The 72089-nt window shown below is 43.0% G+C and overlaps 1 long non-coding RNA gene across 1 annotated transcript; it reads right to left on the bottom strand.

The window, feature by feature from the left end:
• Positions 1-20505: 20505 nt before the first annotated feature.
• LOC310644342 lies at positions 20506-29362 on the bottom strand. Its single transcript, XR_014493273.1, has 4 exons — positions 29194-29362; positions 25721-25861; positions 23033-23085; positions 20506-22127 (listed from the first exon to the last, which is right to left on the bottom strand). It is a non-coding gene; the product is annotated as an uncharacterized lncRNA (long non-coding RNA).
• Positions 29363-72089: the final 42727 nt, after the last annotated feature.

Genomic DNA, 72089 nt, shown 5'->3' with positions numbered 1-72089 from the left:
GCAAATGCCATTTCCCCGACCTGGAGGACCGGATCCGCGATCAAGTCATCGCCGGTCTCCAGAACACGCGTCTGCAGAGGAAGCTTGTGGCAAAGCCCACAATGGACCTCGCAGAGCTCACGCTGGAGATAATGGCGTTCGAAGACAGCCATCGCGACGAAACCGAGACATTTGGCGAAAACTCAGGCAACTCTGTCCATCAGGCCAGGGAGCTCGACCAGGGGCCGCCAGAGCCCGAATCCGGGGTCGATGCGATCCTCTCCCGCTTCAACCGGATGACCGCCGGCCGGGGAAGGAGCCGCAACCAAGACCGACAATCGGGCCCCAACACGAAGAAACCGCAGACCAACGCCAGGGCAAAGTGTGCCAGTTGCGGCGGAAGCCACGCCAGAGCCACCTGCAGGTTTAGGAACGCGAAGTGCCACGGCTGTGGCAAGACCGGCCACATCCGATCAGCATGTCGCAGCCTAAACCGGGAGACCCTCCACGACCTTGACGAGATCCCCGCAGGTAGGACAGTCCCTCCCCACCCCCAACCAGGGGTTATAGGGTCCGTATGCTCCCTAACAAAAACTCCCGCTAACAACATCCCCAGAGCCAAGGTTAGAACGTGGGTCAAAATACAGGGAATCCCCTGTGAAATGGAGGTCGACTCAGGATCCTCCGTTTCCATCCTGTCGGGGGACACCCTCCAGAAGATAGCCAACAAAACAAATCACCGCATTCCAATCCAACCCTCCAGGGTCTTGCTGGCAGATTTTCAAGGGGCGCAAATAGACTTAAAGGGACAAGCCGTCCTGAAAGTCGATTTTAAAAAATTCTCAGGCCACTTAACAGCCCAAATAACCAAGCAACCAAGAACTAGCTTAATAGGATTAGATTGGTTTGAGGCATTAGGCATTCGCCTCGAAGGGACAAACCGCATCCAAACCGATTCTTTAGGAAATATCTGCAAAAAATTTGCGGATGTGTTTGACGGCTCACTGGGCAAATACAATGGCCCCCCCATCGACCTCAAGTTCAAACCGGAGGTCGGACCAATTAGAATAAAAGCCAGGAAAGTTCCCTTCGCCCTAAAACCAAAAATAGACAGGGAACTAGACCGCTTGCTCAAACTAGGAGTCCTAGAACCCACTGACAGCGGAACTTGGGAAACCCCCATAGTGACACCTGTCAAACCCAATGGTGACGTCAGAATCTGCGCAGACTATAAAGCGACCCTCAACCGCGCACTCAACCCGCATGCGTACCCAGTCCCGTCAGTAAGAGATGTCCTTTCAGAAATAGGGTCCGGCTCCATTTTCGCCAAATTAGACTTGGCACATGCCTTCCTGCAACTCCCTGTAACCAGGGAAACCGCAGAAGCCCAAACCATAGTGACGCACAGAGGGGCGTTCAAAGTGAACCGCCTCCAATTTGGCATCTCCGTGGCACCTGGAATATTCCAGGAAGTCATGGAGCGCACTCTCAAAGGCATCCCCGGAGTCTGCCCGTATTTTGATGACGTCCTCATCGCGGGCGACTCCTCCCACTCCCTAGCAACCAGGCTGCACGAAGTCCTCTCAAGATTCCGTGCAGCTGGCTTAAAATTAAAACGGGAGAAGTGCTCAATCGGAGTACCCTCCGCAGAGTTCCTGGGGTACAAAATAGACGGCAAAGGCATTCACCCCACCAATGCAAAAATACAAGCAATACAAGCCGCACCCCCCCCTAAAAATAAAACGGAGCTCCAGGCATTCCTAGGGCTCCTAAATTTTTACCATTCATTTCTGCCCGGAAAAGCCACAATAGCAGAACCCCTTCATAGACTCCTGGACAAAGGGGCCCCCTGGAAGTGGACCCCACTTCACAATGACAGCTTCAAACAGCTAAAACAATTACTTTCCAGCGATACAACCATATCGCACTACAACGAAACCAAACCTCTATGCATCGCCTGCGATGCCTCGCCTTATGGCATCGGGGCAGTCCTCAGCCACTCCCTTAACGATGGCACGCAAGCCCCAATTGCATACTACTCGAGGACACTTTCAAAAACCGAGCGCAATTACGCGCAAATAGATAAGGAAGCCCTGGCTATTGTAGCAGGAATTAAAAAATTCCACGATTACCTCTACGGCAGACCTTTCACAATCTATACAGACCACAAACCTCTCTTGGGCATATTCACATGGGACCGCCAGACCCCGCAAATTTTATCCCCGCGAATGCTTCGCTGGACGACATTCCTCTCTGCCTACTCTTATCAGTTAATCTACAAGCCTGGGAAGGAAATGTCCCACGCAGACGGCCTTAGCAGGCTCCCACTGCCCCAAATAGACCCTGATCCAGCCCCAGCCGGCCAAGTCCTGGCCATACAAGAACTCGCAGAATGCCCAGTAACAGCTAAAGACATCGCACTTGCAACAACCAGGGACCCCACCCTCAGCAGGGTACTCTCATGGGTCACATCAGGTTGGCAATCAACCTGCCCCTCACCCCCCATCCAACCTTATTTTGCAAAAAGACAAGAGCTTTCAACACATTTAGGCTGCATCCTTTGGGGCTGCAGAGTAATAATCCCTTCATGCCACAGAGCAAGAGTTCTCCAAACACTACATGAGGGCCACCCTGGCATTTCAAAAATGAAGGCCCTGGCACGCAGCTATATCTGGTGGCCATCCTTAGACAGGGACATTGAGCAGCATGTAGCCGGCTGCTATCTCTGCCAGCAAACCAGACCCTCCCCTCCACACGCCCCAGTTCACAAATGGGAAACCACTTCCAATCCTTGGTCCCGCATCCACCTCGATTACGCAGGACCGTTCCAGGGACAAACCTTTTTAATTATTGTAGATAGTTACTCCAAATGGCTGGAGGTTCTCCCGGTTTCAAGCACCACATCAGAGGCCACCATTCAAGCATTAAGGGGAGTTTTTGCCACCCACGGTCTACCAGATGTCATAATCACTGACAACGGGCCTCAATTTACCTCCCGTGACTTCCAGATCTTCACGAGGAGGAACTGTATTAGACACGCAACATCGGCTCCGTTCCACCCGTCCAGTAATGGCCTCGCAGAGGTCATGGTGAAGACCACCAAAGACTCTCTGCGCAGAATGATCGTCGGAAACTGGCACCGTCGACTCGCCCGCTTCCTCCTCGCTCACCACACCACTCCCGTGTCCAACACCGGCAAATCTCCAGCAGAGCTAAGATGGGGTCGCCGACTGGTCACTCGACTCGATAGACTGCACCCAGACAGGCCAGCGGCCGAAAAAACCAACAACGTGCCACACAAAACATTTTCTAAGGGACAAAATGTCTGGGCCCGAAATTATGGGGGAAGGGATAAATGGACCCAGGGAGTGGTTCTCGATCAAACCGGCCCCCTGTCTTACACCATTAACGCGGGCGGGGGACTCACATTTAGGAGGCACGCAGATCAGCTTCGCCCCCGGTCACCCCCCAACCCCACGCCAGAAGTGGCGGACGGAAATTGGGAACCCCCCAGCACCAACTACCCGGAAGAAATCCCGAGCCACCCAGACCCTCCGCCCATTTCCCCCGTAGAAGCCCCCGAAACCATAGAAGCACCTGCACCCCGCAGATCCACTCGTCAGAAGAGGCCGCCAGCATACTTAGCGGAATTCGAATGGGCCGGAGGTTCGCCGAACAGTTCCAACACCAGTTGAAAGTTACTCCAAGTTGTGTGTTCAGTTCAAGGGGGGGGGAAAGGGGTGCATTATATTAAAAACACAATGACAGCTGTCATAGGCCGCTTTTACGCGGCCGCACTGACAGCTGTCAAAAGACTACATGTGCGCAGCCGCCCACGCGGCCTACAAGCACACGCGGCCGTTTGACAGCTGTGAAACGGCGCGCATGCGCATTACCGACAGAACTGTCAAAACCGCGGCAGGCCCCCGGCGGCCGCCGCAAGCTGTCAAAGTCAGCGCATGCGCAGTAGTGGCGGCGAGCTGTCAAAACGCCAGCCGCGCGCCAAAACCAGCTGACAGGATTCCCCTGCCTAACTAAAGCACTAGCGCTGTCTCTGGGGAGATTCTGCCCTAACAGCTGACCGATTGGCCCCCTGTTCTTGGCGGGAAAACGCGCCCCGCTGATTTGCTGTCCCGTTTGACAGCTGCCTATATAAGGCATGTTTTTTCCTGTTCTCTTGTCCGGGCTAACAAAATAAACAACCTGTTAATGACGACGCGTCTCCCTTGTCCTTCCTGCCGATAATCCAGTTTTCCCACAGTAACTGGGATTTACTTGTCTATACTTGCCTGGATAAAACACACTTTGGTAAAGCAAAGTGGGCAACTCTGTGGAACTGGTCACCCTAGCATTTCAGCCAAGAACATCAGGATAGAAAACCTATCCTACTCGATATATATTTATTACCAATTTTAGAAGAAAAAAAAAGAAAATTGGAAGGCTTTTTTTAAAAAAATAATTTTTTGCACCCACCTCCTCTTGAGTTTTCTAATTCTTTTTCTCTTTGGTTTTTAATATTTTGTTCTTTGTCAAAATTCAGTAGTTATACAATTGATAGACAATTATGACCAATTATTTCAGGGGGTTTTAGTGGGAGCTTTCTAGGTTAGCCCCTATAGCTGAGTTCACATATTAAACAAAACCATACTTAGTTGAGTAAACCATAATTGTCTGGGTTCACGTTTCTTGTCAAGTCATAAATCATGCTTAGAGACTTCAGAGATGGAGCTGACAAAATGCATTAAGCCAAAAAGAAACCAAGCACATGACATACTAACTCTCTGTATTAATATGCATAGGATTAGCTTGCATTGCCTGTTATTATATTACTCATACAGTATTAGTATATTGTAACATAAGGGTTAATTTGGAAGCTCAGTTGGTGCAAATATTTGCAAGCCATTTTCTGGAAGGTAAGAGTTAACAGCATGACATTAAAGCAATGTTCTACCACCAGCATTCTGGCTTCTCATAATATGCATGATGTAATGTGGGATGGAAAACTTCAGCAAGTTCAAGTAAAATACAGTGACTCTTTCAACATTTGGACCTGGTTCAACACCATACTAAACTGGAGTATGGCTTACTTGATTTAGGCTTATTGTGGAAGGCCAACCAACAGTGATTATCCAAGCAAAGGCTTAGAGTGATTGCACATCCTGCTTCAATGTCACGAAAGTTCAGATAGAACCATAGCATAGATTGGATTTATTATAAGGCTCCAATACAATCTATATTTAGGATGTATTTAGTCCTTCAAGCTGCAAAAAAACCTAGTTCCTGAGAAGACTTAAATATTTTGTTTCTGTGTGAGTATACACACATATGTATGTGTGTATGCGTGTTTGTGTATGCACCTTCAAAACAGTTTTTACTCCTAGTGACTAGAACTCATGGTCTTTCAGTTAAGGATTCCTACACACTTACTCCACTTCGCTTTATTTAAAGAAATAACATTCAGTTGTTCCACTATTAAACAGAATATTATAATTCTGCAGGAAAGACCCTCAAGTCAGACTTTACACCTGGTGACTATATAGTTTTCTTGCCAATAATACAGAAGCAATTTGCCATTATCAGCTGTCTTATGTTATCAGAAGTTGCCTGCCAAATTCTGAATGGCCTCTAGGTGAAAACAAAAAAGAAAAGAAAACTCTTGAGGTTTTGCTGCTATTTAGAGATCATCCAAATTTTCCAGCCTAGATTTGGTAGCCTAGGACTTCCCAGTCTTTTGTACAGGGATCTCCTGGAGGTCTTCTGTTTTCATATCAGTCAAAGTCATCCTGAGTTAAATCTGCTTTCATGCCTCTATGTCAGACATGTCAAACACAAGGCCCGGGGGCCGGATCCGGCCCGCGAAGTGGTTTCATGCGGCCTGCGAAGCCATCCTAGAAACAGTGAGGGAACGGCCCCCACTGCCTTGGCCCTGGCCCAGAGACCCTCAGATCTGTCCCACTCCTGCCCAGGCCCCCATAGGCACCCTTGATGCGAACGATGTAGAGCTGGCCACGCCCACCCAGTAGGCCATACACAGTCTAGCCACGCCCACCCACTAGGCCACGCCCACCCTGGCCATACCCACCTGAGGGCAACCGCAGTGCTGATGCGGCCCTCAATGAAATTGAGTTTGACACCCCTGCTCTATGTCCTTGTTATCTAACACAAACACACATCGGTTCTCTTGTGCTCTAAGTCAGGGGTCCCACTACCAGGCCATGCCTATTCCCAACTGGGTCACATGAGTGGTGGGACACTGCATGCACACAGCCCCACTTGCATGAGCAGCAGGCACCAGCACTCACAGCCCCACTTGCGCAATCAGCGGGCACTGTCACTCACAACCTCACTCGTGTCTGCCATTCACACAAATAAAGCTGCCTGCCCATCACACAAAACCATCCCCTCTCCCCCCCACTCGTGTCGGGCCATCAACCAGAAATGCTGCTCTAGGTCCTCTGCATTGGTGTTCCAAGCTTTCACTCCAATAGATTTAAAAAGGCCTGGAGTGACATCCAGAAAACAAAAATCAGACAATGTGGCAGAATTCCTGGACCTAAATTGTCATACTTTACTCATTATCTTCATCATCATCATCAGAGTTGAAAGGAACTTTGGAGGTCTTCCAGTCCAACCTCCTACTCAGTCAGGAGACCCTATATCAGCACCCACAACTTCTGAAGCCAAACCCTTCCACTGGTTTATTGCTTTCATTGTCAGAAAATTTCTCCTTCATTCTAAGTTGCTTCTCTCCTTGGTTAGTTTCCATCCATTGCTTCTTGTCTTGCCTTCCAGTGCTTTGGAAAATAGGTTGAGCCCACTTCCTTGTGGCAGCCACTTAAATATTGGAACTCTACTACTGTGTTTCCCCAAAAGTAAGACCTATCCCCCAAATAGCTTGATTTTGGGGGGTGGGCCTAATATAAGCCCTACTCCAAAAATAAGCCCAGGTTTTGGAGTGAGGCGCATACCTAAAAATCAAGCTAGGGCGGGAGTGGGGGTTAGAGCTGCCCCATGTGCCGCACACCCAGTTACCATTGCAGCCAAGCCTCCCTTGAATCAACACTTGCCTCACCTTGCCGGGCCACTTCTGTGGCGTCCCCCTGCCCGCTCCCCCCCCCCGCCCTGCATTTTGCCATCAGAAACCTTTCGGAAAGGCCTTTGCAGCTGAGAACCAAGCTATGGATTCAATCAGTAACTCAGTTCTCACTTTCAGAGGCCTTTCTAGAAGGCCTTTGATGGCAAAATGCAGGCCTGAGCTCCTTTCTCAGCTTCAGAGGCCTTTCCTTTGGCTGTAGAAGTGTGCCAGCTGTGTGGGCCTCTCAGTGCCACTGCCGCAGGGTGAGACCATGGAAAAGACATTCCCCGAAAATATGACCTGGTGCCTCTTTTGGAGGAAAAAAAAAGACCAGGTATTATTTTGGGGGATCATGTCACTCCCACTCATTCTTTTCACTAGACTAGTCATACCTAATTCTTGCAATTGTTCTTCATATTCATATTCTGAATGTAAAAGCTAGAAATGTCACATTCAAAGTTTTCCTCTGAAGGAAACCATCCCATCACATAGTACAGTAGTAGGCCAGGAAAATGTCTGGAATACAATGTTCCTCACTGATTTGTGGTTTTTGAAATGGAGGGAGTTGTTTGTTGTTAAATATGGGGGAGAATTCAGTCATGGGATTCTGCAGCTGCTACTGTCTGATGCAGGAAGATCCATGAAGTACTGCCATGTGTCATTGCTTGCAATCTATGAGGAATCTCTGTAAAGCCTCCGACACTATTACAGAGAAGTTTTGGTAAGAAAAGCACTGAAGGTCCTCAGATCCTGGTACACAGAGTCACTTCAACAACCCTAGGCAAGGAACATAGGTGCTAAATTACTAATGTTTATTTCAGAACCTTGGGGACCCTTGTGAGAGAAGGTATATATGTGTGACCATAAATATTATTTTATAAAGGGCACAATTTATAGTTACTTATGTTCAGAGGGGTTATTTCCCAGCATGCTTAAAAAGCTGTGAATGAATTATATTGAGCCCTGATCTGTCACAGAAGGGCTATAAAGTTTGAGGTCATTCATAGTAAAATAAAGAATGTTGCTTCTAAATGTCAAAATTGTTGAAAAATTATGGTGTGCAATTTCTGGCGTAGTTTGCAGCCAGCACATTCACAACCAACTCTATATCCACATCAGAGCAAGCATGCACGTCACTCAGCAAAAATACTAATTTATTTATTAAACATCAACAAATGTATTAAAAAGTTAACCTGCAAAAATGAGACCAAAGGCAGGCAAAAGTAAAAAAAAAGTGAACAATAGCCAAGATATAAGAGGAAACGAGTTTAGTAAGAATAATTTATGTTATCAATATTAATCAGAATTTTCAAGAGCCACTGAAATGAATAATGCACTGGGTAATTAGCATGGACACTCCCAAAAGGACTGACCTTGGTTATTCTTTTTATGTATGTAATTAATTAATCATTTTATGTACATAACAGTAGCAGAATACAGATGGTCAGTAGGATATCCAGTGATCCCTTTTCTATTCCGTACCATAAAAAAAACCAACCTGATGAAGATGATATGACAACAACAATTATGTCAGAAACTTTATAAAAAAGAAGAGAAATTGACTTCTTTCTTTCTCTTATCTTTACTGGTCTTTTTCTTTATATCTGTTATGTTCTTTTTTATCTAATAAATCATTCTAAGTTGAAATTATTATAAATTTATACAAAAACACTAAGGAAGCTTAGAAAGCTGTATGGGACAGACTTTGATGCTCTGCACTGGTTTGATGAGACACACATTTATGATAAAATATGCAAACAAAGGTTTGTTTCAATTGAATTCATTGGATTAAAAGAAAGTTTAATATCTTATGTTATCAGCCAACCAACCAAAACTCCCAAAAGAGCAAATGCAGTTCTAGGTAGCATTAACAGAGGGATAGTTTCAAGATCATGTGAAGTGCTTTATACTGCATTGGTGAGACTACACTTGGAATACTGTGTATGCTTCTGGTCACCATAATACAAAAAAGGTGTTGAAAAAACCGATTAGGGCATTATACCAAAAACAAACTGCCCGAATTATAGTTAACAATAGTTTGACAACAGTATGTAATATTGAGAAGGGCACAAGGCAAGGGTGTCCGCTATCGCCCTTGTTATTTATATTAACATTAGAGATATTATTGGTTAAGATTCGGAATTCGGAAAAAATTAAGGGGATACAAGTTGGAGATCAGGATTACAGATTGAGAGCATTTGCAGATGATCTGGTTGTTACAGTGACCCAGCCAGAGAACTCTGTTGTGGACCTGATGGAGATAATAACACAATATGGGAAGGTTTCTGGATTTAAAGTAAATATACAGAAAACTAAAATTTTGGCTAGAAATATGACAGTTTCGCAGAAGGCTCTCCTAGAAGGATTAACTGGATTTGAGATTGTTAAAAGGGTTAAATATTTGGGGGTGATTTTGTCGCCCTCTAATACAAAGTTATATAAAAATAATTATGAAAAGTTATGGGGGAAAATTCAAAAAGAACTGGAGAGTTGGGAAAAATTGCAATTGTCTTTGTTGGGACGGATTGCAGCAGTGAAAATGAATGTCCTGCCCAAATTTTTATTCTTATTTCAAATGATACCGATTCTTAAGAAAGACTCTAACTTGGAGGAATGGCAGCGTGGTATCAATAAATTTGTGTGGGCAGGGAAAAAGCCACGAGTTAAACTTAAGATTATGCAGGATACTCGTGAGAGAGGTGGCCTTAAAATGCCTAATTTTAAATTATATTATGAAGCTGCTGCACTAGTAGGAATAAGTGATTGGATTAATTTGACACAATCGAGGTTATTAAATCTTGAGGGCCATGATTTGTTGTTTGGCTGGCATGCATATTTGTTGTATGATAAGAAGGTAGATACTGTGTTTAGGATGCATATTTTAAGACAGGCATTGCTGAGAGTTTGGAAGAAGTATAGACATAAGTTAAGCAGCAAGATACCATTGTGGGCAATCCCAAAACACGCAATAGAAAATATACATGCTGGTTTCAAACATGATGAGACTACTTACAAGGAAATTTTAAGTTTGGAAAGGAATATTTGGTGCTTGAAATCATATAGTTTCTTGCGAGAAGAGAAGGTTGTTCAGACTTGGTTTCAATATATTCAGTTACAGGCCAGGTGGAAAGAAGACCAAAAAAATGGATTTGCAACGACTGATGAAAATTTGATAAAGCAAATTAGAAATCAGGGACCAGCACATATCAAACGGATATATCTTGCATTGATAGAGATCGATTCAGAAACAGAGCTTGTTAAGGATTGTATGATAAAATGGGCCCAAAACATTCAGGAAGTTATTACAATGGACACGTGGGAAAAGATCTGGGTGAGGAATGTAAAATTCACTCAAGCTCAAAGTCTAAGAGAGAACTTTTACAAAATGTTTTATAGATGGCATCTAGATCCTAAAAAGCTTGCAAGTATGTATCCGAATTATCAGCCTAAATGTTGGAGGTGTGGTGATGAAGAGGCAACATATTTTCACATATGGTGGACATGTAAAAAGGTCAAGGCTTTTTGGATAAAAGTCTGGTGGAATATGCAGAAGATTTTTAAACGGAGGATAAAGTTTTGTCCGCAATTTTTTTTGTTGGGAATAATTGTTGACGCTACAGTTGTGGACTCTAAGTTGATGTTGAATTTAGTTACGGCAGCAAGACTTTTGATAGGTCAATATTGGAAGAAAGAGGAACTGCCGACTATACAAGAGTGGATTTTAAAGGTTTCCGACTTGGCAGAGATGGCGAAGATTTCGGCTTATTTGAAAGATTACTCGCAAGAACATTATATTATGGAATGGAGAAAATGGATTGAGTTTATCCAGAATAAGTATAGGGTCAAGAAGTTTTATCTAGCATTTGAATAAGTCTTCTTTCGTTTTCTTTTTTCTTTTTTTATTTTGTCTTCTATATACATTTAATAATGCTAAGTTTTGTTTGATCCTATATAAGTTAGAGAGTGATGGATTTTAGAATTTATAGTTGTTAGTATATGGTTGTTTATGATTGCTTTTTTATATATATATACCTTGTATTTAGCTCTGGGAAGTCCGGGGGGGGAGGGGGGTTGGGGGGAGGTGGGGGGGAGGAGGGAGGGGGGGAGGGGGGGAAGGGGGGAGGTAGGGAGGGGAGGAGGGAGGGGGAAGGGGGTTTTTTAAAAGGAAAACTGTATTTTTAAAACTTTTCAATAAATAAAAAAAAGTGTTGAAAACTTAGGAAGAATGCAGGGAAGAGCAACAATGATAATTAGGGGATTGGAAGCTAAACCATATGATGACTGACTGATTGAGAGAATTAGGTATGTCTGCTTTAATGAAAACAAGGACTGGGGTGACATGATAACAGTTTTCCAGTACTTGAGGGGCTGTCACAGAGAAGAAGGGGTTGATCTATTCTCCAAAGCACCTAAGGGCAGGACAAGAAGTAAGGAGTGGAAGATGACCAAGCGGTGATCCAACCTAGAACTAAGGAGAAGTTTTCTGACAATGGGAACAATTAATCAGTGTAAGGCTTACCTCTGGAAGTTGTGGGTGTTTCAAGAAGAAACTGGACAATTATTTGTCCAGAATAGTGTAGGGTCTCCTACTTGAGCAGGGGATTGCACTAGAAGACCTCCAAGGTCCCTTCCAAGTCTATTATTCTGTGCTCTGTGTTCTATATTTATACTGTTAACATACTCATGTGCAACAATATTTCAGCAGCTGTCTTCGGAAAGCTCTGGCTCTTCAATTTGATCTTGTAGTACATTTCAGAGAGATGTGGTTATCACTAGAGTAGAGTAATGGCTGGACCAGTTGGCTTCCCCCAAGTCACTTGGCATGGGATCCAAGAGATACCCACTTTGATTTTATTTTCAGTGTTGCAAATGATGATAAAAGGAGCCAGAGCCGTTGTCCATCCTGTCCTAAAGTCCACTCCTCTTGGACCACATGTTGGCTTAGGAATCTCACACAGAAGAAGCCCCACAAATGCTGTTCAGGGCACCCACCACTCTCACACTGGTAGATACTGCAGACCACTAAAGGCTCTGACTGCTCTACTTTCCTCCCACATATTTCAGTACTGGCAGCAAAGCACTTGCTGCATTGTCAGTGATGCTTCGCAGGTGAATGTCTGATTTCTTCTTCAACCTGCTACCAAACTAAAGCCCTGGGAACAATGCTGAAGTCCAGTGAGCTGCATCTGCTTTCCACTGGGTATTTTCGTCTCTAATGAAAGTTGCAGTCTGGGAGCCCTCATAGTTTCTTTGGTCTCACCTAATCCAATTTGTTTTACCTTATGCTGTTATTTAGGGAGTGGGGGTTGTCTGGAAGAGACTTGTATAGAGACAGGATTGTTACTATGGAGAAAGAAAGAGGTGGGAGTATTAGGTAAAAAAGGCAGGAATAACCTTGATAGATTGCGATCTTCTTGGATTCTTTGTCCTGCCACAACATTGTCCACACATATATTAAAGCATAAAAAATCATTAAAAAAGAAACTGAACACCTTGATTTTGGCTGCTCAAGAGCAAGTTATTCAAACAAATGTAAGGGCAGAATTGAAAAACCATCAAATGATTCAAAGGGCAGCTTGTGTAAAGCAGCAGAATAAACAGTAGATCATATACTCATGAAAGAAGATCACACAAACTGGTTATAAACAATGACACATTTGCAAAATGATCTACTGGAATATTTGTAAAAATTATATCTTCTTTATACCTCTTATAATTTTAGAAAGCAAAAGCAACCATGTTGATGGAAAACATTGAAAGTCCAGAAATCAATCAATCTGGGATTAGCTATACTCTTAGAAGAATATTGAGAAAATCTAGAGTCATGCAAATTGGATCGTATTCGGTACAAAAATTGCCCCAAGGAAGACTCTCCCAAAGTTTTCCATGAAGAAGACACAAGCAAATAAAAATGGTTGGCCCTGAATTTTTATAGATGAAAAAAGCCCAACTTTCACATTGACATGGAAGCATTTTTAACAATTCTGTAACTAGCAAACAAGGGAGAAAAGAATTTCTAACTGCCTTAAGTCCGCCAATGAAATCTTGAAGGCCCAACATAGTCATATGGGCCAGCTGCCCAACTTCTATTGTCAAAACAGATGGAGAGGGTTTATTGAAGTCTCCTGGGTCTTCTTAAAGTCATGTCTCATCCATTTGGAGGTTCTGGCATGCTAAGGGCTCACTTACAGGGCAGAGAAACCTGTCTGGGACATATTGCAGGATTCTACATGTTGGAATGCAAGTCAGAGTTTTTGGCACAGGATTGGCATTCATTCTGTTCTCCAATCAATTTTTTCAAAGTGTTATGGTGATGATGGGGGATCATGCTCTTTTGGTCCACTCTTTCCTAATTTGGTTGTGGTGCCTTGAATTCTTAGGAGTGACATTCACAAAAGATCTGAAGGGCACCAAGTTAAGGAAGACTCCCTGTTGTTTCTCAATGATGAGTCAGCATTCAGGCGATATTTTCCAAAGCTTCTGGTAAGAACAGAAATGCACCTAATGGCTAATTGTCACCTCTGAGAAATTTCTCACCATTTATTGTGATGCAGTGCTGAAGTTAGTTTCCAGTTTCTTATATGTCTGAACAGCCACACATAGTACTAATTGTCACCTGTCTATGGATTATTTTGCTTTCTGCAAAAATGAACTTTTTATTAGAAATATAATCTGCCTTCTGGAGTAAAAGGATAACGTGATACGGTTGGTTAATGACTGGTTCAATTTTGAAATTTTGTATAAATAAGACACTGGAAAATAGCCAATATTGCTTTCATAATTCTGTCTTTTTAGAAGCAGAGCTCAGAACTTACTCATACATTGGCATAAACTTGATAAAATATTTTCTGTTTACTATTAGTGGATTTTCTGAACCTTAGGCACGCCATTTAAATTATGAATACATGAGTCACTCCATAAAAAAACCTTCAATGTCAACTACTATTAAATGGATTTTGAAACAGATCTTGAGAAAGGTAGTCTCCATATTAAAGATCCAGAGATAGAATGGAGCGAACATGCTTATGATAAAGCTAAACTGAGTCTGCATGTGACTTACAAAATTAAGCTAAAATTCACTATAACCACAGAATAAAGCATGTGGGTGATGACTGGAACATATTATAGAGGAAAGTGGCTTAAAATGTAAGAGGAATAAATAGTAAAAAGCATGAATTAACTAATAAAATGAAAGAGAGATCAAATTGGTAGGTTGTGTGCCTTCAAAACTCTGAGAAAGGGGAAGAACAAAGACCTCTAGATAAGAATAACTCATTACTTCATGTACAGCCTGTTGCATTGGTTGATAGCTTCTGCAGACAGAAACTTCTTTTGATGTCTAGCCTGAACTGCTTTACTTATACTTTTGGCCCAGTGATCTGGACCTGGTCTCAGCGTAGTAAAGAATAAGACTGCTGCTGTATGAAAACTTTTCAAATATTTGAAGGTTGCTGTCATATCAGCCTTTTTGTAGGCTAAATGTATCCAGAAATTAATCATTCCTCACAGACTTTGGTTTCCAGACCTCTCATTATCTTAGCAGCCATCCTTTGGACATGCTCCAGTCTGCCATTATTCTTTTCCAACTTAGTCATGGTATTCCAAAGGGATTCTAAAGCAGGACAGAGTGGTATAATAATGTCTTTTAATCTGGATGCTATGGTCCTGTTAATCCATCCCAAAATGTCGTTTGTGATATTAGGAGGTGGGTTTTTGTTGTTGTTGTTGTTTTGCAGTGAAGGCTCATGTTTAACTTGGATTCAACAAGGACATTCATCCCTTCCTTATGTTCTATTGCCATCCTATATTTGTGCCTTATGTTTTTTCTACCCAGATGCAAAATTGTACAACAAAATTTTGCATTGTTAAAGTCCATCTTATTCATCTAAAGCATCTAGATTCCATCCTCCCAATTTTTTTATCCTCTGCAAATTCTAAAGCATCTCTTTGACTCCATTCAACTAATTGATAAAAATGTTGAACAGCACAGGGCTTACAGTACTCTACATGATACTTCCTTTCAAGCTAAAGAGGAGCCATTAATGAGCACTCTTTGGGTGCAGTCATTCAGCCAACTATGAGCTCATCTAATGGCAGTTTTATTTACCACACACCATTTTATGAGGGAGAATTATTATAAGGCACCCAGTCAAATGCTTTACTCAGACCCAGATAGCCTATGACTGTGGTGGCAAACCTATGGCATGTGTGCCACAGGTGGCACACAGAGTCCTCTCTGTGGGCACACGTGCCATTGCCCCAGTCCTAGGCCTTCAGCTGGGTGTTATAAAGCCTTTTTGCTTTAGACCTCCACCACCATGTGCAAAAAAAAGTTTCAATCAATCAATCAATTTCAACTTCTTGCAGGGAAAAAAAGATCTTGCAAAGTTGGAATTGATCGATTGAAATTTTTAGTCCCACCCAGGCTGCTGTTACCACCACAGCCATGCCCACCCAATGAGCCACGCCCACCCAATGGGCCACACCCACCCAATGGGCCACACCCACCCAATGGGCCACACCCACCCGGCACCGGGCGATACATAAGTGGGTTTTGGGTTGCAGTTTGGGCACTCGGTCTGTAAAAGGTTCGCCATCACAGATCTAGCAGAATTGGGCTGTAGAGGAATTATTTTATCATTGTTTTGGTCCTTTCTTTGAGGCAGATCCAGAAGATGGTGCTAAAGTACCACTTTCCACTACCCAGGGGATTAACCTATGGTGTTCCAGGGGTTTCCATTTTCTTTTTATGCTGTTTATAAAACCCCTCAGAGAGATCATAACAAATTTTGGGAGTAAGGTAACTGTCTACAGTTCTTTGTCTTCAAACTCCAAGGAGCAATCAGCATCTTTGTACATTGCTTAAATTTGATAGGCTGAATAAAGAAAAACAAGCTAAAATTAGACTTGACTTAAATTGAGATGTTATTAGTCATTAGTAAACTGGATTTGTTATTTGGGCCTTTTATTAAAATAATAACTAAACTGATCTCCAACAGGGAGATGTGCCTACTCCAAGCAATGCATTTCTCAGCTGGACTCCCACTTTCTGTCCCCCATGTACTACTTCCACTTAAAAAAAAACCATTAAACTAATTCCAAATACACATGAAGTTTTAGGAACTTTCATCTTCTTTAAAAGGGCAGAGTCAGAAAAATGTAGTAAACGTAATAAACTGGTAGCCTGGCTAGCCATGGGGTTGGCTGAAGACACCATGGGTGGCTAAGCTGTATGAAAACCAGATGTAAAAACTTTGGCAGGGAGGGAAAAGATCTACTCCTTCTGTTTATTGGGTAACAAAAAGCAATTAAAAAGTAATGGTTGTGCATTAAAGATATAACTCATAACAAGAAGAACTGAATTCGTTAGCCAGCTCAATAGAAAATAGTACCTATTTTAGTTTAGTTTAGTTTAGTTTTATTAAATTTTTATACCGCCCTTCTCCCGAAGGACTCAGGGCGGTGAACAGGGCATATAATAAAAATACAAAAATACAAGAGTTAAAATAGAATTAAATTAATGCCCAAAATAAAACAATAAAATATACAAATATTTAAAACCCTAAATTAACTCCCCATCAGGCCAAGCCAGCTTGTTCGAATAGGTGGGTCTTTAACCCGCGCCGGAAGGAGCGGAGATCCGGTGCCATCCGGAGCTCAACCGGCAGTTGATTCCACAGAGCCGGGGCGCCCACAGAGAAGGCCCTCCCCCTGGGGGCCACCAGCCGGCATTCTCTGACCGGAGGCACCCTGAGGAGGCCCTCTCTGTGGGAACGCACAGGGCAGAGGGGAGTTGACGCCGGCAGCAGGTGGTCCCCGAGGTATTCCGGACCCATGCCATGTAAGGACTTAAAAACCATCACTAAGACCTTGAACCTCCGAGTGGTCTTCAAGGGAAGCCCCATGTAGAGAGCATTGCAGTAGTCAAGACGAGAGGTCACGAGCGCATGAGTGACCGTACACAAGGCCTCCCGGTCTAGATAGGGCCGCAACTGACGCACCAGGCGAACCTGAGCGAAAGCCCCCCTAGTCACGGCTACTATATGATCTTCTAAGGTAAGCCGCGAATCTAGGAGGACTCCCAAGTTGCGCGCCCTATCCACGGGGGGTAAAGACTCACCCCCCCATAAAAAGAGATGGAACATTTTGAATGTCCCGGGATGCCGGAATGTACAGCCACTCAGTCTTGTCAGGGTTGAGTTGAAGTCTGTTCCTCCCCATCCAGACCCGAACCGCCTCCAGGCAACGGGACATCACAGCGAGGGCATCACTGGGGTGGTTTGGGGTCGAAATAAAAAGTTGGGTATCATCAGCATATTGATGATACCCAACTCCAAAACCACGAATGATCTCACCCAGCGGTTTCATGTAGATGTTGAACAGGAGAGGCAAGAGAACCGACCCCTGAGGAACTCCACAAACGAGAGACCTAGGGGCCGATCTCTGCCCCCCTGCCAACACCGACTGCGAACGTCCCAGGAGATATGAGGAGAACCACCGAAGAACCGTGCCTCCCACTCCCAATCCCCTGAGACGCCGCAGCAGGATACCATGGTCGATGGTATCGAAAGCCGCTGAGAGGTCTAATAGGACTAGGACAGAGGAACATCCCCTATCCCGAGCCCTCCAGAGATCATTCACCAGAGCGACCAATGCCGTCTCCGTGCTGTACCCGGGCCTGAAACCCGATTGGTACGGATCCAGATAATCCGCTTCATCCAGGACCAGAGGGAGCTGATGCGCCACCACACTCTCAACAACCTTCGCAAGAAAGCGAAGGTTGGAGACTGGACGAAAGTTGTTCAACACAGCTGGGTCCAAGGCTGGCTTCTTGAGGAGGGGTCTCACCACCGCCTCCTTCAAGACGGTGGGGAAATTACCCTCACTCAAAGAAGCAGATATCACCGCCTGGAACCAGCCTCGTGTCCTCTCCCTAGCTGCATAAACCAGCCAGGAAGGGCACGGGTCCAATAAACATGTGGTGGAGCTCAGCCTCCCCATAATCCTGTCCACTTCATCAGGGGTCACAGAATCAAACTCCTCCCAGATAACATTGACAAGACCGCCCGTGTCCTGATCGTCAGACTCTGCCCAGCTGGAGTCCAAACCGGTCCGAATCCGAGCGATTTTATCCGACAGATGCTGACCAAACTCCTCGGCACGACCCTGCAAGGGATCCCCCCTCACCTCCTGATTAAGAAGTGAGCGAGTCACCCTAAACAGGGCGGCCGGGCGATTATCTGCGGACGCGATGAGGGTGGAGAAGTAATTACACCTCGCCGCCCTCATCGCTGCGAGATAAGACCTAATATAGGTTCTTAACCGCAACCGGTCGGATTCAGATCGGCTGGACCTCCAGCAGCTCTCTAGGCCCCGTTTCCGACGCTTCATCTCCCGGAGCTCCGCGGAAAACCATGGAGCTCGTTGGGATCTGCACCGGGTCAGGGGCCGCAAGGGTACAACTCGGTCCAGTGCCTCAGTGGCTGCCCTTTCCCAGGCTTCCACTAAGGCATCCGCCGAGTTGTGAGCGACGGAGGCAGGTGGGGATCCCAGCGCTGCCTGGAACCCGTCAGGGTCCATTAAGCGCCTGGGGCGGTACCATCTAATTGGTTCCGTATCCCCACGGCGGGGGGTGGTAAAACGGAAGACCAGCCGCAGGAGGTGATGATCGGTCCATGACAGGGGCATAATAAATGGAGAGCCCCCACCAAGATCATCCAACCATCGTCCAGATAAAAAAACTAGGTCCAGGGTGTGGCCTCCCTCATGAGTTGGTTCAGAAATTACCTGCGTCAGGTCCATGGCCGTCATGGAAGCCATGAACTCCCGAGCTAACTCAGATGACCCTCCCAGGGATGGTAGATTGAAGTCACCCAAAACTAAAAGTTTGGGGAACTCAATCACCAAACCGGAGAGGACATTGAGTAGCTCAGGCAGGGCTGCCGCTGTGTGACTAGGCGAAACGTACACCAGCAGCAAGCCCAACTGCGCCCCCGAACCAAACCTCAAAAAGAGAGACTCACACCCGACTATCTGAGGGACGGTGGTCTCCCGCGGACATAAGGTCTCCCTGATAACTACCGCCACTCCCCCGCCCCTACCTTGAGCCCGAGGCCGGTGTAACGCTCGGAAACCTGGTGGGCAAAGATCAACCAAAGGGACCCCACCCTCTGGGCCCAACCAGGTTTCGGTGATACAAGCCAGGTCCGCATGCTCACCCTCCACCAAATCCCGCACAAGGGGAGCCTTGTTAACCACGGACCTGGCATTCAGGTAAACCAGCCGGAGCTCAGGCGGCTGCACATCCTCGCTCCCGGCACCTCGGGGAAGAAACAGAGGGTCGGAGCGCCTCACCGCTTGTAAACAGTGGGGACGGCCCTCCCGGTAACGATACGGCCCTCTGTCCATATGCCTGCTGCCATACCCCAGTGTCGTGGGAATCAGTAATCCCACGACCCGCTCCAGAGCCCCAGATGTAACCACACCCCGCTCCCCCCGAACGCAGTCGGACCCAGGCCTGGCCTGCACCATGGTTGTATGGCCACCCCCCATAGTCAAACAACCATTACCCCCCACCCCACTCCCTAACCCCCTAAAAAATTTAACTAAAAAATTAACCAGGGGCCTCCTATTAAATTTGAATCGAGAGCCCCTGACCTTACCCGGCCATCTCTCAGGGTCCCAATAATTGGGCCTTTCATTGAGACTGGGAATGGCAAAAAAGGCGGGACGCACCCAGGAGAGGGGGGCACCCCTGAGGGCGAGCAAGTCCGTGCTGGAGTATCTATACATACGTCCAACAAGTCCAGATAAGGCAGTCCCGTAATGGAAAAGTCCAGTAGGAGGTTCTAAAGGGAGGGAGTGAAACATTCGGGCCATCAACCAACCTACTGCCACCCGGTTGGGTGCTCCCGGGGGCAGACCCCAACCCGTCCTCCCACGACAGGTCGAAAGTCTGATCCAGGGGATGGTCCAGAATGTACACCCTGGGTGGGGCATAACCCATAGAGCTCCCACCTCTATGGGAGTGCCGATGTAAAACAAGCCACTCTCCCACTGCGGCTTGCACCCAGGTCCGTCCCAGTCCAAAGGGGAATAGGGAGGCAGATGGAAAGTTAGTAATTGGCAGTCCACCGGAGCTGCTACGGCCACCGCAGACCAGATGAAAGCACCGACCACCGCCATATCGCTGCCGATGGAACGGGCCAGCAAGCCCCGAAAATGCCGTCGTCGCCATCACCGTCGGAGGCCGGAACAAGGCAAACGAAGCAGCAGCACCGCCGCCGTCACCGCGGTCGTCCTCTCCACTGCCCAAGGCAGCCCGAGGACGCCGTCACCGTCGCCACCTCCGCCGCCGGCAGCGGCCCGAAAAACAGTACAAGGGACATCCCTGCCACCAAGCTGACCAGCGGTCGTCCCCTCCGCCGTCGAAACGGCCCGAAGACGGCTCAATAAAATTTATACATTGTTTAAAATATCACTGATTAACACAGGGTAATGCTTATCATTCTTCAGTTGGCATGACATCAAGAATTACATAGGTAAAGGATGCTTCCAAGATTTATCAAGGTAAACCAGACTTCCAATGACAATATCCAGACAAAATTATTTTTTTGCAATATTTTAATACATCAGTAAAACATAATACAAACTAATATAAAAATGAAGAAGAGAAGATAGGTAAAAAAGAACAGAAAGTGCAGAAAAGAAAAAGAAAAAAATCTATTTAAAATATTATCCTCATATTCAAAAAAGAGAATGAAGATGACCCAGGAAACTATACATCTGCTTCTACTGGATATATAAATACTGGGCAAGATCTTTGAGCAGATTATCAAGCAGCATGCTATTATTAACAGAAGCTAACCATCATTTACCACAAACCAGTTGTGTCAAACTATGTTTATTTCCTTTGGGTGTCATAGGCCTGTGATGGCAAACTTTTTAGAGTGCCCAAACTGTAACCCAAAACCCACTTATATATCGCCAGGTGCCAGGTGGGTGTGGCTCGTTGGCTGGGAATGGCCAATTGGCTGGGTGTGGCCCATTGGGTGGATGTGGCCCATTGGGTGGGCGTGGCTGTGGTGGTAACGGAAGACTGGGTGGGACTAAAAAGTTCAATCAATCAATTCCAACTTTGAAAGATCTTTTTTTCCCCCGCAAGAAGTTGAAATTGATTGAACCTTTTTTTTTTGCACATGGCGGTGGAGGCCTAAAGCGAAAAGATTTTATAACACCCAGCTGAAGGCCTAGGACTGGGGTAACGGTGCGTGTGCCCACAGAGAGGGATCTGTGTGCCACTTGTGGCACCCATGCCATAGGTTCGCCACCATGGTGCTAGATAATCCAGAAGACAACCATACAGTAGTCAGTGGTACTGAATGATGCCAAGAAATCCAGTAGATGACTATACTGTCCCTATTCAGTTTAATTCACAGATCATCTACAAAAGGAAGCAAAGCCAAATAGAAATGAGTTTGGATAATCAAAATCATCCAGTTGCACCTGAATTTGTAAATCCATCACATTCTTGGCAACTTATCTGAATGTTTCAGACTTGCTAGTGTATTAAAAAGATCTTTAATGGAAAGTTCCTTCAACAGAGTACATGCCTCCTTTAGACCATGGGAACACATCCTCACTCACCCACCTCCCATAACACAGAACTGGAAGCAATATATTATAATTCTTATATCTCCACACAGTTATATGCATATCATTGTGAAGGTAAAAAGATAAAATTCATAGAAGCGGTAATTATTAACATTATATTCCTATGAACTGTCCAATGCTGGAGTCCTGGTTAAGAATACAAGTTACACAATGAGCCATGGCTATTCTGTAGGCCTCCCTATTACCTAATAATGAAGATATCACACAACATGAAAAAAACACACCAGGTGCAATGGTGATTAAGTACTCTTTACTGCTTTCATTGCTGCGGAGCAGGTCTCCAAACAGTCTTCAATCCATGCTTAATTTCATCCATTCCCAATGGATAGAATTCATGCTCCAGCTGTCCTTTCAGCTTCATCACTTTCAGCTGCTACTAAATCAACAGGCTGAATAAGCTCTGTGAAAGATAAGAGATAAGAGAGTAGCTAGGAACAATAGTGCCTATCACCCTGGCTATCTCTGCATTCCAAAGATAGCGTGGATTATATCAATATTACTGATAAATAAAATGGAAAACTCCTAGATCCAACTATTAGGTTCCTGGGCCAGATTATTTTAATTGTGCCACCATCTCAGCAAAAGTATAAATTGCTCAAAAACTGACCGGGATGTGATCTATCCAAGACTAGGGAGTCACAGAGAACTTTCCACCTTCCGATCACTGCTTGGTTCTAAGAGGATACCAAATCAGCTGTGTGCTCTTCCACGTATGTGGATCAAAAAGCTTGTTCACATACTTCTTTCTTTGTTATGGAGGCTGAGGCATGACAATTTAAGCGGATAAAAGGCTGATGCAAAAGTCATGCTCAAGGAGACGTCGCCAATATTACTTATCAAAAAAGGGTAAGGTATCAAGTAGGGTCCTATAATGTTAGGATTCAACCTATGATATTATTAGTGTCTTGGATTAAAAGATGGTTGGAATGCTTATCAAACAGACAAATACAAACCCAGAGAAATGTACTCCTGGAAATATCGATATTCACCAGGTAAGCAAAACATATGTCCAAAATTAAGTGAGTATGGGAGGGAGAGGTGTTACCTAGATACATAATCATCAGTATATGTCTGTTTCGTGCAATGATTACAACAACTCTTGGGTTGTTGATGGCTCTACAGAGCTCCCTCAAAGCAAAAATGTAGTTTCTCATCATGTTTTGGTAGTAAGCCAAAAAAAATATGCAGTTATGTGCTATTGAATAGGTTTAACATGTGGAAGGAGAAGGGAAAAAGTCTTTTCCCCAAAACCATCAATCCCAATGTTTCTATTTGCATTACATCATTCCTTCTTTGTGCACTCACCATAGTCGATGGCTGCCCGAAAGATTAAAGCTGGCAAGGTCTTGTAGGTCATCCTGGGGAAAGCAATAACAGAATGCAGTCAGGAAAAAAAAACGTGGTGTACATCCCAACAATCTCAGGTATTTATTATTATTATTATTATTATTATTATTATTATTATTATTATTATTATTATTATTATAACTCTAATATATGTAGAGGGCAGAACAAAGAAGAATGTTGTCTTGGATGGGAAAGCAAAGGATCAATGAAAAAAAAGAAAGCTTTAAAGAAGGGGAAGAACAAAAACATTATCTCATACTGCAGCCATTTTTCCAGGAAGCTCTCACTTGATTTACTTTAAATAGCTTAATAGCATTGAAGCAACTTTTTATTAGTATTAGTATTACTTTCTCCGTGTGCGCTGCTTCAAAGAACAATGTTGTGGACTCATAAAAATCCAAAGGACAAATCAGGGGTCCTCAGCCCCATATATATACGCCATGCCCACTGTGCAGTGAGCCACATATAATCTGTAAAATGTCAGCTTCAAAGTTCTGCAGAGATTGGTGTTACCCCTGACCTATGACCTGACGACTCTAGCTGGGCCTTCATGTTCTTTTGCCCAGCTGTTTTAAATAAACGGGCCCCATTTTTAAAAGTGCTTGTTCTCCAGCGTTTGACACAAATAGCAGTAATAATATTAACTCTTATTGGAGACAGCAGGGGTGGGGGCAACCTCCACTTTTCAGGAACCCTTTACCAAAAGCCAATCAAAGCCTTGCCTCATGGAGTGAGTGGCGGGTTAATAAATATGTCATTGTGCTAGAAAATATTTGAACAGGGCTGAAGAAAAAGAGCAAGATATAAAATAAAAGGAAAACATATGACTGAGGCTTCCTGTCAAAATGCACAGGGGAAGTACTTCACTTTGACCATTTTCTTTATAAAGAAGCATGGTAGGCCAAGACAAACAAAGCAGAAGATTCTGGTTTGGCCCACTGCTGAATACTGGAGTTTCTTGAGTATGATGAAGTCAGGCTAAGAGGCCAAATCAGGTTTTTTTTTACAGACCTATTATGTCAAGCCAGCAGATATGCTAGCCCACTCCTGATCTTGGTTGAAATTGTCCATCTACTCTGTTCCCCTGTTATCGATGTCTGTCTTTATCCAAACAACTTTACATGATCTATCGTGAAAGAAAAGAAAAGGCTTTGGGGAGACGCACGTGTCCAAGACGGTCCCATGTTGTCCTTGTTGTGAGATGAAGTGCAGCAGCCACTCTGAGTGAAGAGTGTGGAGAGTGAAAATTGGGCTAAGCAAAGACTCAGATTTCAGGGTCCAGAGCAATGCTTATGAAGAAAGTGCACAAGGGGAACAAGGTAGAAGTGCAGTTGCAACATAAAGGGTAAGAGCTCTGGCCAGGCTCAGGGAAAGATCAAGGTACTATCCTTTCCCTTTCTGGTGGTTAAATCTTTCTATTTTGGGCAGTGATGTATAAGAGCAAGTGTAGGGTAGTGGTGAAGGCACCAGGGCTAGAAACCAGGTGAGCTTGTGCTAAAAAGAAGATGGCAATAGCAAACCATTTCCGAAACATTGCCAGAAAAACTGCAGGGACTTGTTTAGACAGTCTGCATATATATTTGATGCCTTCAGATCAATTTTATATCAATTTTATGTCCCTGTCTACCACACCTGAAGGGCTGACTTTAACCAGAAGCTCTGCAAAACTGATGGGCAAAGAAGTTACATGGCGCACAACCAGGAACCTCTGGAGAAACCTGAAGGCTCCCATGTATACATTTATTTATTTTTTTAATTTTTGACCATTGATGAGAATTCTGAAAATCAAAATATTCACAGAAATATACTCAGGTTGAGGAAGGCTGAACCAGAATGATTTTGCCTTATGATTCCCTAAGGCAAAAGATTTGACTACGAATAACATGCTATTTGCATATAAATTAAAATTGCTAGGTTTGAGTGGGCAATTCTTCAAAGTCTGAGAATACAAAGTTAGAGTGGGTGGAACTGTAATACAGTAACATCATAGCAAATTAATATATAGATTAAGTTTATTTAAATAGCTGCATACATTTCTTTTGCTTTTATTTTGAAAAATCAGACTTTTGCTACTTGCCCTTTTGCAAGTGAATTTACATAGTATAATTTTCATAATCTCTTGGTCACCACTAGAAGTCTGAGGGCAGTGAGTTGTGCCCCCCTGGTCTAAGAGGTCCATCAGTACAAAGCCATCTCAGTACTGGAATGGATACATCTCAAACTGAGGGTCTCAGGGAATAAATATAGAAATGCTCTTCCTGGATTAAGTGGGATGTTTATCTCAGCATTCAGTTCCCACAATGATCGAGTAGATGTCACTGGGACGTGAAGATTGTAACAATTTCCCATTCATGTCCCCCACCAGCCAGTCCTCAGAGAGTGCTTCCAGATGAGGCTTTTATTATGGAAGCAGCATGCCAAAGAAAGTTGTTGGGAACTCTCTCCCATATTTTATGCAACCTCCCATTATATCATTCACTTTTTCTGTTATTGAACCTCATCTGTGAGGAAGAAAAAAATGGGGTCTCTGAACTACAAATTTTGGTTGTGAGAAGGATGCAGAGACGTATTCCTCTGATCCTGAAAAAGGTGTTTGGCACACTGTATGTCGTAAATGAAGTGACATTTCATAGATTGTTTTAATACCTCCTTTAAAGAAGTTCAAATATAGATGTAATTGTTGTAGGCCAGATAATGGGCTAGTAGTGTGGCTTCACAGCTGGTTTTCCACTGTCATTCTGCAGAGGTCAGCATTGTCCATAGCATTTTCCTAGCTGATTTGTGAAACTGTAATAGAAATGGAGACCTTTCAGCAGAAGATTCTCCACATTTCATCCACAGATCCTGAAAACAATTATTTTGACAGAAATGACCTATTATTTGTGTTTTCCTGGTATGCGTCTTACTTCTAGTCCTCCTAAACCTATCCAACCGTATACTTACTGCAATGCCATAACCAGCTAAAACCTTATATTATGTTCTGAATTATTAGATATTATCCTGCGTATTTTTATGGGTACACATAAAAGAAGAGATTCTGGGGTGAAATGTTTGTGGCTAGATGTGGTCTTCTTACGCTGATTTTCTTACAAGATAGCCAGGGTGTGGGCAAGAATGTCCTCTTTTCATTCTATAATCATCCCTTAGCTGATCACAACCCTGACTTCTCTTCCTACCACTAAATCCTAAGGGAAGACAGGAGAGAAAAATGACTTTCATAGTACTTTCTTCTAAGTCAGGGGTCTTTAAACTTGGCCCTCTTATAACTTGTGGACTTCAGCTCCCAAAGTTCCTCAGCTAGTGTGCCTGGCTGAGGAATTCTGGGAGTTGAAGTCCACAAGTCAGAAAAGGGCCAAGTTTGAAGATCCCTGTTCTAAGTGGTGCTGCTGGAACCACTATAGGGGAGACTTCCTGTGCTTGAAGAAATGGTTGAAAATTTCTCCTTCTCAGTTCAGAGAAATCATCTATTCAGTCTGTGCCCAGAAATTAGACAGAAACTGTTGAAAGGCCACCTGGGTATTTCAAACATCACAACTATATCTCTGAGCTCGATCAATTTCCCCTTGTATGGATGTGCACCTTTATGAGGACCTTGTTGTAAGAATTTCCTTTGCTATACACGTCAAGATACAACAGCAGAGCTAAATCAATGGAAATGGTGTTTTAGCAAATATAAGAAAGTGTCAGCTGACCAAATCAAAAGGTTTGACTGAACTCCAAATATATCCAGTCCACAATTTGGTTCCAAGCAACTGTGCCATGGAAGCTGCTAAGTGTGGGATTAACTCACCTGTACCCCAAAGACTGAGCCTAAATTCTAAAAAGTTCCAGAGTAACGTATCTTTTTATGTACTCTGTCTCTATGGCTGATTCAGTTTTCACACACAAACTCACAAAGTGCAAAATGAAGAGAAAGAAGTTGCTGTCTGCAGTAGATGGCAGCACCTATCCAGCCCTGTCCAAACTTACAAGGGTGGCCACTAAAAAATTCCAAGATTAGAGATTAGACTAGGGCAGCCTGGCTGGGGAATTCTAGGAGTTGGTCCACATGTCTTAAAGTTGCCAAGGTTGAGAAACACTGGGCTAGGGAGTCGACAACTCATCCCAAAAGAAGGCAATAAGCAAATAACTTCTGTATTTTTGCCAAAGTGAATGATATGGATGTGCGTATGGTCACCAGGACATGCAAGAAAGTGTTTATATTTTACAATTATCTCCATTCAAATCTTAAGTTTCTATTCTGTTACAATTAGTGTTTACAAGAAAGCTCAGCCTCCCACTATAAAGTAGTGCCCCTTCAGTATGCTGTGAACAGCCCTGTTGGATGTAACTGTCAGCAGGAATGTTGCAGTCTATCTCTAGCTCCTCATAGTGTCCCACAGCAATGCTATATCAGGCAATTAAAAGAGCAAGAGTCTTCTGTGCTCAGCCATCTGACGCAGCCGGCCCATAAGTGGCATTAGCAGTTGCTCTGGTGGGACCCTGTCAGCTGCCAGGATGAAGAAGCCAGAACCCATTTATGAAGCTAGTTCCAAATGCTGCAGTTGTTCATATTAGGAGCCTTCAAAAAGTCTGGTGAATCAAAACAAAGGTCTTTCAGGGCTAAGCAACCTTCCTCTTCCTCCCCAATATTAACATCCATGTGTTGCTTCCTGGATTCTTTGCCCAATCTACATTGCTTTCCTGACAGAAAGACATTCCTGCATCGTCTCCTCCCCCCCCCACCTTCTCCCTTGTGCATCAAATCACAGAGCAAGCACTGCAAAGCAAGATTTCTCTTGCAATTGGCAGAGATCCTTGTAGCCTGCCTGCACCCTGGGAGAAGGCCTCTTGTGCTAGCCCTCCAGCACTGTTTGTACTTACAAGTAACCAAGTGTCCCTGTGCATGGGAAATTCTGGAAAATATACAGCTGCAGCAGCAAACTAATCCCTGTACTCTGAAACATTCACAATTTCTGACAATCTTTCATGGCAGACCTATATGCAATGAAATTCGGAAATGAGGCCAGATATGTTAAATATGTTAAAACTTACATACGGATAGTCCTCAACATACAACCACAAATGAACCCCAAATTTCTGTTGCTAAGTGAGATATTTGTTAAGTGAGTTTTGACCATTTAATGATCTTTCTTGCCACAGTTGTTAAGTAAATCACTGCATTTGTTAAAACAGTAACACAATTTAACACAAGTAAATCTGGCTTCCCCATTGACTTTTCTTGTCAGAAGATCACAAAAGGGGATCATGTGACCCAGGGACACTGCAACCGTCATAAATATGAGTCAGTTGCCAAGTGTCCGAATTTTGATCATGTGACCATGGGGATGCTGCAACAGTTATAAGTGTGAGAAATAGTCACAAGTCATTTTTTCAATGATGTTGTAACTTTGGTCATTAAACAAATTGTTGTAATTTGAGGACTACCTATAGCATAGGCACATTAGGAATAAAACTAGTCTTTAGCTGGTACCTTATTATGTGGTTCTGAGATGATTTTACATATTTATGTAACGTGCACACATATACACATATCTATTCTTCCCCTTACTTTGGTGATTGTGTCTCATTAGCCTTGCTGGCAAATCTATTGTCACTGTTATTCACCTTTTTTTGCTATAGCACTTGTAACTGCTCACCACAAGTTTAAATACTTCTGAGATGACTAATGAAATCCAAAAACCAGACACAAATGCTGGCATTGTGGGATGAATCAGGCTGTTGTGTGTGCAAGTGAAGGAAGAGACCATCCTGCAGGCAGCAAAAATGCTGATGGTGGAAAAAGCAACAGCTGAGTTTAAATCCCTTCTTCCTGACTTTCTGCTTATATTCCGAAAAGGGTGAAAACATATGTGGACTATATATGAAATACTCTTGCCCAATGCCATACTTTTAATCTCTTTGTATTAAATTATGGTTTTAACACAATTTCCATTATTGTCAGCAGGAGAGTGTTTTATTTCAGGAAAAATAGCCTCCTATTGCCCATGTTCTTAAGATTTGTTGCACAGGATTTGTGGTTTTACCTCAAAGTCTTATCAAGTCTTCTCACATTTATCCACAATGTTAATTCAATGTTCCTGCTGATAAATTCATGTGGTTCAGAATCTATGCCTTACCTGTGCTGCAGGGTTTCCTCTCTGGCCAACGAGGTCAAGGAACAGGAATTGCTTGGAATGTGATTCTACTTCAACTTATACATAACACAAAGTAAGATAAAGTTATTTGGAGTTTCTTTCTCTCACTTTCTACTTTCCCAAAAAAAAAAATTCTGTAATGGGTCAACATTCCCATCTTCTTTCTGAGTCACTTCTTCACAATTGTCATAGCACAGTCTTGGCCAGTACTTCCCAGCTATTCTTTGTGCTTTTGTTTCACTGCCTGAAGGCTGAATGTAATGCCAGTTAGAAATAAGATCATAAGAAAGAAACAAGTACATTAGATCATGATGGCCAACCAAAGATCTAAGAAAAGCCCATTTATTTGTTTGTTTGTTTGTTTTTATCTATCTATCTATCTATCTATCTATCTATCTATCTATCTATCTATCTATCTATCTATTAAATTATTGGCCACCCATCTTACCATAGGATACCCCTGAGGAGCTTACAGTCATAAAAATATGTCTATACACATACAACTGAAATATAAATTATTAAAATCAAACATTAAAAGCTAAGGATACATGGGGAGGGGAGGGGGCAGAGTGGGGGCCAGTGAGATCTGCTGTTATTCAATCAACCATCTGTAGGATATAAGTACAATTGTACCATCTTACTGAGAAGCATAAGCAGTAGCCTGTTACAATCTTGTATGCCCTGATTTCTCTAACCTACTTTTGAACATATTCAGTTTAGTAATCATTATCACATCTTGAAGTAAAATAGAAATTATTTTGTCAACTTAGAGACTGACAACTTTTCTAGCTCAGGACTCCTTTGGACTTGCACAATAATTGTCTAGATATTTTAAAAACTAAATGAGACTTTCGTGAGATTTCAGGAAGGTCTCATGAGATTCTGCTGTTCTGATGCCAGGTCCCACAAGATTATTGAAATCTTGAGAGAACCTAGCCCACGTTGGTTTTGGCGTGCATAATTTTATATTTATTTATTCCCTGCAACTGGTATGTCACTCTAATCCAAATAGAACTTCACGTGTCTTACAATAATGGTAGTAAAATAACATCAGTGACAAAATGGAAACAAAATAATACAGTACTACTATGCCCTGAGGAACAGCAACAACACCCAAATACAAAGCAATACAATCCTCCTTTAACATAAGTCTACTCTTAAAATAGCAATAGCACTTAAATTTATATACTGCTTCATAGTGCTTTACAGCCATCTCTAAGTGGTTTATAGAGTCAGCCTATTGCCCCCAATAATCTGGGTCCTCATTTTACTGACCTCGGAAGGATGAAAGCCTGACTGAACCTTGAGCCATTCAGAATTGAACTCCTGGAGTGAGCAGTGAGTTAGCCTGCAGGACTGCATTCTAAGCACTTTGCCATTCAGGAATACGGTGGGAACCAATCTAATCCTGGGAGGAATGTTCTTCCAGAGACATGGAGTCATGCCTGAGAAAGATCCATCATATTCTTTTACTTAACTTTTCTCTAAGCTGTTGTTGTTGTTGTTGTTAGTTGCGAAGTCGTGTCCGACCCATCGTGACCCCATGGACAATGTTCCTCCAGGCCTTCCTGTCCTCTACCATCTTCTGGAGTCCACTTAAGCTCACGCCTACTGCTTCAGTGACTTCATCCAGCCACCTCATTCTCTGTCATCCCCTTCTTCTATTGCCCTCAATCTTTCCCAGCATTAGGCTCTTCTCCAGTGAGTCCTTCCTTCTCATTAGGTGGCCAAAGTATTTGAGTTTCAGCTTCAGGATCTGGCCTTCTAAAGAGCAGTCAGGGTTGATCTCCTCTAGGACTGACCGGTTTGATCGCCTTGCAGTCCAAGGAACTCGCAGGAGTCTTCTCTAAGCTACAAAGCTAATAAAGGAGAATATTTGTAGGTCAGGGTTAAAACTAGAGGTCCTTGGTGCTCTCTGAGCTTAGTTGTTTTCTTGCAGACCTTTCTTAACACCTAGACTAGGACTGATGATGTTGCCTAGTTTGGGTAATGAAACATCTGCAAGAAAACAAGCAAGCTCAGAGAACACCATGGACCCCTCAAACCAAAAAGCCATTTGCTGTATCTTGATCAGATCTGTATACTTTTTGAATAATTTGTAACCAGAATTTTGCATAAATCTCTAAGAGTAGGCATACCATAATAGCCCCCATGACAAGCAGATTTGGCCCAAACTCTTCTGGAAGCTTCTTAAAAGGGATCTATTGCAAATTGGCACCTGAGGATGACGCCAGATGCTGCCAGGAATGTAGTTTTGTTCATTTTTTTTAATTGTAGGTTTATATATTGTAAATTTTATTATTATTGTCCTTTATGATGTGAGCCACTGAGTCTCTATATGTTTGTGGTGGGATATAAGTGATGTATGTAAATAAACAATCATATTGGCAGTTTTAGTTCCAGCTTCTTTTGCAATGATGGCATCCCTGAGTTTTTAACCACAGTTGCACACTAAATCACCATTTTGACTGAGGCCTCTCTTTTCCTGATTAGTTGCCTCCAACACAGATCCTATCAGTTTGTATGTGAATTTAGACTTTTTTTACACTAAATTGTATCAGTTTAATACTTCTTTTACATTTCTATCTTAGGAATATTAATGAACAGTCACTCAATTTTTGGAGCTCAATTTTTCCAGCCTATCAGCAAACCTGACTAACTCGCCACTTGCTCTTAAGTTCAAGTAATTTATAAATAAGTTCAAAAGTTTCACTTTAATATAGCTTTTTTTTTGCAGGATTTTACAATGTATATGTCTTCATTTTTAACAACTCTGTATAATTACATATTCATACCGAATAAAACAGCCATCTTCTTGACTGCTTAATTTGCTATAGAGTTTGTATTGTAAAATTTTATCACAAGTTTTTTCTTGAAATACCAAGTAATGCTTTCCAGATCAAACCTTGTGGCTGCTGAATTCTTAAACAACTCTAAAAGAACTTACATTTGTAGAAGGCACTTTGTTTTTATTTCAGTAAAACTTTTTCTTTTAAATGCTTATTTCCTTTGCCTTTAATAATGCCTTCAATAATGCTTTGACTAATTTATCTGACCGATTTAACTATGTTACTAAACTGTGAATGAGATTAATTGCATAGTTAATGGCAGTGTAACTATATGTAATAAATAGTAACTATATTAATTCAATAAATGTGTTTTGTGGTTAGCATTTAAATAGCCACAGGGCTCAGTCACATTCAGGACTACAGCTAGAAACGGTAGGCTTAACCATATCTCCCCATTTTAGTGTTCTAATAGCAGATTCTGTTCACTCTGCTATTAGCCCTAGGAGGGAATTTTCTAGGCACCAGCAAATGCTAATATCTTTTAGGAAGCAGATGGTTCCACCTGAACTTTTAACACTCGTAACAGACCATAGTAATGGCATCTCTGCGCTGTTGTTTAAACTTCAAAAACAAAAGTTGCAGATTATATTTGTGCAGTTAATGACAAATCTGGTTTGCCCTTCTTCAGGCTCCATTTGGTATTCGTAATTCAATAGATTTAGCAAACAGGATTATATAATGATAAAGTCCTTAACACAAACCTACTGCAGGTAAATTTAGAATTATATTGAAGTTAATTTTTGTGGCTGAATACACACCATAACAGGAGAGAGAAGATGGATCTGGGGATCTTTATCTATTTCATGAAACACCTAGAAAGGTGGGATATAAACTTTATAAAACTAAACAGTAAAAGAGTAAAAGAGAGAGAGAGAGAAGCAGCTAAACAGGGAAGTGTAAAGAATGTGAAATTGAGACATGGCAACCAAACCAGTTTGAATTAGGAGGTATGAGTCATAAACTGCAAAGTTCTAATCCTAGGCTGGACTCAAGGGACTAAGAAGCCTATTTTTGCAGATGGGTTTAAAGCATTTTACAAGAGGAGCCTCCTAAATTATAAAACTGCCTGGCACATAAATTGATATGACTGCTAAACCTTTCACTTTCAGACACAATGGCTTAATTTCAGATGTTCACCAGCAACTTGAAGCATTCCATTTTAATAATAGACAAAGGGAACATGCCCCAAGCATGTTTATAAGCTAAAGAAAAAGTCACGTTGACCCCCCAGACACATATTGTATAGGTCAGGAGGACAGCAGCATCTGCATCACAGCAATGAGATTTAGCTATTGTTTCATCCAATAGCCAGCTTGGGACAGTGAGTGCTTTTCAGTTTGGAAGAGAAACCAGTGACTTGAAACTAAGGAGATAATTTCTACACACACAAATGTGAAGGATTCTTCTGTTGAATGATGTTAGTTAGAAGAAAAAGAAGTAAACAACAAAATAAAAACAGTGACAGCCTGATCAAATTTCTGAGCCAGTAGTTTGATTTTTTTTAATTGAGAGAGTTTTTTATGTATTTGTTGTTGTTTTTTAATTAAGTGCTCCCTTGCTAAGAAAACTGCAGGGATGGGGACTTCCGGTGGCTCCGCGGCGACGGAGGGAGCCTTCCCTGGCTGCCCGCGGCTCAGCTGTTGTTTTTTCGCCCGAAACAGCGCCGATCAGCTGTTCGGGCGAATCTGAAGCCCCCTCCTCGGGAGAAGAGGAGGGGGCGAGCCCCCAGGTAGGGGTAGAGTTCTCCAGGGCCGCCTGAGCTTATGGCTTGGGCGGCTGAAGGATTGAACTCCCCCGTAGCCTGGGCTGCTCCCAGCTGGCCGTCGCCTCTGCTCCTGACTTCTTGGAGCAGAGCCAGCCGTCTGCGACCACCCCTGCCTGAAGGAATGACTATGGTTTAAAGGAGCAGGCAGAGCGATACAAGAGGAAATGGTAAAGATGATTATTATGTTTTACTCTCCAGCTTGATGGCCTTTTTTGGATTATAAATCTGAAGTGAAAGTGCGTCATATTTGGTAAAAGATGGCGGCTAAACCACCCCCTAAAACTCTTCGGAGTGCTGGAACTTCTCCCGTGCAACAATCATTATTGCAGGCGCTGCATCCTCCTGATGTATTGACATCAAAGGACTTACAAGATGCTCTTGAAAAGCATACCCAGGTAATTTTGGAATCAATTAATGTTAGATTTGCACAGATGGAGGAGAAATTGGAGAAATTGGAGAAGAGAATGGAGGAGAGGATGGAACAGAAGCTCAAAGCGATGAGGGTAGACATTTTGACTCCAGTGCTTAAAGTGGCTCGGTCTGTGGAAGAATTGGAGGAAAAGCTAGAAGATTTGACTCAAAAGAATGCTATATTAGAAGCAAAAGTACTGGAGAATGAAAATATAATGGAAAAGGAACTGAGTCTTGCTCAATATTTCCAGATGCAGTTTGCTATTAGAATTAGAGGTTTAAAGGAGAATACTAAGGAAGATCTAAAGCAGCTGGTCTCTGAGGCTTTTGAAATAGTGTTGAAACAGCCAGCATCTGAAATAAAAGGTGGCATGGACAAAGTGTTTCGTGTGAATTCATGGATTGCCAGACAGAGAAAGTTGCCTAGAGATGTGGTGGTATATTTTGCAAAAAGAGAAACTAGAGATGAAGTTATACAAGCTGCTTATGATACTAAAGTTGTGATTGCTAATCAAGAAGTTTTGGTCTTAAAAGAAATTCCTCCAAAGATTTTAAGGAGAAGGAAGGATTTTACATTTCTTGTGCAAGAGCTCAAGCAGCGAGATATAAGGTTCAGATGGGAGATCCCAGTGGGGTTGATGGTGACGCACGAAGGTAAAAAGTACCGTCTGGTTACTGTGATGCAAGCGCGTGATTTTTACAATAATGTTTTAAATGCAACGCCATTAACACTTTTGGAAGCTGGAAAGGGATCTGGAGAAGGAGTGCATCAAGAGGCCGAAGATGGTCAGATAGAAGACAACGGTGTTGGAGGAGATCAAGAGACAACCTCGTCGGATGAATCTATAAAACAGAGGGTGACGCGTGCTGCTGCAAAACGATCTAAGAAGAGAAAATAGCAGGATTTGCAGAAGACTATGGAACTTTTATGATATAGTCAAGTGGTCAAGTAGGGGAGGTGGGAAAAGATTTGGGTGTAGACGCAATATATTTTTATATTTGGTGGTTCTGTGGAAAGGGTGAGCTTTTTTGGATTAAAGCTTGGGGGAATATACAAAAGATTTTTTAAATGGAGGTTTAAGTTTTGTTTGCAATCTTTTTTTTTTATTTTTATGTTTGGAATAACTATAGATGTGGTATTGGAAGAGGAACGGCCGAACACAGAAGAGTTGACTTTAAAGTTTTTTGATTTGGGATTCTTGGTTAATTTCAAAAATTATATTTGATACTATTAAGGTTTGCTCTATTCTATATAAGTTTATATTTTATATAAGCTAGAGAGTGTCCTTTTCTTATATTAGTTTTTTCTTTTTTCTTTTTTTTATATATACTTAATATTGCTAAGGTTTGCTTTATCCTATATAAGCTGGAGAGTGATGGATTTTAGAATTTATAGTTGTTAATATATGGTTGTTTAGGTTTGTTTTTTTTTATATATATATACCTTGTATTTAGCTCTGGGAAGTAGGGGGGGAGGGGGGGAGGTAGGGGGGGGAGGAGGGAGGGGGGAGGAGGGAGGGGGAAGGGGGGTTCTTTAAAGGAAAATTGTATTTTAAAACTTTTCAATAAAAAAAAAAAAGAAAAGAAAACTGCAGGGATATCCAAGAATCAGACACAACTGAACAGAACAAAAACAGAGTCACTTTCATCTGAGATGGGCAGCTATGTATACAAATACAAATCAATTAATAAATAAATAATCTGCCAGCCACCTAAAGATAATAGAGCATTATTTAAAATTTACCAATTTGGGTCCTCTCTTTGTCTATTATTCTCTGCCTGTCTTTGTCTAAGCATTTGCTGTTCTAAGGTCACTTCCTTGTGACTCTTTTTCCTGAGTGCAAACACAGGGAGTGTTTTTTATTTGATCTTCCTCCTCCTCCTCTTCCTCCTCCTCCTCCTCCTCCTCCTCCTCCTCCTTCTCTTCAGCTATTCAGTTGGTGTTGATTCTTAATGACCACTTAGCTAGATTTTCTCCATAATGATCTGGTAGCCAGATCACGATGACCAGACCCTAATTTGATTTTTCAGTGTCTTCCAACAGTGCACTCATTGCTACTGATCACTATTAATGACTCCATCTCACCTTGCTCCTGGTCATAGTCTTCTTCTCTTTCCTTCAACCTTTTCCAGAAATACAGTCTTCTTTAGAAAGACAGGTTCAAAGTGGGATAATTTGTTTCTCATCATTTGTGCCTCAAGTGAGAATTTTGGGTTGATTTGTTGGATGATCAGTTTGTTTTCTTTCTCTATCCATGATCTTTTCAAAAGTCTTCTTAAACACCAAAGTTCAAAGGTATCAACTCTCTTCCTATTCTGCTTCTTCAAAGTACAACTTTCACTTTCATTGAGTATCACACATAGAATTAGAAAGATACTCACTTTCCTCATAAGAGGAAAGAAAAACAGATTCTTTTATAGTAGCCTATCTCAAAAAAAGAGTAGGTCTATTATCTATGTGAAATTATTTTCCTGATCTGGTTTATGTGTAGGGCTGACATTGTGTGGCTACCCAGATGGGGCTCCTTAGGAGGAATAAAACAGAGACTGACAAGTTAATATAAACAATAGATATGGAGCCTGATAAGGAAGCCAACTAAGGCAATACATAGGAAGAAAAGAAACTGTGTGTAGTGAGATCTTTGTTGGCAATAAGCGAGAGGAGAGGTTGCAAACAGGAACATTATTTTATTGAGGCAAACAGGAACAGAACTGGAACAGAGGCTTCTGCGCAGCTACTTATATGGTTGGCCACTAGGCAGCAGCCAATAGGTTTAAAGGAACCCATTCCCACCCCAAATCCTCCAATGATCTTCCTGGAGACAGCAAGTCTGGCTAGTCAGTGACCATTACACAGACACACCAATTGAGCAACCTTAAGCAGCATTCAAACAGACATGTGAAACAATTCAGGTAAAATCCCAATACATTACAGAAATCATGTTATGAAATCATCAAAGTATAGTAGGTTATCCACAAACACAAAAGCAAGTCAAATGAGACACTTTCTCATAATATGTTAACCTTCCATTGAAGAAAGCCAGTCTAGGAACTGTAATCCCAACACATTTGGAGGACTAGAAATTTGAGGAAGCTAGAAGTATGGAATTAAATCTAAGGGCTGGGGGAGTGGGTTGGGCAGGGGCAAGGACCCCAATGCCATTGTGTCAGTCTTCCTCATTCTGATGCTCTTCTGATGGATTCAGTTCCCATCATTCCCAGGACTGGAATTGTTAGATTGAAACATCTGGAAAGCACAAGGCTGGGGAAATGAAGTTTCTGTTATTCTTATCTGCATTTCAAGGTCCAGTCCTTGGTAACAAGTTACTTTTTTGGAATTTAAATCATTCACAATATAAAGGGTATCTCCTTTCTGAGCTCAGAGGAGCTGGGTTAAGGTTGTTGCCTGCTACCACTGTGCTCTCCCCTCCTTTGAGATTGGAAAAGGACCATTAATACTTGTTTTAGGGGTTACTTTCAATTACATTAACCAGAGGGACATTTTACACATGGTGTAGGCCCACATGCACGTATATGGTGGATTTAACACATTTTTCCCAGCTGAAAATTCATAACTGGATCCAGAATATTTGGGGGAGGGAAAAGTTAACATCGCATATCGCATGACCTTTAATTTAGTGTCCTGACATAGTACTGATTGACAACCCTGCCATAGCTTCACTTAAAGCCAGATTCCTGTGATTATTCATGCTGTCTGATCTCATGGGATAAATGTTTCATGAGTGTCCATGGGAATTGACCTAGGGGTGTGCCAATAACATGAATAGAAGTTGGACTGATTAATGACTATGCGTTTTACCAGAAGAACGTCTCTCATATCATAGCTAATGTATGCTGGGATCTCCAGTATTCCTTTGGCTCTGAGCCCCATCCAGACTCTTTTGCAAACTGAAAGGCCAAAATATACCCTGGGCCAAAGGTGGAAAGCTTCTCCAATTGCTGAGAACATCCCAAGGCATGCAATTTGTTTGCGCAGAGTCTCCCCTGAAACTCCATCTGCAGAGTCCTGCCCAAAAATATTAATTATTTTTATTGCCTAGATTTGCTGGCTCCCCAGCTAATACATTAGAAGCCAAAGAAAAGCCAAATGCATACAGATCAGATCACACAGTAAAACAATAAATTAAAAGTAGCATAATGTAAAACAACAAGCAATAAAAAAATCTAAAAATATCTGAAGAATAAATTTAAAATAGTAATTAGCAGCAGAAATATAGTAGATAAACCCTAGATTTTTTGCATGATGAAATACACCACTGAAATATAGTTTTCTTCCTTTTTTTCTTGCAAGCATTTAACACAATTAGCATTTCTTATTATGATTGTGGTTTGTGAACCACAAATATTTGTACAAAGTTGGAGGATACCTGTTTCAACAGATTAATTGAATAAATACATTGAATTTATTTATTTATTTATTTATTTTATTTTATTACATTTATATACCGCCCTTTCCCGAAGGACTCAGGGCGGTTTACAGGGTGATTAAAAACAAAAATACAAAAGTGAAAAACAAATTAAAAAAAATTATATTCGTCCCTGAATAAGTAAAACCCCAGTTAAAATTAAAATTAAAATTAAAATCCTCAGCCTGGGCCAGAGAGCTCGAAGAGCCAGGTCTTCAGGTCCCGGCGGAATGAACGGAGGTCGGGGGCAGTCCTAAGCTCCACTGGCAGCTGGTTCCAAAGGGCAGGCGCACCCAGTGAGAAGGCCCTATCCCTGGGTGTCATCTGCCGGCAATCTCTTACCGGTGGCACCCTGAGAAGACCCTCCCTGTGGGAGTGCACTGGACGAAGGGAGCTTGATGCCGGCAGCAGGTGTGAATTTGTCCACACTGAAAAGAAGAAAAACAGTAATCTGTGTCTAGCTAGATGAGTATTAGCATAGCATTGTGCAACCAATTTTTCTACAGTTGTGTAAGCTATCACTCTCCTTAATTTCTACCCAATTCAATTTAATATCAAGAGTGATGTACCCAACTTTTCAGCCACAACAAGCCAAATGTGAGCCAGTTGTCTGTTGCAAGAATCAAGTAGACTACATCAGCTGCTTTATGCAAAATAACAGTCTGTCCTAAGGACTTTAGGTTTGGGCCCGGATTCCTGGAAATACTTTGTTAAGGCTACCAGATATGGACTACAGAAATCCAGAGGAGGAATAGATGAGATACTTTGCAAATAAAGATTTTTGCATTCTGACATGATATGCTTTCTATCTCTGGCTACTTCCTTACTAAAGACCTACAGCAGGGGTGTCAAACTCAATTTCATTGAGGGCCGCATCAGCATTGCGGTTCCCCTCAGGGGGCTGGGTAGGTGTGGCCTGGGTGGGCATGGCCTACTGGGTGGGCATGGCCAGCTCTATATCATTCGCATCAAGGGTGCCTATCGGGGCCTGGGCAGGAGTGGGACAGATCTGAGGGTCTCTGGCAGAAGGAGGGTCTCTGGGCCAGGGTTAGGGCAGTGGGGGCCGTTCCCTCACTGTTTGCAGGATGGCTTTGCGGGCCGCATGAAACCACTTCGCAGGCCGGATCTGGCCCCCGGGTTTTGTGTTTGACATGTCTGACCTACAGCATCTTGTTAACCTCACTCAGCCATCATTGAAGTGATATAAAGCCCATTCTTATTGCTGTTATTTTGGCACAACGAGTCTAGAAACTGCTACAAGGGCAAACTCTCATATCACCTTAACTGCAGTACAAACATACCCCAGTGACCATTTTATATCATACCATCACTACATCATTTTGTCTTATTCCCAATCCTCAGCTTAGGCATTAAAAGTTGTTTTTAGCCTTCATTAGTGTTTTCTCTTTTCCTTCAATACAATGTTTGTCATGGATATGATCTAGCTTTATCAACAATGTGGTTTCTGACAAAGTGTGTACTGTGATTTATTCAATTCCTACTGGCCATTGAAGACTACTACAAGCATAACATTTCCCCTCTAGGAACAGGCCCATGACAGTTTTGGCTTGGACTGCAGGAGAGAATGGACATTGGCTGCTGCAGAGAGCTCCACTACATGTTTGAATGGAGTTTTTCAAAACATTTCTCAAATCTTACACAGCCTCCTTGTAAACATGTATTTAGTGTTCTTTTAAAGAAGCACTAAACCTGCATTTTAAAAAAAATGCTATATTGCTAAAGGACAAAGGCTGTGTGGTACCAAATGTTGATTTAAACCATTCCTATTTGAGGGTTAAACTTGCTCCTTATTGATCATTCCTTCCCCCTTCCCCCTTCATTCCTCTTTCTTGACTGCAGCTTGTCAACCAGATAATTTGGGGACACAAATTTAGTGCTCTTTCAGAAGAGTGCTAGACTTGTATTCAGAAATCGTCCAGCTGACAGATCAGGTATCCAGAACACTTCCAGGCTTGCAACCTGTCAGACCTGACAATGTAACAGGTGGCTAAATACATAATTCAACTACCTGATTATGCTAATTAGGCAACCGTACCCTACCCCATCTCACATTAGGGGCAGTGATTGGAGGTGGTTTTCTCATTTATAAGCAACATCTAATGGGAAGAGTAAAGAAACTGGGAGAATTCACCAATCACTTGTCCTTAACTTGTTAAAATGTTAAAGAGAACAGACTTATTATTATAGCAAAAATTGGGCTTGGCATCTGGGACAGCAATCTTTAAATAACATAGTTCTCTGCTGGCCCAAGTACTAATTGTCAGGTGCAAATATCCAGGAGCATTCATTGGGTTCAAGCACAAAACATTTTATTATTGCTACCTCTAATACAACAATCTAGTAAGGATAAGGTCAACAAAATTCATGGGAGGGGATGGACTTAGGTCTTTTCTGACAATGCAAAAGTGTCAATACAATGACTCTAAACTGATAACACACTTAACCCTGCCTTCCAGTTCAGCCACTTCTTCTTCTAAGCTGATGGAGAACATTTTAATACAGCTGCCTGGCTGTGTCCTAATTTATTAATAGGAAAATACCTCCTGGTGCTCAATAGATTCAAAGTAATTCCTTGCCTGCTATGAATATTTCCTGTGCGGTGAGATAGAGTCCCAGATAAGTATCTAGCCAAGAGATAATAAGGAAAAATGTGAGAACACAAATAGGAAAGGAAATAAAGATAACAATGGTCAATGTTGGATACTCATACGATATAATAGTAGTTAAAAGTGCCAGGCTAGAAATGAGGAGACTCTAAATTCTAGTCCAGCCTTAGGTGCAATACCAGCTGGAAGACTCTAGGCCAGTCCCCTGCTCTCAGCCCCAGAAAGAAGTAAAGAACAGCAAACCACTTCTGAAAACATTGCCAAGAAAATTGCATGGATTTGACCAAATAGTTGCCAGGAGTCTGAAGGCACACATAAGGATGGAGACAATCCTTTGTGGTACTGTGATCAAAATCTTCAGCATAATGAAAAGGTTCCTCAGCATGTATGTTATAGTACTGTATTAAAGAAAATGTCACTGTGATTCTACAGAGGGGAAAACACTGAAAGTTTATATATTAATTTGGACAACCATCCAATCCCCATGATTGTAAAGAGGGACAGGGAGGAAGCACTTCAAATGCCTCCTAAAACAGCTGCTTGTGTCAAGCTACAGCAATGCCTTAGCGTAATGTCAAACCTGAAAAGATCAGTAGGTGCCACCAGACTTCTATGAAACAAAAAGCAGTTGGTGCCTTCCTGGCCAGAAAGAAATCAGTGGCTGACAGCAGAGAAATCCAGGGGGGATACCCATAATAGTGTAAGGCAGAAGTGGACTGTGATGGGGGGCCCAGGGGGTGAGGCTGGGCTGCAATCAGGGCCCTGGTGCATACCTTTGATTTCTGTTTACGGCTCCCATGTGGAATGATCTGTCTTATTGGCACCACACTATTTTTAAATGATGCAGCAGCTGGCAACACATAGTTCAAAGATTTATGCTCTGACTTCTGGCTGGATTAGTTACTTCCATTCTCTTCCCATGTACAGATAAGGTCTTAACAAATGTGTTTCTGCCCAGCCTCTTTAGGAGCTAAAGTGAAGTGATGTGGAAAATAGGCAAGCAGAAAAGTAAAACAGGTAGCAAACCTTCCCTGAGAGGCCGGCACAGTTGGACCAGTCTGGCATCCAGTTGCAGGAATGGCAGGAATTTCACCCCAAGGAAATTCATTTCTGCTTTATGCCAGAAGCAGAGCTCACCAAACCCGCATTCTCTCCTATCCCAGTTATTGCAACAAGGGTGTTAGGTGCACATAAAAAATGGGCAGAATTTTGATTGTACAATTGTAGCCACCACCTTGACCTTTTTGACCATACTCTGCGGAGACCCTGTATTAGAGCCATTGGCTGGAGGAAGGAAGTACCTGCCGTTCATGTGGGTGCAGACATCCAGATCAGGTGATCTTGGAGAACAACCATGTGTTCCTTCTTATAGTAGTGAGTGGGGCAAGTTTATTGTATTGATTTTGGTTATTTATATGATTTATAAGTTCCCTCACTCCAGAGGCTCTAGGAAGTGTACAAGCTCACTCTTAGTATGAAAAACAAAAGAATAAAGAAACAATACAACTATAAGCAATAAGAAACAATAAAGGCTCAGATCTTTTTTTAGGCTGCTCAGTCTAAGAACTCTGGAGAAATCCCATAAAACATAGAATAATAGGGTTGGAAGGGACCTTGGAGGTCTTCTAGTCCAATCCCCTGCTCAAGCAAATGGCTATCCAGTCTCTTCTTTAAAGTCTCTAAATCACTGAAAGACCTTAAAGAGAAGGGCCATTCTTGCTTTACAGGTAAGGGCTGTAAAGGAAGGGGACAGCCACCAAGAACACTCTCCTTTAGGTCCCCTCCTGTCATATTTTGATTGGAAAGGTTTACGGGCTGCAGCCACAAAACATGGCCTCCCAGATTTTATTCCCTCTTCTTTCCTCCTTGTCCATCTGTTGGAGATGATCAAAAAAGACCAAGATAGGTTTGCTATTTGTTGAAATCCTATCCTTTTTTAAAACACTTGTCTCCTGGGTGCTTTGCATAAAACGGGACAAGACTTCACTGGTCGAGTTGCAAAGCAGAATCCCTGAGTGCCTTTGTTGAGAAGAATAACATCTCCTTAATTTGATCTGAAGAAGATCTTGGAGAGGAAACTAGGACACCATGAGTTCTAGGCCTCCCATTGTATTATATCTGTAAACAGTGTAAATATATATAAGTTAACAAGTTATTCAGGTGATACGATGAGGGAAACAATTCTGACAGGAGAACACGCGGGAACTTTGACAGCTGTCAAAGTTCCCCGCTCGGCGCAGGCGCAGCCACTGACAGCTCGCGGCTGTCAAAACACCGAGCCATGCGGAAGCCTGAACTGTCAAGAGCAGACGACGCGGATTGGTCCGAATAGACGCGGCGCCAAAATGAACGTTCCTGATTGGCCCTCACTGACAGTTGCCGGCTATAAAAGCCGGGCAAGTTATTCTGTTTGTGCCTTGCTCTAAATAAACTTCTAGTTAAGTAGCCTGTCGTCCCGAGTGGTCCTTTGGCTACTTCACTGACGACGAAGGTGGGATCGCTCCTGAGCTGAAGTCACGGCCGAGGAAGAGAGTTCCCGGTCAGAGCTGTCACTGGAAGTTTTAACTTCCAACGGAGCGAGACCCAGGACCGGACGATATGGCTAACTTCGGGCGTGTGAGGGAATTCGATACCCGCCATCCCGAGAGATGGCAATCACACCTGGGACAAGTCGAGGGGTTTCTCCTCGTCAGCAAAATCACCGACGACAGAGCAAAGGCCGCCGCTCTCCTATACATCAGCGGGCCCCCAGTGTACGATGCTGCCGTCGGGCTGTTCAGCCCGGTGCCCATCACAGAGGTCTCCTACGCGGACCTGGTAGACCGGCTGAATAAGCATTATATGCCGGCCCGCTCAGAACTGTACTGGCGGGTACAATTCGCACAGAAGAGACAGCGACCAGACGAACCCGCAAACGATTTCATCGCTGGGGTCAGACACGCCGCGCAGAACTGCTGCTTCCCCGACCTAGAGGACCGCATCCGAGACCAGGTGGTGATCGGGTTGAGGGATGAGCGTCTACAGAAGAAGCTGACATCCAAACCCGACATGAGCCTGGCCGAATTGACCAGAGAAATCATGGCCTACGAGTATAACCACAAGAAGAAACCGACTACCACGACCCCGGAGAGCCCAGCGACGGTATACCAAGAGAGCGCAACGCTCAGCGACAGCGACGAGTCAGTGGACTTCACCGACGGGGAAGCCCTCCAGCGCAGAATGGAACGCAGACAACAGAGAAGAAGCGACACCGCGGATCGCCGAAGAACCAGAAACCCCCCTCCGACACCGCCACGTTACGAGCAACGGGCCGCCTGCGCCAGCTGCGGGGGCAATCATGCCCAAGGAAGCTGCTGGTTCAGAAACGCTAAGTGCCACAATTGCGGGAAGACCGGCCACATCAAACCGGTGTGCCGCAGCCGGGGCCGCGACAACATCAATGATCTGGAGGCCAATTCCCCAGGTAGGCCAGCTACCCGGGCCAACAGAGAAAAAACGCCAGGGGCCCTGGTAGGAACAATTGACAGGGTACACAGCCTAAGCTCAAAAGTGAGGATCAGGGTAAAAATTCAGGGAGTGCCCTGCCTCATGGAGGTGGATTCAGGGTCAGCAGTCTCCTTAATTTCATTTGAAACATATCAGGAGATCTGCCGACATAGCAAGGGAAAAATTCCCCTGAGGCAAACCCAGGTCCACCTAGCTGATTTCCAAAAAACCCCTATACCGTTAGAAGGGAGGGCTAAGGTTGCCGTGGAGTACAAAAAATTCAAGGGTCCCTTAGAAGTCTTAGTGACACCAGGGAACCGCACCAACCTGATAGGGCTGAACTGGTTCGGGCCTTTAGGGATCGCCATAACAGGGGTGAATACAGTCCAGTCACCCAGCCTAGAAGCCGTCTGCAACAAGTATGCAGACATTTTCGATGGCACGCTAGGAAAATACACCGGACCCCCCATCTCCTTACAATTAAACCCAGACATCCAACCCATAAAAATAAGAGCTAGGAGAGTACCCTTTGCCCTTAAAGAAAAAATAGAGAATGAACTGGAACGCCTCGTAGGTCTCGGGGTGCTCGAACCGACGGAGGGGGGAAGCTGGGAAACCCCAATAGTCACCCCTGTTAAACCTAACGGGGAAATAAGATTATGCGCGGACTATAAGGCGACCCTCAACTTAGCTCTCAGCCCCCATGCTTACCCGGTGCCAGCGGTAAGGGACGTGTTTGCTTCCATCCGCTCAGGCGCCATTTTTGCCAAGCTCGATCTTACGCAGGCGTATTTGCAACTGCCTGTCACAAATGACACTGCGGAAGCCTAGACAATTGTCACCCACCGCGGTGCCTTTAAAGTAAAAAGGCTACAATTCGGCATATCGGCAGCCCCGGGTATCTTTCAGGGTATCATGGAAAAAACCCTGAAGGGAATACCCGGGGTCTGCCCCTATTTCGACGATGTTCTCATCGCCGGAGAAAATGAAGCAAACTTAGCTGACAGACTGTCAGCTGTGCTGAGCCGGCTCAGAGAAGCCGGTCTCAAGCTTAAGCGGGAAAAGTGCTCCATCGGAGTCACATCCACAGAATTCCTAGGGTACAAAATAGATGGCCAAGGCATCCACCCCACCACAGAGAAACTAAGGGCTATTCAAACAGCACCAAGCCCACGGAATAAACAAGAACTCCAAGCCTTTTTAGGATTATTAAACTTTTATCATGCCTTCCTTCCCCACAAAGCCACTATCGCAGAGCCTCTGCATAGGCTCCTGGACAAGGGAACTGCCTGGTCCTGGACCAAAATACATGAAAATAGTTTTCAATCATTAAAAAAGATTATTTGTAACAGTTCAACGATCACCCTTTTCAGAGAAGACGTACCAATATGCATCGCTTGCGATGCATCTCCCTATGGAATTGGGGCAGTGTTAAGCCATTTATACAAGGACGGCACCCAAAGACCCATAGCCTTCTACTCACGCACCCTGTCAAAACCAGAAAGGAATTACGCGCAAATAGAGAAGCCCTAGCAATAGTCGCAGGGGTTAAAAAATTTCATGACTACCTCTATGGGAGACCCTTTACCATATTCACAGATCACAAACCCCTACTGGGAATATTCACGTGGAATAAAACAACACCCCAGATTCTCTCACCGAGAATACTACGGTGGTCCACATTCTTATCTGCCTATTCTTATCAGTTAATACACAAACCAGGAAAAGAATTAGGACACGCAGACTGCCTCAGCAGACTGCCAATTCAAAACAAGGACTCAGACCCAGACCCAGCTGGACTGATTCTAGCAATCTCCCAACTGCCAGACTGCCCCCTTTCTGCTAGGATTATAGCTAACAATTCAGCTAAGGACAAAATAATCAGCAGAATTCTCAGATGGGCCACAACAGGGTGGCCAGCACAAAACCCACACTCCCAATTCCAGCCATACTTTAGCAGGAAAAATGAGATATCTACACATAGGAGATGCCTGCTTTGGGGAAATCGAGTTATAATACCAAATAAGAACATAAATCAAACATTAGACATCTTACACGAAGGACATCCAGGCATTGTCAAGATGAAAGCTATGGCCAGAAGTTATGTCTGGTGGCCTGGCATAGATAAAGAGATAGAAAAATATGTGGGCGGCTGCTACACCTGTCAAGCAACACGAAACGAGCCACCCCAAGCACCAATTCACAAATGGGAAACTACAAAAAACCCTTGGTCACGCATACATTTAGATTTCGCAGGACCTATCCAGGGACAGAGTTTCCTAATTGTTGTGGACAGCTATTCTAAATGGTTAGAAGTCACTCCCCTTAGAAAAACAACGTCAGGAGCCACTATACAAGCCCTAAGGAAAATATTCGCCACACATGGCCTCCCAGACACCATAGTTTCAGACAATGGACCTCAATTCACCTCTCGTGAATTTCAGATGTTCGCTATGAAGAATTGTATTAGGCTGATCACGTCTGCACCGTTCCACCCATCGACGAACGGGATGGCTGAAATTATGGTGCGGTCCACAAAAGAAGCTTTGAAAAAATTCGTCAAGGGGAACTGGCAGCGGCGACTCAGCCAGTTCCTAATGTCACAACACGCAACTCCATGCACAACGACGGGCAAATCCCCTGCGGAACTAAGATGGGGGAGGAGGCTGATAACAAGGCTCGACAGACTACATCCAGATACATACCCGGAAGAAAATGAGCACCCCCACCCAAACCACACATTCATCCCAGGGCAAATGATATGGGCACGGTCATACACTAATAAAAACAAATGGGTCCAAGGGACAGTTCTTAAATAAACAGGACCCATTTCCTACCAAATATCCACACAAACTCACGGCAATTTACGCCGCCATATCGACCAACTCAGACCCAGACAACCGCCACACAACCCAGAACCCCAGCCAGAGGAACACGATCTGCCACCACCCCCAGAAATACTACCAATACCAAACCAAGAGGACGAGGAGCAGAGGAACGTACTACCGGCAGAACCCGACATCGCCCCACTTCCACGTCGCTCCCATAGGAACTGAAGAGCCCCCACCTACCTTAAGGACTACCAATGGGCAGGTTCCAACGACCAAGGGGGAGGAAACGCTCCAGGGGAGGGGTAAGGGGTGTATTATATCTGTAAACAGTGTAAATATATATAAGTTAACAAGTTATTCAGGTTATACGATGAGGGAAACAATTCTGACAGGAGAACACGCGGGAACTTTGACAGCTGTCAAAGTTCCCCGCTCGGCGCAGGCGCAGCCACTGACAGCTCGCGGCTGTCAAAACACCGAGCCATGCGGAAGCCTGAACTGTCAAGAGCAGACGACGCGGATTGGTCCGAATAGACGCGGCGCCAAAATGAATGTTCCTGATTGGCCCTCACTGACAGTTGCCGGCTATAAAAGCCGGGCAAGTTATTCTGTTTGTGCCTTGCTCTAAATAAACTTCTAGTTAAGTAGCCTGTCGTCCCGAGTGGTCCTTCGGCTACTTCACCCATGAGCAGGAAAGATGGCTGAATGCCTTCAGGTCAATCACTTCCTTGCACCCAACCCACCTGACGGTGATTGTTGTTGGCGGGGGTGGGGGGGAAGGAGGTGGGAAGATTCTATATATGTATTGATTGATACAGAAATAATGGCAAGGTATAAAGGAGGAAGCAGACAGTTAAGAAATATGAAGTATAACTATAATCAGGGCTTTTTTTGTCATAGAACACACCGGAACAGAGTTTCAGCACCTTTTTTCAATAGATTTTCCAGAGTTGCATTTTTTTCCTATTGTGGCCATTCCTATCCTTGTTTGCATTTGAAAATGCGCCACTGGTGGTACGGTGCGAGCGGGGTCCCCTCCGGCACTGTCTGCCTCTTCTAGGAGGAGCCATGAGGCACTGGAACACAACAGCCAGAGCATGGCTTGAATGGCTGGGTCAGACCATATGGTGTGGAAGCCAATGGTGGCAGTGGGAGACACATAAACATGGAGGCCATCTTTCACGAGAGGGTGAGTGAGCCTTTTGCCTTCCCTTACAGAAGGTGGGGTGTGCGTGAGGTTAAAAAGGGGTGAAGTGAGAGGAAAGAAAGGCGGATGGCTTGGAAGCTTGCCCGACAGTGGAACTTTGCTGTTTCAGTTCCTTGGGTAGTTCAAAGGCTGGGATAGCTACAAAAATCTCTTTTTAGTCTTTTATACTTTATATTCAAACTGCAGAGGGGAAGAATAAGAATAAAGCCAATGTCTTGTGATTTGGAGGTATTGGAGGTAATAGAACTGCATCTACATGGAGGGAAGTGGGTAGTGGGGTGCCCCAGGGCTCTGTTCTGGGCCCAGTGCTCTTCAACATCTTCATCAATGATTTGGATCAGGGGATAGATGGAGAACTCATAAAATTTGCAGATAGCCAACACTCCAGAAGACAGGCTTAAGATACAGGAGGATCTGGACAGACTTGAACACTAGGTGCTATCTAATAAAATGAAATTCAATGGTGAAAAAGTAAGGTTCTACATTTAGGTAAGAAAAACCAAATGTACAAGTATAGTATAGGTCCGTGGTGGCGAACCTATGGCACGCGTGCCACAGGTGGCACACAGAGTCCTCTCTGTGGGCACACATGCGATCGCCCCAGTCCTAGGCCTTCAGCTGGGTTTTATAAAACCTTTTCGCTTTAGGCCTCCACCACTGTGTGCAAAAAAAAAAGGTTCAATCAATCAATCAATTTCAACTTCTCGCAGGAAAAAAAAAGATCTTGCAAAGTTGGAATTGATTGATTGAACTTTTTAGTCCCATCCAGTCTGCCATTACCACTGCAGCCATGCCCACCCAATGGGCCATGCCCACCCAATGAGCCACGCCCACTCAATGGGCCATGCCCACCCGTCACACGATGATACATAAGTGGATTTTGGGTTGCAGTTTGTGCACTCGGTCTCTAAAAGGTTCGCCATCACTGGTATAGGTGGTACCTTGCTCAATAGTAGCAACTGTGAGAGGGATCTCAGAGTCCTAGTGGACAATCACTTAAATATGAGCCAGCAGTGTGCTGCAGCTGCCAAAAAAGCCAACACAGTGCTAGGCTGTATTAACAGAGAGACAGAATCAAGATCACGTGAAGTATTAATACCACTTTACAATGCCTTGGTAAGGCCACACCTGGAACACTGCATCCAGTTTTGGTCACCACGATGTTAAAAAGAAGTTGAGACTCTAGAAAGAGTACAGAGAAGAGCAACAAAGATGATTAGAGGACTGGAGGCTAAAACATATAAGGAATGGTTGCTGGAATTGGGTATGTCTAGTTTAATGATTAGAGGGTGAAGGGTAACATGATAGCAGTCTTCCAATATCTAAGGGGCTGCGACAAAGAAGAGGGAGTCAAGCTATTCTCCAAAGTGCCTGAAGGCAGGACAAGAAGCAATGGATGGAAACTAATGAAGGAGAGAAGCAACCTAGAACTAAGGAGAAACTTCCTGACAGTTAGAACAATTAATCAGTGGAACAACCTGCCTCCAGAAGCTGTGAATGCTCCAACACTGGAAGTTTTTAAGAAGAGACCGGACAGCCGTTTGTCTGAAATGGTATAGGGTTTTCTGCCTGAGCAGGGGGTTGGACTAGATGACCTCCAAGGTCCCTTCCAACTATTATTATTATTATTATTATTATTATTATTATTATTATTATTATTATTATTATTATTATTATTATTAAATTATGTATTGGTCAGATGTAAAGGTAGACCTGCAGTGTGAAGTTTAATCATATTTATTTACTAAATTGGGTTTAACTTAAAGGTAAATTAAAAATAATCTGTTCACTGACAAAGTTTCAAATTTAATTTGTTTCAAGTCAATATCCATATTAAACTCCAAATGGAAATTTTTCCACCTTGTTTGACAACTTCTTAAAAATAATTCAATCTTCTACAAGCAACCAAATTTTGCTTTATTGGGCCAATTTCATTCCACATAGAAAGCTGACATTTCCACTCATTAAACTAAATGGGTACGCCAATGATAAATGTCCCAAAAGTTTAATAAAATGCCTTTGTGTAATTTAAAGCCACACCATACATGGTAACATTAATAGTATTAACTTACCTTGAACAAAAACCTACTCTTTTAGATACACTAAAAACTGAAGGGTTGTTTTTTTCAACCACAAAGGTAAACCTTGTAGGATAGACAAGGCGGGTTGTATGACATGTGTGAGTTCCGGCACCTTTTTTTTTTTTTACAAAAAAAGCACCGACTATAATAAATATATAAATTTCCTGACAGTGAGAACAATCAGTGGACCAACTGGCCTCCAGAAGTTGTGGGTGCTCCAACACTGGAGGTTTTTAAGAAGAGATCGGACAGACATTTGTCTGGAATGCTATCCTACCTGAGCAGGGGGTTGAACTAGAAGACATCCAAGGTCCCTTCCAACTCGTGTTATTCTGTCATTCTATTATATATAAATAAATAAATATCATCATCTTCATCATCTTAGCATAGGCTGTTTCTATGCAATCTTGAAATATGCCAAGCTGCTGGTTATGTTTCCAGTTTGTCTACACATAGATCCTTCCAAGAAATAAAAAAAAAACCCACACACAGTGTTTGGATACAGTGGCTAACGTTTCCCTGTATGTGCACACTGATGTTAAATAATCAGAAATGGAGGTTAGTCTAATTTGTGTAGATTGTTAAGGCTGGTTAAAAGTAACTAGGTCTCTTTCAGTTAAAGCTACACTATATAATTCCCTTATTTTTTAAAATACCACTTGAGTTAATGACCAAAGCAACAGTAATTAACCAATTATATATTATTTGCTTGTCTGGAACAATTGGGGGGGGGCGATAATGGTTGTTGTGCTGGATATGCCCCTTGCTATTTTATTTTTTAACAATATTTATTTATTTATTTATTTAGTTTTCTATACCGCCCTATTCCTGAAGGACTCAGGGCGGTTTATAGGGCAATATTTAAAAAACAATATAAAATTAAGATAAAAATAGAATTAAAAAGAATTAAATTAATAAAGCCCAACAATAAAACAATGTTAAAAACTTAAAACTAAAAACCCCCTCAGTCCAGGCCAGATAGATCGAAAAGCCAGGTTTTCAGGTCCCGGCGAAACGAGTGCAGGTCAGGGGCAGTCCGGAGTTCCACAGGTAAATCATTCCAAAGGGCAGGCGCACCCACAGAGAATGCCCTCCCTCTGGGGATCACCCGCCGGCATTCCCTGACCGGCGGCACCCTAAGGAGGCCCTCCCTATGGGAGCGCACAGGACGATGAGAAGTTGATGCCGGCAGCAGGTGTTCCCTTAGATAGTCTGGACCCAAGCCATTTAGGGCTTTATAGGTCATCACCAGCACCTTGAATCTCACCTGGAGGGCAACTGGAAGCCAATGCAGCTCGCGGAGAAGAGGTGTTACACGGGAGTATTGGGAGACTCCCATCACAACTCGCGCGGCCGCATTCTGCACCAGCTGAAGCCTCTGAGTGGTCCTCAAGGGCAGCCCCATGTAGAGAGCGTTGCAGTAGTCTAGCCGGGAGGTCACGAGCGCATGAGTGACTGTGCATAGGGCTTCTCGGTCCAGATAGGGGCGCAACTGGCACACCAGGAGAACCTGGGCAAAAGCCCCCTCTGTAGGAAAGGCATTGCTAGGAATAAAGGATATACCTGAGGATGGCATTTTGATTTGGAACTTGCTAAGACTGTGAATCACTATGTTAGACTATAACTCACAACATCCCCAGCCAGCACCTGCTTTGCACCACTGGACCTGTTTCAGAATTGCTGAACCATGCCCACAGCGGATTGCTGTTGAATGTGTTGTCTCAAGTCTTGATTACTATGGGGAAAGAAAAGCTGAAAGCACAACATTTTAATATCTCACATTAGAAATGAGATCATTGTAGATGTGTCTTTTTCCAGAATTTTGAGAGTCAGCTATTATCTTTGGCTTGGGAAGGAGTTCAGAATTTGGGAAAGCCTCAGAACAATATCATAGCAATATGGGCACATGCGGTTGAAAAGAAGACTGTCTCAGAAATGGATTGGAAGCTTTGTTGAGTTCTCTGAGCGACTAGTTTTATCTGTTGAGGGGCAGCTAGCAGTACCTATCTGAGTGCCAGGATGAAAGTTTTGTCTACTTTGAGGTTCTCCACATTTGTAGTTTATGCTGTCATCGAGAACTTGCAATACAAAGCCTGTCTACATCAGTGATCTATCACCACAGTGATGGTTGGATGATCCTATTGGTCACTAGTGTAGCTAGCCTATACTCCAGCCATAAATCTGCAAAAGTAAAGACTTAATAAGGAAGAGGCTTTGCTTTCCTGCTCCCTTTGGTTGACTGCTTGTTTTCTTTTTGTACTTTGTTAATACCACTTGGCTGTGTTCATGTGACACTGGACAACAAACTAGCCAGCAAAAGAAGGGCTAATTCATAAATCCTCCTTATCATGACATGAAGTTGTTTGGTAAATGTTTGCTGAGGAACTGTCTTCAGAGCATAACTCCCATCTCACTGTAAACTCTCAGCTGTTGAGGATGGCCAAAGCCAATCTAAGGTGCACCAGCATGAAGCCAATGATTATTGAAACACAAGATTTCATATGCAAACATTCTAGGGCACCTGGAGGAGGATCCTGGGAGCTTAGTGATCTGCTCAATTCCAACCTGCCTAGCCAATCTTCAGTGACACTGCTGCACTTTGGACATGGGAATGTTGACTTTGTGGAATGTGGGTTTTCCAGATGACCAATACCCTCATTGGGACTCAGAAATAAAAGTTTATTAGGACTCACTTGGCAGTCCTCCTGGCAAGGAGGGCTTCTCTCTTCTACTGGGAACTGGAAATCACATTTTTAAAAATCTCCCTTTTTATGACCATGTAATCTTTTAATTCAGGGTAGAGTCAGGGCAACTGGATGGAGCATAGTTTACTGGCCAGATGCCCTTCCTCACGCCATACAGAGTTTGCAACAAATATTTTTCTCTTTGTGTTCTAGGAGAGAAACATCTGTCACTACTTAGGATTGAAGTCTCAACCTTCCAAGTGAAAGAGCATCTTTACCACTAGATCACCATGCTGCTTTTGGCAACTGGAAATCACATGAAGATTGTTGTATAGTGAGTTTGTTGCGCAGGAATGAAGACAAGGCGAGTGAGTTCAGCAATGGTCATGTTTATTTGCTTGCAGGATCTGAACTGAGGAACTGAGCTGCAGCCTGCAGCAATTTATAGCCTGGCCCCTAGGCGGCAGCCAATAGGTTTAAAGCAACCCATTGCCACCTAGGGGCAGCCCATAGAAGTACTGGAGATGGGGTGTCTGAGTTGCTGGGAGCTGTTAGCTAGCTCCAGCTTACCACGTGGTGTTACAATTAAGCCCAATACATAACACCCCTCCCTTCTTAGAATGAACAAACAACATAGCAATAACAAATTACAAGATTTAACAATAGTATGAATAGGTTTCCACTAACAATACAATAAGACAGTTAACAACATTATAGCTCCATCATTGTTTTAGTACAGTCTCATAGTCAATAATTATCACAAGTACATACAACATTATAGTTCCTTTATTTTACTATATAATCTGCTAAATAAGCAGGAGGATTGTGTGCCCTTGTGGAATGCCTCAGGTGTTCAGTCACTTTCTGGTCTACCAGCTTACCCACCCGGCCGGACAGACCAGGGTCCTTTGATGCACTTGAGCCAGAAGGATTTGGTGCTCTGGCTGGCCTCTCCAGGTTGGCCCACCCCAGAGTCAAGACTGTTCAGCAGAGTTGGCACAGCAGTTGTGAAATTCAGGTTGGCTTGCTCCATCAGGTGATCCATGTTGCACTTCCAGACTCCCCTCCTCTACGGCCAACTCCTCATTGCTTGTGCTGTGAGAGTCTTCAGAGTCTATGCATGGGCTGGCTTGGTTGCCAGTTTGGGAACCTTGGGAGGGACTTATGACACAGTCCTCGCTTAGTGGCCATTCTGGAAATCGCTTTCTGAGTTGGTCAATGTGGCATCTGACAACTTGCCCTCCCTCCAGCCCCACTTCGTAAGAGAGGGGACCAGATGATTTAGTGATTTTTCCAGAAACCCACAGATTCCCATGCCCATAGTTTCTAGCCCACACCCCATCACCCACTTGCAGCCCCCTCGGGGGTTTTGGTTGAGAGGCTTCTGCTGCCACTCTATCTGGATGCAACCTGTCCAGTTTTGTGATCAGGCGTCTCCCCCAACGTAGTTCTGCTGGGCTTTTCCCAGTAGCAATGCAGGGCGTGGAATGCTGGCAAAGTAAAAAAATCTGCCAATCTGTGATGGCAGTCCCCAGTTACTATGCGTTTTAGTGACTCCTTTGTGGTCCTTACCATACGTTCAGCTTGACTGTTACTGGACTGGTTTAGACTCCCTAAAATGAGTGACAGTAGATTTAACTGACAAAAGTGCCTTTAAGTCTTAGAAACTTTTCTTGTGAATGCTGGTCCATTTCTATGAAGCTTTTTTATCTAAGAGCCTGTGGCTCTGCCAATATGGCCTTGTTAGGCAGAAACGCATGATAGAAGTTGAGGAGGCCCAAGAATGCTTGTAGCTCTCCTTTTGATTTAGGGCTAGGTGCTATTTGAATGGCCTTCACTTTGGACTCAGCTGGGTGAATGCCGTTAGCATCAATGGGAAATCCCAAAAGTTCGGTTGAAGAAACCCCAATACTGCATTTACTGTTTTTTTAATTTGAGGCCTGCTTTATGCAGCCTCTGTAGGATGGCTCTGAGCCTGCTGGCTAACACCTCTGTGGATTCCCCTGCAATAAGCACATCATCAAAATAAGGGCAAACACCCTGAATGCCTTTAAGCATGTGTTCCATGATTCCCTGAAAAATTCCTGGTGCAACACTAACCCCAAAATATAAACGCTTCACTTTAAAAGCCCCCCTGTGAGTCACAATCGTCTGAGCAGTGGCTGTGGCCTCATCAACCGGCAGTTGCTGATAGACATGTGCCAAATCTAACTTTGAGAAAATGGTGCCCCCTTGCAAAGATGCCAATATGTGATTCACCATTGGGACAGGGTATGCGTGTTGCTTAAGGGCTTTATTAATTGTGCATTTGTAGTGTGCACATATTCTAATTTCACCATTGGCCTTAAGTGGTGTTACTATAGGAGTTTCCCACTCCCCACCATCAACTGGTTGCAAAACACCCTGTTCTAGAAGCTTGTCTATTTCTTTGTCAATTTTATGTTTGAGGGCAAAGGGAACCCTTTGAGGCTTAATCCTAATGGGGACCACGTTGGGGTCTAGCTTGAATAATATAGGCGGGCCTGTGTATGTTCCTAGGGCTGAATCAAATACGTCTGCAAAGTCCTCACAAACTGACATTAGATTCACGGCTTGTGTCCGGTTGATACCGGTTACTTGGATGCCTAATGCATCAAACCAATCGAGTCCAATTAGACTCGTTCTCTGGCCCCCTACTACTACGACATCCAGGTGCCCAAAAAATCCCTTAAATAACGGCCAAGGTAGCTTCCCCCTTGACTGTGACTTTAGCATTTTGAAAATCTGTTAAAATTATGTCGGAGGGCCTTAGCTTGGCCCATTTTCTACTGCGACTGCACACAAAATTAAATGTGTCCAGAGAAATAATGGAAACGGCTGAGCCTATGTCCAACTCCATTTTACAGGAAACGCCTTGTAGCTCCACCTGAAGTTTAAATTTGGGTCTGTGGGGGTGTCGGGCCCCGTGTGGCATACACTTCTGTGGCTTGCACAAAACCCCACACTAAATGGCCCCTGGGCCCCGGTACCACTCCTGGTCGAATCTTCCAACTGGCGCTTCGATGGCCAGTCCCTCTGGCGAGCTCTGCATACTGCTGTGATGTGGCCGGTTTTGCTGCAGGCCCAGCACATGGCTGACCGGAATCTGCAGTCTGCGTGTTGGTGGCGGCCACCACAACCTGGACATCTAGGTAAGAGATCTGCCTTGTAAGGAGTCTCTTGTTGCGTGCTGCTACGGTGCTGAGTGTCGGGTTGTTTGTGCAGCTTGTCGACTTTGGCATCTTCATCTGATTCTTCGGTGCGTTCATCGTCCTCGTGGTGGACAGTTTCTTTGTGCTGCGTTGTTTTGGTGGGCCGGACTGTTTAGACGGTTCCCCTGGCAGCTTCATCTGCCATGACTTTGTCCTGGGCTTCAGTGAACGACAGGTTAGCTCTAGCAAAAAGTTTCTGCTGCAGCTCTCGATTTCGTAGGCCACAGACGAGCCAGTCTCAAAGTCTCTCTTTGACATCAGAAAATTTACACAGGCGTGTGGCCTACCTCAAGGTCGCGATGTACTCCGACGCAGTCTCACCGGGCTGCTGTATTTGTTGTTTGAAGGTGTAGCACCAGGCAGTTACTGACATCTTCGGTTGGAAATGTTCTCCAAGCTTCTTCTTTAGATCAGCATAGGAGACTGATTCTACCGGCATTGGCATGAACAGGTTTTCAGACAGATTGAATGTTGCTGGGCCGCACACACAGAGCAGCGTGGCGGCCTTCAGTCCATCTACTGCAACCTGGTTCACCCAGAGGTAGTTTTTGACCTGGGACAGGTACGATGGCCATCCTTCTGTTCGCTTGATGTTGAACTCTCACAGCCTTCTGACCTTGGGCATTCTTCTGGTCTTCTCAGCTGGTTCCTGCATCTTCTGATCCTGCTTCTCCAATGCCCATGGACTGATCCACTGAGCTTCTGGTTGCTAGCGTGTCTGGCTAGCCAACTGTAGGGGGGGGAAATGCCTTTTCCCTCCAGGCGTGTGCTGCCTCTCCCCTAGTGACTTTCAGCTCCTTCGGAGAAGCAGGACTCCACCTTCATCGCCAGTGTTGTGTAGTGAGTTCGTTGTGCAGGAATGAAGACAAGGCGAGTGAGTTCAGCAATGGTCATGTTTATTTGCTTGCAGGATCTGAACTGAGGAACTGAGCTGCAGCCTGCAGCAATTTATAGCCTGGCCCCTAGGCGGCAGCCAATAGGTTTAAAGCAACCCATTGCAGACTAGGGGCAGCCCATAGCAGCACTGGAGACAGGGTGTCTGAGTTGCTGGGAGCTGTTAGCTAGCTCCAGCTTACCACGTGGTGTTACAATGAAGCCCAATACATAACAAAGATTTTTTTAAAAAAAACTTCTATACATAGATATAAGTTAGGCTAGAATTTTTCCAAATCATCACAGCTTTTCAGTCTCTGGCTCAGGATTAAAGGGCTGCAGTTTAGGATTGCAAATACCCAGTGAATTGATTTATGCAGGGCTGTTCCCAATAAAGTCTAAGTGGTGGCTGTAACATTGTGATCAAAACTCCATCATTTAGTGTATGTGCATTATTCATGTGAAATATGTAAAAGAACAAGTGAAGTTCTTCATCATCATCTTGATTGTGTTGACCTTACCCTGAAAACACTGCTAGGTTTATGGAGTAGAAGACCATTAGCCAGATGGCAGAAGAATTAGGCAATGGCAATGTGGCTGATTGAAAATTTGGGCGTCAAAATTTTGCAACTGGAAAACTCAGAGATTAAATCTGGAATCTACATGTGCAACCTGCATTTGAGTTAGATGGTAAAAACTTGTTTTTTTAAAAAAAAATCATTATTACAAATTGCAGCATACTACTTTTCTACATAAGGGAGAAGAAAGAGCAGATGTACTGGCTTCATGGTCATTATAATATATTACTCAGATGCCAGCAGCTGATGGGCAGCACCAGGGATCCTGCTATCCTAGCTTCTCAGGATTCTTGATCTGTAAACTGGATTTGGACTTAGGTTACTTTCAGAAGAGGATCAGTCTCTGCAAATTATGGCACATGAGTAGTCTATTGGAGGCTGCAATAGTTACAACTGGACAACAGCAGTTGTGCCGGTACATTTCCAAATCAACAGTGTTCCATACAAAGACAATACAAAGAATAAGAGTCTAATTAGCTAAAATAGTATGAGTCAAATATGCAGAGCATCTAGTTGCCAGATCTGAGCTGTAAAACCCCAAATTTTATACTGTGCTGTTAGATGTGATTGGGGTTATATGCTGTTATATGGTGATTGGGGTTTTGTTTCCCTACTTCCATGTTGCCCAACTTTCTGCCATATATTTGCTTTCATTCCACTACTGCTCTGCCTCTTCTGTACCCTGATATTTTCTTATATCTCAGCTCCATTGTCCAACAGTATCGAAGCTGGCCTTCATCAGGATCCTGCAAAGTTTAAACAAATCCAGCACTGCAGTTGTGCAATATAATTCATTTTTACCATCCTCACCAGGGAAGTTTTAAAAATATATAAGGATGGTGGCCACAACCGTGCAGTCAAAACCTGCCTCCTTTTGACATGCCTTGATGCATATAAAAGCAGATGAGGCTTCTATCACATTGTTATGGCCACCCTCTTAACTTTTTGACCCTCCTCTGTAGACCCCCCCTGATCCTCACAATACAAAGTTCTCTTTGTGTTCCCAGGGTTTATACATATTTTTTCTTTTACTTTATGAATGACTTTTCTGAAGTCTGTTGCCTTGATCTATGCTTTTTTTTCTGCACATGCATAGATTGTATCTGTTTTCTACATCTGCAAAGATTTTTTTAAAAAAAAAAGAAATAAAAATATCCATTCTTAAATGCTGGTTATACCACAAAATAAGGAATTTCTGCTATCGAAGTATGTGCTTTTAAATAGCTATTTAAAAGACATTAAGATCCAATTCACTTTTTTAAAAAGGGCAACAACCCAGGCATATGTACTTGGTGAGATACTAGACTTAAATTTCCTGAAATAAAACCCACATTTCAAATCCTATATTTCTCCTTCCCTCTCTATTTTTATGAAATGAACACATGCAGTTTCTCAGAATCTAATCACATCTAAACTTGGGTCTGATATGGATCTGGTTTTTAGAATCTGCTTTCTTTATACCCAGCTTTTCAAACCTGGGCATCAGGATGGACACCTTATTGTAAAGTCCAGTATTGTCTGCGGTTTTCTAAAATCCCTTGCCATAGCAAAATGGGTGCTACGAGAGAAAATGGACCTTTGGGGAGGAAGCCGCCACTCACATCATCACCAAGTGGCAATAGGATGCGCTAATATCAAGGGTGGTCAGTAAGTTGATCTGGAATCTAACACTTTTCTCCACAATTACAGACAGAGCAACATCTTAGAACAGGCTGGAAGAGAAATTTCTCACCACTTCCTTGCACCCTCATGAACTGTAGGTGGGCACTTGATCCTGAGGGGCCATTAATGACTCAGGATCTAGCCCTGAAGCTCTGCAAGGGTTTTTCTCCTCCCTCCATCAGGGAGCTGTCAGAGATGCCCACCAAAGGCAGTGCTGACCCATTGAGAGAAAGGTGGCAGCTGGTAAATTTGGCAGTTTACTCAGCAAGACTTTCATCTAGCTGCATACCCTTAAACATGGGTCTCTTTCCCCGGTTATATTTTTTCTGGAACCTGTGAAATGCTCTCTAGGGTAGAAGAAGTTCCCCTTTGGAAGAGGAGCCTCTGCCTCCAGATCCTAAGCTCTGGGGCATCTCCAGAAGAAACATGGCTGCATTACAGAGGGGGAAAAAATGTGAGTTCACACATTACATGGGCAGCTTTCTGGGCTGGGGACTGCAATTCCCTTACCAGCTGGAAGGCCACAGATGAATTCACTGAAAATTGGGAGAACGTTTTTGGGAGGGGGGATTTAAGAATGGGAATAGAGCAGGAAGCCTCTGGGATAAATTCTGCTCCTGTTTTCACCCTTCAAAAATGCTGCCTCCTATCAAAATTGGCCAAAAATAGAGCTTCCAAAATTTGACCACAAAATGGCTGAATCTTCACAGCCTAATTTCAGGATAAATGGGAGCTTGAGATTTAAGGCTCAAACGAAGAACAGTTTGCATTCCAGAGGCCTCTTTTTCCCATTCTCAGTTGCTGAAAGAAAAATTTTCATTAGGGTCCAGTCCAAGCTGGGAATAAACAAAATGGAGATGGCTTTAGAAAGAAGGTTGGAGTTTATTGAAGAGCAAAGCCAGACAGAATCGTGGTTCTGGAAAAGCAGACCACATGTTGCTGGGAGTGGTGGGTTTTTATACCTTCTGGGGCTCTTGTTTGGAGTTGTTCCTGTGGCATGAACTTTGACCTGAGTCTGAATGTGCCTTTCTGGTATTCTGATGGTGGTGGGTTAATCCTATTATGTCCCAAAGGTCATATCCTGCTTCCCTGGGCCTGTGGCTGATGACTATGCCCTGTGTTGAATTGGTGTGAGGGATTGTTGATTCTAGGGATCTTTGTCTTCCTAATCTCTTCAGCTTCTAACTGGAAGGCTCCAACTTTCCTGAATGGATTATTACATCTGCATTTCTAAAAGCTGGTTTCTGCTGAGTTTCTGCTTGGGGCTATTAAGAAAAACTGGGCTTGCTTTTCTGCCTTTAAGATCCTTTGGGGAAATATATTCTGCCTTTTTAATATTCCCCAAAATATTTGTTTCTCTGGATTCTTCCCACACAATGTTATCATGAAAGGGAAAAAAACGCACTATGTAAAATTGGAGCTTTTGTTATTGAATTTCAAGCTCACAATCTCAGGGCATTGAGACCACAGGCACATCCTGCATTAAGCCATTATGTGACTTGTTTAGTTTTGGTTTAATGAAATAAGAAAGGCAGTTGTACTTTATTTCACAAACTATGGTTTAGTATCATGGATTAACTCAGTCAGGGTACCTACAGCATAAATCAAGCACAAGTATATTTTCAGTTTATAATTTCTGATTAGTGGTTGAAATCTTCCATGAAGATCCTGATGTAAAAAACTAAATAATGTTGAACTAAGTATTTGTTTTATATGTGGGATTGGAAAAGGATTCACAGTATCTCTAGATAAAAAAATACAATTTTGGAGTAGAGATTTTATGACTGCAGTTATCCAATATTTGGAAATCAAAAATGTTTGCTCTTCTAAGCAATCCACACCTGCTAACTACAGCATGATTAAATAGTAATAGGATGAGTCCTCAATAATCTAGAGAGGTGTGTGGGTTAAAGGTAAAGGTAAAGGTTCCCCCGCACATGCGTGCTAGTCATTTCCGACTCTAGGGGCCGGTGCTCATCTCCGTTTCAAAGCCGAAGAGCCAGCGCTTGTCCGAGGACGTCTCCGTGGTCATGTGGCCGGCATGACTAGATGCCAAAGGCGCACGGAACGCTGTTACCTTCCCACCGTAGTGGTCCCTATTTTTCTACTTGCATTTTTACATGCTTTCGAACTGCTAGGTTGGCAGAAGCTGGGACAAGTAACAGGCGCTCACTCTGTTACGCGGCACTCGGGATTTGACCCGCCAAACTGCTGACCTTCTGATCGACAAGCTCAGCATCCTAACCCACTGAGCCACCGCGTCCCCTGTGTGTGGGTTACAGTGAAGTTAATTTAAACTTTGGAGTGCAAAATCTAGACCTATAGAAGAAGGAAGAAAACTAAATACCATTGTCAAAGCCAATACAAGGGTAAAATTTCTTTTAAATCTAAGGGGGAACAAAAAGAAATCTCAGCATAGAAACAAATAAGAAAAGATCAGACCGAAGGATGTCTAGACAGTGAGAGGATCAAAACTGGAATCATTCAAGGAAGCAGGGAAAGAAATTATATGAACACAAATCTGAAGTAGAAGACAACTTATTCTGCCTGAGAAGACAGTTTACCAGGAAGATTTCACAAGAAGAAAGCCAATTCCTAGAATGGTTTCCTCAATGTAAGCAAATCTGGGAATTTTGCTGCTGTGAATTCATGATACAGCCACAATAGGAAAAACTGTAGCCAAGACAAAGCCCAGTTAGTGTTCATCCTTCCCTCAAGAAAAACAAAATCCATGGGAACTATTTTATAAACTTTGTAGGATGGCCAAGGTTTTTCTTCCGCTTTTTAGGCTATTTTTTTAAACGTCCAAGATGATTACAGCAGGAGCAGGAGCCTTTAAGGACATCCAGGATTGGCCCTGCAACCATGTAATATTAGAGACTTCAGGACATACTGTATTTATTGAGTCGAAAAGATTCTTGGAGTCAATAAAATTTCGAACTCATTGATAAGAAGGTGCATTCACTCCTTAAAGTGTCTTTGCAATATTGCACTTTGCTGTCTTGATTTTGGAACTGGTTTAAAAGTGACCAGATCTAAGAGCTGAATTACAGCTGACACTGAATGAATGGATCAGCAGATTGGAGGCAAGTCGGTTAACTTTTATCATCACAGGAGAAGAAGGAGGCTAGCCCTTTCTTACCCATGTCTAACAATTGTTCCTCTGAAACTATATCAGGTGGAAGTGCATTATTGATATTATTGCCTCTGCAAAGCTTTTGCGGCCAACTTTAGCTACATTCTCTGCAGTTGCAGTCATACATAATAAATCGTAGGAAGGAGAGAAGGGAAATTCCTCCTTTAAGCATTGTTTTAAATGGCTATTCTTCTTTCACTTCAGTTGATAGACAGGTTTGAACACGGTTCTGTGGCCCAGAATTCTGCCATGGTTTAGGTCATCTACTCTGGCAAGCTAAGTAATGCCTTTCAAGCAAGGGTTCCATCATAACTAAATCAAAGCAGATGTTCAGCTTTCTCCAGCCAAGAAGATAGCAACTAGAGAGGATGGAGTATGTGTGTGTGTTCATGTGGGTGTATTTTTAATAACATTTTATAGCATGTCAGGAAAAGGTTACTTGTTACACATAGGCATTGCATTCCGAGGCAAAGTCCACAAGAAATTGATTGAAGAAAAGAAAATTCCAAGCAGATACCGGGGGGGGGGAAGTATTCTGTGCCCTGAAAAATGCTAAAGTATTTTTATGCCCAAATATTAATATTCTTTTTTCACCAGAGGTGGAAGGAAACATTCTGGGGAAAATGTCAAATGAACAATATATTATTAGAAGAATACTGCAGGAACCAAAAAAGCAACTGTTGCCAATACATCGGTTTGGGAATGTTCTAGTAGGGATGTTCCTGCCAAAAGTATAGGCAAGTAAGCATTTTTCTGTGAAAACACTTAAAAGAAAAATAATGGATTTGCACAGTTTTAACAATAGCAGGGCAGGGAGATAAAGCTGACTTCATCTTATCCAGTAGTGTCTCCTTAGCAGACTGTTTGCTCCGAGAGGTCTTCAGCAAAACACTTTTTCATTCCTCCTACAGATGCTGACATTTCAGTTTGGTCTAGTGGTTAAGGCATCAGGCTAGAAAGCAAAAGACTCTGAGTTCAGGTCCTGCCTTAGCCGTGAGAGCCAGCTGGTTATTCTCTCTCAGTCCAACTCACCTCAAAGGGTTGTTGTTGTGGGGAAAATAGGAGGAGGATATGTTTGCCACTTTGAGTTATTTCTCTCTTTTTTGTATACAAATAATACAAACATAATACATATGTCTAAATAACAAACAGTATTAAAAAAACAAATATTACAGTGCACCCACCCCCTTAGAGACAATTTTTATTACCTATATTTCTTCTCATATAACAACTAACAATATGCAATATATTCCAATTGTGCCCTTATTCTCTCCAAAACAGCATATGTTCTTGAGTAGGTTTATTCCCTTTGCCTTCCACCAAGACTGTTTTTATAAAATCCTCCTCTATTTCCTTACAGTTATTTACTTTAATCATTCCTTTTTAACTTTAATTTCTGTTGTTATTTTATCATTAATTGCCATATTCCATATTTCATTATACCACTCATTTCTTTGAATAACTGCCATTATCAAGTTTACAATCAATTCCTTTTTTGCTTCATTTATATCTTGACTTATTTCTAAAAATAATAAAGGTGGGTTTATAAATAAACAAATAAAAAGTAGAGGATACTTAATTAGGGCAAGAATTAGCTTAATAACAGTGTATGGCAGAAAGATCTAGAAGTACTATGGGTTCACAAGCTGACTTTGAGGTGAACAGCTAAAAAGACCAAGACTGTTTGGGGCGTCATTAAGAGAAGGGTTGATTCCAGGTTATGGGAGGTAATCATCCAATAATACATTTTGCTAGTTAGACCATATAGAAGTTAGACTGAGTCCAGAAAAGAGCTACAAGGGCAAAGGATCTGGAAATCACACCTTGTGAGGAATGGTTAAAAGAGCTGGGCATGCTTACATTGTAGAAAAGATGGTTGAAATACGATAGTTTACAAATATCTAAACGACTAACATATGCCAGAAGAAGTAGACATATTCTTGGTTTACTCAGAACTCTGATTCTATTAACCATTACCATTCCACCACTGTGAGTGGATCATTAGACATAGGCCACTGACCTCACAGCCCACAGGTGACCCTCCTCCATATATCTTATAAAATCAGTACAGTACAGTTAGTGATCCTGTGGATACATGAAATTGGCAGGAGTGCCCAGAGCATTCTTACATGGTCTGCGTGTCAAAAAAGAAGAAGAAGAAGAAGCACCCATGTTGTGGCTGCTGGTGGTGGTGGTGGAGAAAGAGGAGGAGGGGGGAGGGGAGCAGAGGTGAGTAATTGGTGCAAGAAAAGAAAGTGAAAGGTGGGGAACCCGGGTGTGTACTTGCAGAGAGATTTCAGGCAGTCTCCTGTTCTAACAGTACTATTGCTAATGATTCCTAACTTCTTAGGAAGATGAATTATCAGGAAAGTCAGTATGCTTAATTGTATCATCCACTTGACTAGTCAGGGTCAGGTAAATCTCCCTAGAGGGCTTCTGGGAAATGCAAAATTGCAAGCACACACATGATGTGCTTATTTAGAAGCGTTGACTGTCAGCACAACAACCGTTCTAGAGACATTTTTTTTCCAGATTAATCTTGCTGATGTTTATTGTATTTATCTCTGGTCATTATATAATAACCTTTCATAGGCATCTCTCTCACTTTAATTTTTTTAAAATAGCTGCTTTTTCACCATTATATGTTTTTATTTATTGATTTAATTTATATGGCCATGCATCTCCCCTGCATGTTACTCCGGATGGCATAAACAGTTAAAACACTACTAACAATCAAATGGCCTTCTGCCATTAAAGTCAAATTAAAAATAATTACATGCTGCATTTAAAAAACAAAATAGCAAAAGACAAAGGAGACTGCAATTTAACTATACACAGTGTAATCATTCAATAGGCTTCCCACTTCCTTGGGATCCCCAAGGCCAATGGCACATACAACTTTTGAGGGCTTTCGATAAATCCAGCAGGGTCAGGCCCAAACTCCCTTTGAGGGAAATGATGTTCCACAGGGAGGTGCCACAGCAGAAAAGGCTCTCTTTATGGATTCTGGTGAACAAAGTTCTTTGGCTGATGGAACCGACAACATGCCCTTCTGCTCGATATGATAGAACAGGTAGATTTAATTGGGGAGAAGGGGCAGTTTCCTCAAATCATCCAAAAAAGAAAAATCCTCTGAGTATGGTTCTTTAAAAGGGACACGGTGGCTCAGTGGGTTAGGACACTGAGCTTGCCGCTCAGAAGGTCGGCAGTTTGGCGGGTCAAATCCCGAGTGCCACATAACAGAGTGAGCGCCTGTTACTCGTCCTAGCTTCTGCCAACCTAGCAGTTCGAAAGCACGTAAAAATGCAAGTAGAAAAATAGGGACTACTATGGTGGGAAGGTAACAGCATTCCATGCGCCTTTGGCATCTAGTCATGCCGGCCACATGACCACGGAGACGTCCTCGGACAAGTGCTGGCTCTTCAGCTTTGAAACGGAGATGAGCACCGGCCCCTAGAGTTGGAAACGACTAGCATGCACCTTTACCTTTACCTTTACCTATGGTTCTTTAAGTAGTTGAAATACAGTCATTCAGGAGGATAAGTTCAGCTAACCCAGGAAAACTAAAAGTTTGCAGAAGTGTAAAAGATATGGAGAAAAAGATCATGGAGGGGGAGGAGAAATTTCTGACAAGGACAAAACATAACATGGTTAGTGATTACAGAATGCAGATTGGTAGATATGAGTGGAACAAAAAAACAGTAGGCGGATTTCCCAACTTTGGGAATTTCTGGAAGTTCAACTCCCAGAATTCCACAGCCAGCCTGATCATTAGTGAGAATTCTGGGAGTTTGTTTATTTATTTATTTATTTAATCTATATGCCATCCAACTCAGCATTAAGGCGAATTGAAGTCCACACATATAACATTGCTGTGGGTTTTGAATTAAAATTCAGAGTTCATAATTAACAGAGCTCTGACAATTGAAATATTAACACAAATTAATGTATTGTGATCTACAGTCTTGAACTGTAGCTGTCCACACTACAACATAGTATGGAAGTTCTTCTGAATATCTAGTACTAAAGCTAAATAGGAGAAGACCAACCATCACCTCCTGGCCCTGCTTAAGATTTTTCACATCAAGAAGCATTTCAAATGTCAATTTTGTCAGCCCTCCAAATACCCCAAACAAGACTGATTTGTTCCAAGTGCATAGCCTCAGGGAAACCGAGCAAGCATGCCTGATGCTAGAGATGATTTCTGAACTCAAAGGCTAACTGAAGTCACGTGGCAGAAAGGGAGCGGATCCATCATGTGCACAGGGACAAGAAAGCAAAGGAGGGAAGGAGGGAGGGGTGGGGAGCTCTAGGGCAATTTAACAAAAGCTGCCTTACAGGAGCAATGCAGGTGGTCCAGGGGGCCTGAAGCTTGACCCAGAGGGAAAAAACGCAATTGGGAAGCATTCACCTGTAATCAATCGGGCTAAGTTGCCAGACCTTCTGATGCTGAAAAAAACCAGATTCCAGTTATTAATTTGAAGTTAGCAATTGAGGGTAATTCCACTAAATGGTCTGGAGAAGAACAAACAGAGGAACAAGTTGGATCGGGGGATAAAAAAAGACTCGACCTTTCTTGGCCTCTGTGGCTTATGTGCATTGGCGTTAAAATAACAGCAGACCCAAAGATGCTGCTGACACACCAGCATTACAGTCCAAAGGGCATTTAGGAAAATGAAAACATACATTCATCCCTCCCTGATCATGGGGTGAATCCATTTTTTTAGTTTTCTTAATTGATGTTTTAAATGAATTTATACCAATTTCTTTTAGACCTCTTTATTTTTGAATATATGGACTCTTCTTCCCAAGCTGAATATTGAATCCAAATATTGCCTTTTACTAGAGGATGTTCAAACTCAGTTTTCAATAAAACTACAAGAGAAGAGACTTCCATAGTAGAGGGACAGTGGTTCTAGATGCTCTTAATGGAAAGTTTTTGGAACACAGATGTATTAAGAGAACATTTGAAGCCTGTCTTGAAATTCCTGCTGCAATTGGGAGGTTATATTTCAGGCAGGAGTGGAGATGTAACCTTTATGACAGTTGAAGTATCTGGATATGTGTAACCTACAGAAAAGACAACTAAGAGGAGATATTTGAGTAGCAATCTTCAAATGACTTATTGACTTAGTCCCTATACAACCAGAGGGTAGGGCCGGAACCAATGGGCTAACATAGGAAGGAGATTCAAGACAACATCAGATTGACTGAAGGAGCTGTCAGCCAATAGAACAGGGTGCCAAATGAAATGATGAGTTCTCCTTTATTGAGGTCTTCAATTAGAAGACTTGTTCATGTGCCAGAGTTGTTCTAGCAGTGAACAAGAACTGCCTATCCTATAAGGTACCATCTTCCTTTATGATTCTATTATCAATGTTCCTCCAGCATGATGAATGGTGAGGAGTATTAAAGCCCATATTCACTATCCCTGCTCTTACTTGTGGCTGGCCAAGAAGATGAAGTTACCAAAATCCATTTAAAAATTAAATAGTGAATTATTATATGCCCATAGAAATAATTAGTTACTGAATTCTTTATTTACAAGCTTTAGAACTTCCTCTAACTATGACTGTTGAGAATTGAGCAGTTTCCTGCTGTCTGGGATATAGTTTAAATACTAGAATAGGCAAGGTAAAGTAAAGGTTGTCCAGTCAAGCATTTAGAATAGTTATCAAATAAGGAAAGATATATTTTTCATAAGTAGATTTTTCTTTCTTTTAAAGGCTATATTTGAAAAATTCCAAAGACCTGAACAGAATTGGATCTTTAATGTTCCATTAAGAAATCTCAGGGCTGCAGACTAGACTAACCATGTGAAAACAGTGTCTACAGCAGGGGTGTCAAACTCACAATGTCACGTGACATGTCACAACGTATTGCGACTTTTTTTTCCATTGCTGACAATGGGGTGGGCGTGGTTTTACCATGACGCATCCGGCCCACAGGCCGGCAGTTTGACACCCCTGGTCTACAGCCAGGGAGTGATCAGTAATAAAATAACATTGGCCATAAGCATGAAAGGGCAAGGTTTGCACTGTGATGTCACAACCCATATTTATGATTTCTTTCATCACAGGTCAAATATGGATAGCGAAGCTTGGATAAACAATGGGAAATTCCTTCTGGATTGCCACCAGGAGAACTCCAATTGATGTGTCCAAAGAGTCTCCATGAGTCATGTTGAGCGTGAGTGAATATTTGTTAATACTAAATCTTTGCCAAGTGACCAATGCATGCAGCTTCTTTTTTACTCCTCGGCTCTCAGGCATTTATACAGCTTAGATGCAGAGCAGAATTCCAGAGAAAGGTCAAGACCTAAAAGGTAAAAAAAGCATCTCCCTTTATAGAGGACTTTTGTTTTGTTCTTTTGTTCACCAGTCAGTTAAGGCCTCCTTAAAGGAAGCCTCATCAGGTGTGCTCTCCAAAGGATTAAAATGCTCCCTTTTCCTGATCCTAGCCATATCCTCTTTGTATCACACAAGTTATTTGCTAGGCACCAATGAGTCTTTTCACACCAAAGGCCAAAGGAGCAGTTTACTATCAGGTTAAAAAAACCTACTTTAACTCAATGTTTTTCAAACTCGGAAATTTAAGGTGTGTGGACTTCAACTCCCAGAATACCCCCAAACTGGCTGGGGAATTCTGGGAGTTAAAGTCTACACATTTAAAAGTTGCCAGATTAGGAAAACATTGTTTTAACTCAGGGGTGTCAAACTGCCGACCCATGGGCCAGTTGCATCATACGGAGGCCGCACCCACCCCAGCTCCAGCAATGCAAAAAAGTCGTGATACATTGCAACACGTCACGTGACATAGCAAGTTGACACCCTTAACCCTTAATATATTGTTATAGATACCAGAAAGACAATGTATGTAGAAGAAAATGTAAAAAATACTTTTCCTATAGTGAACAAGGCAAGGAAAGGAAAATGACTTTATCTCCTATGTCATCAATGCCTTGGTAAGGCCACACCTGGAATACTGCATCCAGTTTTGGTCACCACAATGTTAAAAAAGATGTTGAGACTCTAGAAAGAGTACAGAGAAGAGCAACAAAGATGATTGGGGGATTGGAGGCTAAAACATATAGGGAACGGTTGTTGGAATTGGGTATGTGTAGTTTAACGAAGAGAAGAGTGAGGGGTGACATGATAGCAGTGTTCCAATATCTCAGGGGCTGCCACAAAGAAGAGGGAGTCAAGCTATTCTCCAAAGCACCTGAAAGCAGGACAAGAAGCAAGAGATGGAAACTAACCAAGGAGAGAAGCAACCTAGAACTAAGGAGAAACTTCCTGACAGTTAGAACAGTTAACCAGTGATACAACCTGCCTCCAGAAGCTGTGAATGCTCCAACACTGGAAGTTTTTAAGAAGAGACTGGACAGTCGTTTGTCCAAAATGTTTAGGGTTTCCTGCCTGAGCAGGGGGTTGGACTAGATGACCTCCAAGGTACCTTCCAACTTTATTATTGTTGTTGTTGTTGTTGTTGTTGTTGTTGTTGTTATTATTATTATTATTATTATTATTATTATTATTATCATCATCATCATCATCATTACAAGTACAAGAAAATATGAGAAAAATACAACTTGCACCCCAGCAAATGAGAGTCATAGAAAGCCTGTTTTTATTACCACAGACTACAACATCGTAGCTCAGTCTCAGCTCTTTCAGGTCCTCACATTCCTGGCTGAAACCTTGGAGATTTACTGCAACTAAGAAATTGTTGAAGCTAAGTGGCTAAGGTTAATCCATAAAACATACTTTTAAAATCATATAAATGTCTGATGCAAAACCAAAAACATGATGGTTTAACACAATGTATAATCTCTGTCACTACGGTACTTTTCACACACTTCTCCAACCTGGCACCACCTTCCAAATACATTGGACTGTAACTCTAGCTTCGCCAGGTACCATGGCCATCGCATTCTGGTTGGAGATAATGGGAAGTGCAACCCAACACAACTGGGAGCCAATATGTTGGGAAAGACTAGCTGAGTTATTCTGAAGGATTCATTCTTGCTTGATTCTCCTGTGTGGTAGCTTTTACTTGCTACTTGCCCTCTGAATGCATCTATATCAGGGGTGTCAAACTCAATTTCATTGAGGGCCACATCAGCATTGTGGTTGCCCTCAAGGGGCCAGGTGGATATGGCCAGGGTGGGTGCTGCCTACTGGGTGGGTGCAGCTGGAGTGCGTATGGCCTACTGGGTGGGCATGGCCAGCTCTACATCATTGGCATCAAGGGTGCCTATGGGGGCCTGGGCAGGAGTGGGACAGATCTGGGGGTCTCTGGCAGAAGGAAGGTCTCTGGGCCAGGGCCAAGGCAGTGGGGACCGTTCCCTCACTGTTTCCAGGATGGTTTCAGGGGCCACATGAAACCACTTTGCGGGCCGGATCTGGCCCCCGGGCCTTGTGTTTGACATGTCTGATCTATATCATTTCACTTCTTAAAACGGATTTATCCCAAATCCTTTGATCGCAACCTTCTGGTCCCAGACAAATCAGTAACACAGAAAGGTGGAAAACCTGGTTGTGTTAGGAGTTCAGCTGCTGCTACAATTTCCCACTCTGCGAACTTGGAAAAACTCTTGTCTCCAAGGTGTATGCAGCTTGCCAGATCAAAGGCCCTTTTCATAAAAATAAAATTACTTGCCAGTTTCCCCCTTCAATAGATTTGCAGGCACTCAAGCTACTCGATGCTGTTTTATAAAAAATCTCAATATATAAATACTCTTTAGTATTGAATCGAAATGTAGGCTCCTCTCAGCATTCCATAAGGTCTTAAAGACCTGGCTTTCCCCCCAAAGTGTTAGGAGATTACGTGATGGTCAGTTAGCAAGGATCAGTTTGATGTTTAAACAATTTGTTGTTTTTAATGTTTTATGTTTTAACTTTACATGTTTTTTTTTAAAAAAATTAAGCTTTAATTGTGAGCTGCCCAGCTGGTTGAAAGATGGGCAGCTAAATAAATGTCTTAAATAAATAAATAAACAAACTATAGCCTTTTGCCCTTATTCTATTTT

This window comes from Vipera ursinii (assembly GCF_947247035.1).
Source record: "Vipera ursinii genome assembly, chromosome: 1".
NCBI classification, from domain to species: Eukaryota; Metazoa; Chordata; class Lepidosauria; order Squamata; family Viperidae; genus Vipera; species Vipera ursinii.
This window is presented reverse-complemented; position numbering and strand designations above follow the sequence as displayed.